The sequence below is a fragment of the Arachis ipaensis genome, chromosome B2 (assembly GCF_059453495.1).
Source record: "Arachis ipaensis isolate K30076 ecotype BB chromosome B2, ASM5945349v1, whole genome shotgun sequence".
NCBI classification, from domain to species: Eukaryota; Viridiplantae; Streptophyta; class Magnoliopsida; order Fabales; family Fabaceae; genus Arachis; species Arachis ipaensis.
Genome location: NC_142437.1, coordinates 1824565 through 1896653, shown reverse-complemented (window position 1 = coordinate 1896653; position 72089 = coordinate 1824565). Strand labels below are relative to the sequence as shown.

Genomic DNA, 72089 nt, shown 5'->3' with positions numbered 1-72089 from the left:
GACCAACTCGCACTCTATATATGTATATATTATATACTTATATAAAAATATGTTTCAAGTGAATGTTGAACCAAAGAAGATCATTATTGATAATTTAATATTCTTTTACATAAAAATTAATTCTATTTTAAATTATCATTAAATTATATAATAATATTGATTTTTTTTATTTCATAGATAAAATCAGATACCTACAGATTAAAAATGAATAGGATTGACGTTGGGATATTTTCAACCTACAAATAAAATAGAGTTAAAATTAAATCCAAACCCTACCTATTCTATTCATTGCTACTCCTACTTTTGGTTCTATAATATTGTTATTGTCATTGTCATTGCAGTATTTGTAAATCATAACCTCTGTTCATAGCTAATTAAGTTTGTCTCTTAGTTGCCAAATAATCTTCAAAAGAAAAGCATCATTCATTGAACTAATAAGGTTTCTCAACTCTAGGCCTCCCTCATATTTTGGTTTGCATTTATGCGTTCTTCTCTTGTTTTTAGTTTCTTCTTAGATAAAACTTCGTTGCATTTTTTCAATTTTCCTGCAAATTCTTTTCGAAACTATGCAGTGTTACATTTCAAAATTAACACTAAAATTAATCATTGATTTAGGTAAAGTAATTTTTCCAGTAAAGAATAAACACTTGTTTTTTCAACCCTTCAATTTATTTTGAACTCTATCAATTACTATTTTAAATTTCTCCTTTCCTCTCCGGTTATGGCTTATTTTGGCACCAAAGTTATCTATCCAAAGCATTGTTTTTCTTGAAATTGGTGGCTCCAATTATCTCGTGTGTAGCTTGAGAGTGAGTGTTTCGGAAAAAGACCGTAGAAAATTTTGCTTGGTTACTTTGATGCCTGCCAACTGGTAAATAAATCATTTCTAGGATTTCTTGTAGTTTTTTTTTTTTTTGGTTTACCTCACAGGTTAAGGATTAATCCGTCGCGGATTTGAGTTCCATTTAAGGGTTTGTCGTTGGCCAATGAGTTGCTGCATGCACAAGACAGGGTTCAAATTCCTGACACTTGCTTAAGCGAACGAGTGAGCAGACCACTCAACCAATCCAAGTTGATTTTTCTCGTAGTTTTTTAATCTTTATAAAGACGCATAAATTAACTTCCCAAAGCAGGCTCACTCCCATTTCGGTAATGTTTTTGATAATTTTGATACAAAAGTGTTTTTTTTTTATATAAAAAAAGCATAAATATTTTGCATGTAGATCAAGTATTTTGATAATTTTGACACTACTTCAGTTTTGAACCATTACAACCGTTCATCAATTTTGGGCTTCTATATGCCCATATGGGCCCCATCACAATTACAAAATAGTCCATCTGATTTTGATAATTGTTTTTAATCCTTCAGTGGGCCATATCATATTGTTGGCCAGTCCCACCCAATCGCCGGTATCGGATCCACCACGTTGTCCTCACGCGCCGCCGTTGGTGATTCGTTGTAATAACGAATACGTAACAACTAGTAGTAAGTGAATATTGAAGAAAAAAATAGACTAAAAAGTAATATCCACTTAATATTATTAAGAGTACTGAACAATTTAAAAAAGATAGTAAAAATTTTGACCAAATTTCAAAAATGGCTAAATAAAATAAAACAACTTTTAAATACAATAAAAATAACTAATTTCAAACATATTACTTAAATAATTATTAAAAAAAATAAATTTAGTTAAACTAAATGATAACAAAAAAAAATTTATATTATTTTCTTGTAAAAATTAAATTATACTCGTTTTATTTTATGTCATTATGATATTTGTATTCTTTTGCATTGAACACAGTCCCACCAAAGCTAATTCATTATCTTCCATCATGTGGGTACCAACCATTAAACAGTAAAGAGAAGTGAGTTGACCTAATTTTCAATTTTATATATATAATATTATATGCTAAATTAGTATATGTAGAAATAGAATCAATTTAATATCCAAAGACATAAAAATACAAATAATTTTGTTATTTAAACTTTTTTTTAATATCCAACACTTATAAAAAGAAGAGAGAGAACAAAAAAAGAAAAAAGAAAAATATAATTAATTAAACCCCAAATATAAAATTCGTTTTTCAAGTACAACAACACAGTTTTTTAATTTCATTTTTTTTTTTTAATTTTTACTCTTCTACTACTACTACTACTATAGTCTATAGTAGTATAGTTAGTTCTAGGTTGAACTTGATTCAAGTTAGGAATAGTGGGGTGCTTTGGGATGCACAAGGTTTCACTGTGGTCTTGTCCTGACATGATCATTCCCATATAGTTTCCTTTTTAATTTTAATGGAAAAATAAAAATATAAATAAAAATTGTGTGCTTTTTTTGGACAACCAAACTCATAAGAGAGTGACGTGGTTCCTTTTGAGCAAAATAGTGGCAAAAGCAGCCGTACCAATTTTTTCTCCAAATCATTGTAAATACACACTTAACCTAAGGGCATCATAGTCCTAACAAACAATCCCCAAATCCAAATTCATAAAAAGCAAAAAATCATAACACAAAAAAGGGATAAAAAAATAGAGAGAAGAACCTTATTTTTTAATTACTAATTAGTCTTGAAATTCAGAAAGAGAGAGAGATCTGTAAAAACAATAGAGAAAAAAAAGAACCAAACACCAAAAAAAGAGGTCCCTTTTAACTCACTACTCACTAATCTCTCTCTAAGTTTGAGGTAGCAGCAACACAACACAGCACAAAACAAAACAACACCACCAAAAAAGTGACCTAAATAAATAAATAAGCATAAATCTAAAATATAAAAAATATAAATACTAAATACAAAAATGAAAATATAAATTCCCATTCCTTCGTTCTCTTCCCATTCGATTTCGTTCCTTTCATTTCATTATTCACACACCAAACAAAAAACCAAAAAATCTGAAACCTTTATTTCTTTCTTTCTCTTCTCTTCTTCACACACCATTTTCTTCTGCTACTGCTTCTGCTGGTGGTGCTGGTTCAACATGAGGATCCGCAAGAACGCGAAGTTCTCATCTTTAGAGTTATTAAGCTCATCTTCCTCAGAAGGAGGAACAGGTTCTTGTTCTTCATTCTCATTTCGTCATACCCACGTGTGCCAGCTGAACCAGTCTCCATGGGATGTGATCCCCTTTGACTCTGATTCCATCCAGGTTCCTCCTTCATTCTCTTATTCTCAGATCTACCCACATAATAATAACCCGAAAAAAAAGTTTCATTTTTTAGGGTTTTTATCTTTTGGGTTTCTTATTATTATTCATTATTCATTATTCGTTATTCATTATTATTATTCAGCTTTACCTCATTTAGGGTTCTTCACAAACACACAAATTTTCCACGTGAAATCGTTCCCTTTCAATTCAAACACCCAATTAGGTTATTGGGTACCCCTCATTTCTCACTATTTTTCTCTACCCAGTTCGAATGCCACAACAATAACAACACCACCTTCCTCACCACCACCACCACCACCACCACCACCCACGCTTCTGTAAATGCTGCAGATTCCGTTGGACCTGTTGAAAGGTAAACGTATCAATTATCATTCCTCTCGATTTTTCTGTTTGCTTCTTCTTCTTCTCTTTCAGTTCGTGTTATCAACATTAGGGTTTTTTTTGTTTCTGCATTTGTTCGATTATGCCAAAAATTTGCGTGCTTTATTCGTTTATTTCTCTCTTCTTCTCCTTCTTTGCTCTCTGCTCGAATCTGAATCTATCAGCGTCGCTTCGATGATGGACATTGACGACAAAACCAAGATGGTTGCTCTTCAAGACGACGATGCAGCCGTGGCGGCAATGACGGCTGTCCATCGTCGCGATAGTGGAAAGGGAGCAAAAGTTGCCGCCGCGAACGGCGGAGCTGGTTACAGCAAGAAGACACCGGCGGCAGCTGCTGGAGGAGCTCGCAGCAGCCGCGCCAATAAGAATCGTGGTGGTCCTCCTCCCGCCGCCGCTGGCAGCAAGAAACCACCACCGGCGTCGAGTAATCCGTACGAATTTTACTACTATTCAGGGTTTGGACCGCTATGGGGGCGGAGAAGAGGCGGCAGACATGGCGGCGGTGGCGGAGGAGGAGAAGACGAAAGCAAGAACAGCCATGGTAACGGAAATGAGAATAATCATAACAATAATCGAGCATTGGAGGAACCATCGAAAATCGTTACTATCATGAATGAAGCCGAAGCCGCAGAAGTAGAAGGTGGTAATAATAATAATAATAATAATAATAATAATAATAATAATATTAATATTAATAATAATGTTACAAATGTTGTTAGTGTTAATAATAATAATAATAAAGGTAGTGGCATGGAAGATAGTGTTGTTGGTTATTCTTTAGTGAATGTTGGGGAATTGGATTATGTGGAGATTGATGATGACGACGAAGAAGAAGAAGAGGATAACATCAACGATGATGAAGAGATTGGGAACAAGAAGAGAATGAGGAAGCCAGTTAAAGCTAGGTCTCTTAAATCTCTTATGTGATTATATATATAATAATATCATATAGTATAAGATCGAGGGTTGGGGTTCAATCAATGTAATGTTATTGTTGTTGTTGTTGTTTTGGAATATTATTATTATTATTATTATTATTATTATGTATGGTAGGGTGGGGGTTTGTGTTGTATTTGGTGGTGTTGTATGTTCCTCTCCCTCTCTTATGAATCAATATTTAGGGTTATGGAAATCATAATGTTAATTTTGGTTTCATATGGATATATATATATATATGCATATTATATGGTACGTTATGATGATGTGTGTTGGCCACGTGGCTGAGGTTAAAATTAAATTTTAAATATTCTTTTACATAAAATCTATGACCTTTAATTAAATCATGGCCGTTGGATATTATAAAGTGGGAAGGAGGTGGACCGTGAAAACAGTGTGAGTCAAACCTTTGAAAGGAGAAGGGTATAATGGTAAATTGGGTTTAGGGTATTTTTTTCATATATATTTGGCTCATGCATAAGAGTAAGCATAAATATAGATGTGGGCCACATAAGGCATATTTTGAAAGTAACTTCCTCTTATAGGCCTTTGGCCTCTCTTACACTTTTTTGTGCCTTATAAAGGGCATTTGTGATTCTTATCCATTTGTTTCCTCAAGTTAATAATAACATAATAGAAATAAAAATTTTTGGACCTTTCTCTTGACCTATGTTATGTCATGTTATATTTACTTATTTAGCCACTTTTCTAATTTGATGCTCCAAAACAAATCATTTGGCAGAAATGAGAAAGAAGAGCTTGAAGTTTATGTAGTGCTAAATTATGGAATTGAAATTGAAATAACAATAAGCATAAATGCATAATACCAATAATGTTAAACATAATTGCACCAAAATTAGATGTAATAATAGTTAGCATGACTATTTGTGTCGGAAATTAAAAATGCATTACGGATTTTATTCAAAGGAAAAAATCAAACGGAGTTAGGCTTTTTTTAGAATCAATGTAATTGTGTTTGATTTGAATGAGGTAATTAAGTAAATGAATAAGCTTTTCAAAGTGGAAGAAATTTAGATACATTCTCTCAATCTCTCCTGTCTTTCAATAGAACATCAAAGACTAATTTTTTAGTTCTCTTGTTTTGTTTCTTTTTATAAAATAAAGAACATAAGAGGGACTAGAGAAGAGTGGAGCAAGCCAAGAAATGTTCTCATAATGTCTAGAAAAAATCTAAAGGAGTGAAGGAGAAAAGTGAGGAATAAAATCTTTTTTATAGACTTCTAGTATCATGTTTTTTTTTTATTTGAAATGACAACACATAGATTGTTTTTTAATGATAAGGTCATGGGGTGGACACAGTTAATTTATTCTCGTTTTTTATTAAAATTAGTCACTAAATAAGATAATTTAAATAGTTCTGACATTATTTTAAATATTTTTTTAATGAATATTTAAAAAAAATACCCTTAATATATTAACAAAAAAATATTTAGTTTAATTTATTTTTAATTAAATATTTTTTTAATTTAAATTTAACCAATTTACTCCTACCAATTTAATTTAAACTTAAAAATATTCTCTTTTTAACTATGCTTTGGACATCATATAATTATTCACACATAAGAAAATTACACTCTTAAGTATAAAATCAATCATATAATTCAAACTATATACACAAAATAAAATAGCAGGGGAGAGCTCATCATATTTGATCTGATTCTAAAACAATTTTGCCAGAGAAAAAATAATAAATAGAGCAGCATCAAGGCTAACAAACTAAAGGATCATAATCACATAAATAATATAATAAACTAAGAAGCCGAAAACATGTGTGCACTCAAATTATCAAATATGGAGGCATCTACTTAAGTTAATACCATGGTACATATTATCTGCACTATCAACACATAAAAAACAGAATAAACGAAACCCAATAAATCATCAACAAAGGCTTAAGATAGATTATATCCTATCACAAGTATAACTCTCTGTTTTAATTGATGTATCAATAATGTTAGATCTACAAATTTATTAGTTCATATCATGCTCTGGTCTCACTCAAAAATAAAAGTGCTAAATGACTAAGATAATTTTTCTTACCCTCCTTATATTATTCTCAATATGTACTTATAACAATACATTATCCTAATTATCTACGTTCTCCATAACAGAAGATTAGTGAAAATAGAATCACACATGTTTCATAAATTATGGAAATATAATTATTTCAAAGTATCCATTAAAATTTTTAAAGTTCTATTTGACTTTTGTCCAGAGACAAAGAAGGCAAAAGTGAAAAAATTAGAGACAGACAAAAAAAATTGTATCTATATATTTTGTTTGGTAAAAATATAACTATAAATACCAAAAAAAAAATTATAAAAGTCCTTTTTACCCATTTTTCTCTTACATTAAACAACTCTTAACCTTCTTCCACCACTACTCTGCAAAGATCACCAATCCAAATCAAAATTCACAAATCTAAAAATATAACATCTAAATGATCAACTTAAATAAAACCTCAAACTAGATTTTTTCTTCAAATAGGAAAAAAACATAAAAAGAAGGGAGAGAATACAAGAGTTAAACCTGTAAATTTGATATTCTTGTGAAGATAAAAAAAGTTCTCAAAAATTTATATCTCTTAACCAAATTTGTGTCCTAGCTTTTGGAATAGAAGAATTTTTTGTGTGTATTTGTCTCTATCTTTCCTTCTAAACACTTTTATGTTTCTCTTTGTTCTTAATTTGCCTCTGTATTTCTGTTTTAAGTCACAAATCAAAAGAAATATAAAATTATACATAAATGTAGAAGCTAAGATGAAGAGTAACTTGATCCACAACCTAAACATGAAGTCTCTGTTAACACTTCATTGTCTATCAATTAGTTAGTTAAGTTAGTTTCAGTTGGTTGGAAGTAGTTAGAGTTAGTGACGGTTAGAGTTAGTTATTACTGGTAACAATGCTTACTGTACAAGCAACTTCATGTATATATATGAATCAGTGCATGCAGAATCAATAACAATCTCATTCATTCTACCTTTTCCTCTCTTCTCTATTCTAACATTTCTTTTCAACACAAGTTCATAGCTTTCATTTATGGAAAAAAAAAACACAAATTATGAATCATTTAAAAAAAAATAAATCTATATACTTATTGAATAACATGAGAAGCCAATCAACTTAGGTTGGTCGAGTAGTCAGCTCACTCGTCCGCTTAAACAAGTATTGGATGGATTAGCCATTGATCTGTCTGAGCTTAGATATTTATAATAACTTAAAAAGAACTCTTATTTTGAAGAATTGATACTAATATTTTTTTAGTTAGAATATAAGATATTTATTACCATGTTGACTATCTTCATATTTGATATATATATATATATAATGTATAAAAAGATAAATTAGTGCCTATTAATACATTAATTATTACAGTAGTATTTGTTATATTTGAATCTAGTAATATTTACGGTATACAAAAGGAATGAAGAGAAATTTAATATATAATTTTTCTCAAAGTATTTGTGTTATTCACAAAGTTATTTATTAAAAAGAAAAGAGTGTTTACATTTTAACTAATAAAAAATTTGTTACTATTATACACATTATATAAAATAAATTATTAATGGACACATTAGTGCTTATTAATCTATTAGGTAAAAATAAATCAACCAAACAAGAGTAATTTTAAATCATTGATACGGATGAAGTTTTGTGAAAAAAAAAAATTATGAAAAGAGATTAAGAGTAAATAAATTTTTGAGAAACACACATCTAATAATGTCTTATAAACAATACAAAAAAAACTAAACATATGAAATAATAATGTAAAACAAATATTGAAACCTTTATTAAAGTCAAAAGTAAATGAATGAGTTTTTCAAAGTGAAAGAAATTTAGATACATTCTCTCTGGTCTTTCAATAGAATACCAAAGGCTGATTTTTTTAGTTCTCTTGTTTTGTTTCTTTTTATAAAATAAAGAACATAAGAGGGATGAGAGAAGAGTGGAACAAGTAAAGAAATGCTCTTCACAATATCTAGAAAAAATCTAAAGGAGTGAAGGAGAAAAGTGAGGAATAAAATCTTTTTTATAGACTTATAGGATCATGTTTTTTTATTTGAAGTGACAACACAATGTGTTTTTTGTATAAGGACATTTTTTTTTATTGACTATATTCTCGATTTTTTTTAAAATTAGTCATTAAATAAGATAATTTAAATAGTTCTGACACTATTTTAAATATTATTTTCGATAAATATGTAAAAAAGATCTCACATATTAACGAAGAGATATTTAGTTTAATTAATTTTTAATTAAATATTTTTTTTATAATTCAAATTTAACCAATTTACTTCTACTAATTTAATTTATACTTAAAAATATTTTCTTTTTAACTATGCTTTGGTCATCATATAATTATTCACACATAATAAAATTACAATTTTAAGTATAAAATCAATCATATAATTCAAACTATATACACGAAATAAAAAACCAGAAGAGAGCTCATCATATTTGATCTGATTCTAAAACAATTTTCCCACATAGAAAATAATAAATAGAGCAGCATCAAAGCTAACAAACTAAAGAATCACAATCACATAAATAATCTTAATAAACAAAGAAGCTGAAAACATGTGTGCACTCAATTTATCAAATTTGAAGGCATCTACTTAAGTTAATACCATGGTACATATTATCTGCACTATCAACACATATAAAACAGAATAAACAAAACCCAATGAATCATCAACAAAGGCTTAAGATAGATTATATCCTATCACAAGTATAACTCTCTGTTTTAATTGATGTATCAGTAATGTTAGATCTACAAATATATTAGTTAATATCATGCTCTGGTTTCACTTAAAAATTAAAGTGCTAAATGACTAAGATAATTTTTCTTACCCTACTTATATTATTCTCAAAATGTACTTATAATACATTATCCTAATTATCTACTTTATCCATAATAGATTATAACTATTGCTAAACAGAGAATGTAGGAAGTAAAATAATGTCTTTCTAAATTCAGTTCGCGGCAGTGACTTGAATAATAGTGGTTTATTTAGTCGAAATTCACAAATCTAAGAATGTAACATCTAAATCATCAATTTAAATAAAAAATTCAAATTAGTTTTTTCTTTAAAAAAGGGAAAAAAATAGAGAGAGAATAAGAGTTAAAAATCCGAAATTCAACATTGTTTTGAGGATAAAAAAGGTTCTCAAAAATTTATATCTCTTTACCAAATTTGTGTCTTAACTTTTGGAATAGAAGAATTTTTTGTGTGTATTTGTCTCTATCACTCCTAATCATTTTTGTGTCTCCCTTTGTTCTTAATTTGCTTTTCTATTTGTATTAAGTCACAATTCAAAAGGAGTCTAAAATTATACATGAGGGTAAAAGCCAAGATGAAATTAGAACAAATATATATATATATATCCGTGTGTGTGTAATTTCATTTAATATTAATAGCTCGCTAATAGTATATTTTAGTGCAAAGATATCAAATAGAATTATTAATTTAGTTTAAAGAGATAAAAAATTAAGTTTATTGTTACTCAAAAAAATTTTACTATATATCAAATAATGTATTCTTTAATTTCTATTTTATTGCGATAATTATCTGTATCATAATACTAGTAATATATCATAGGGTTATTATTATTAATATATTAATTGTATTTTAATATTTATTATTTATATATTTAAAAATTATATTCAAAATTATTTATTTAGTTTCATAATAAATGATATTTTTAAATTTAAATAATTTATTAAAAAAATATTAATATAATAAATAAAAAATAATTTAAAAAATAAATAAACTCCTAACTAATTTGAAATAAGAGATAATTAAACTCTTATTCATTTTTGATTGTCCACGTTGACATACAAAATTTTTTTCGGCAAAACAGTTTAGTCATGTAATTTGATATGTCATCATTTTTTGTCAGAACTTAACAGAAAAATATCCACAAAAATTGAAATAGAACACTTTTATTTTAAAAGATTGCATTGCCATTCTAAAAAAATAGACAAGGATCAAGTTAATAGTTTATTTTTTTTTCCTTATAAAGGACATTTGTGGTTCCTATCAATTTGTTTCCTCAAGTTAATGGTAACATAATAGAAATAAAATTTTTGGCCCTTCCCTTTGACCTATGTTATGTCATATTATATTTACTTATTTAGCCACTTAATTTGGTACTCCAATACATTTGACAGATATAAAAAAGAAGAGGTTGAAATTTAAGTAGTGCTCAATTATGGAATTTAAATTGAAATAACAATGAGCATAATAACAATAATGTTTAAACATCGTTACACCTGTAATGTAGATTATTTTCTATTAGAAATAAAAATTAATTATTTAATTTATAATTATAATTAATTTTTTCAATAAAAGTACATAAATAACACATAAATGTAAGTACCAAAAAAAGCCATTTTATTCTCACAAGAAGCAGGGTTAGGTCAGAGGCAACATGATTAAGCGATGAGATGAGAGCAAAATGAGGTGGTTCCATCACCACCGGTTACAACCACAACACTCTATCTACTTCTTTTCTTTTCTCTTTCATGGCTTCTCTCAGATTTTCTATTTTCATAGATACTTTCGATTCAAAGACCTCAATCCCTACTGTATCTTGTTACGGAGCTTTCCCTTTCAAATCCCTACCCAAAACGAAGTACATTCAGATCGACGCGAACTTCAGTTCTAAGCCTAAGGTTCGGAACAAGGCTCGGGTGGCGAAGCGAGTGCCAAACCCACAAATCGGAGCTGAATTTAGGTTGGGCTACGAAGCCAAGAACAGTGCTCCACTAGAAATTGATAAGTTCCTCGTGCGCCGTGACGGCGACGATGCTGACGTGGATTACTCTTCAGTTGGTCCTGAACTAAGCACGGAGCATTGCAATGCGATCTTGAGAGTGCTTGAGAGGACGAGCGACGACGCCAAAACGATGTCGTTTTTTGAGTGGATGAGAGGAATGGGGAAATTAGAGCAAAACGACCGTGCTTACAACATCGTCCTTCGTTTGCTGAGCAAGAAGGAAGATTGGGAAGCTGCAAAGAAACTAGTTTTGGAAATGAGAACCAAATTCGGGTCCGAATTGAGCTTGCAGGCTTTCAACACTCTCATATACGCTTGTCGGAGGCGGGGTTTAGTGGAACTGGGGGCGAAGTGGTTCCGACTGATGTTGGATTCCGGTGTGGCGCCGAATGCGGCGACGTTCAGCATGTTGATGGGGCTTTACAGGAAAGGATGGAACATTGAGGAGGCAGAGTTCATGTTTTCTCAGATGAGGCAGTTAGGGATGTTGTTTGAACCGGCATATTCAGGTATGATTACGATATACACCCGTTTTAGATTGTATGAAAAGGCAGAAGACATAATTAGCTTGATGAGAGAAGACAAAATTGTTCCTAATATGGAGAATTGGTTGGTGATGCTGAATGCTTATAGCCAGCAAGGAAAATTGAGGGATGCTGAGAAGGTTTTGGTGTCAATGGAAGAGGCAGGGTTCAGTCCCAATATTGTTGCATATAATATTATGATAACTGGGTATGGAAAAGCTTCCAATATGGATGCTGCTCAGAAGTTGTTTGTGAAACTGAAGAATGTTGGGTTGGACCCTGATGAGACCACTTTCCGTTCTATGATTGAGGGATGGGGTAGAGTTGATAATTATGTAGAAGCCATGTGGTATTATAAGGAGCTCAAGCGGTTAGGGTACAAACCGAATTCGTCGAATTTGTACACTATGTTAAAGTTGCAGGCCAAACATGGAGACGAAGAGGGTGCTGTTGGAACTCTTGGAGATATGGTGGAGGCTGGATGCCAGTACTCTTCTATGCTTGGCACTCTATTACATGCTTATGAGAGTACTGGCAGGGTTGATAAATTGCCGCTTTTGTTGAACATGAACAGGAGCTGCTATGAACACATTCTTGTTAATCAACATTCTTGCTCCTCTCTGGTCATGGCTTATGTAAAACACAAGCTGATAGAAGATGCTATTAAAGTGTTGAAAGAGAAGAAGTGGTGTGACGAGCCTTATGAGGATAACTTGTGTCATCTTTTGATTTGCTCGTGCAAAGAGGCAGGTATGCTGGAGAATGCTGTTAAGATATATAATCAAATTCACAAGAATGTTGATAAGCCTAACATGCATATTTTGTGCACCATGATTGACATTTACAGTGTCATGGGCCTCTTCAATGAGGCAGAGATGTTGTATATGCAGTTGAAGTCTTCAGGGATTCAATTGGATATGATTGCCTTTAGCATTGTTGTTAGAATGTATGTCAAAGCTGGATCGCTGAAAGATGCTTGCTCTGTTCTGGATGAAATTGACAAGCTACCAGACATCGTGCCAGACATCTTTTTGCTACGTGATATGTTTCGTATTTACCAAAGATGCAACAAGGTGGATAAGTTAACTGCCCTTTACTACAAAGTCTCGAAAGATCGTGTGGATTGGGATCAGGAACTATATAATTGTGTCCTAAACTGCTGTGCGCAGGCTCTGCCAGTAGACGAGCTTTCCAGGCTTTTTGAAGAGATGCTAGACCGTGGATTTACCCCTAACACGATCACTTTCAATGTCATGCTTGACATCTTTGGAAAAGCTAGGCTCTTCAAGAAGGTTAATAGGATTTTCTGCATGGCTAAGAAGCAAGGTCTGGTTGATGCGATCTCTTACAATACTATCATTGCAGCATTCGGTAAAAATAAAGACTTCAAAAACATGTCATGGATGGTTGACAAGATGCAATTTGATGGGTTTTCAGTTTCCCTTGAAGCCTACAATTCTATGCTGGATGCTTACGGGAAAGATGGTCAAATGGAAACTTTTAGATCCATATTGCAGAAGATGAAGGAATCAAACTGTGCCTCTGACCACTACACATACAACACCATGATCAATATCTATGGGGAGCAAGGATGGATCGAAGAAGTTGCTAATGTTCACACTGAATTGAAAGAATGTGGCCTTGGACTTGATTTGTACAGCTATAACACATTGATTAAGGCTTATGGAGTTGCAGGGATGGTTGAAGATGCTGTAGATTTGATCAAGGAAATGAGAGATAATGGAATTGAACCAGACAAGATAACTTACACTAATCTTATCACCGCGCTGCGCAGAAATGATAAATTTTTAGAAGCTGTTAAGTGGTCGCTGTGGATGAAGCAGATGAAATTGTGAATAAGGTTAAATCATGTCATATCAGTATATAAGTTAAAGTTGGCTCTGACTTAACCCAGTTTCTTTTGAGAATAACATGGCCTTAAGGTCCTACTTGAGGGTAATTATCTCTGACCTTACATACACCAGAAAGATATTTCTGTATAAATATTAGTCATTCATGGTTGTTTACAGTTTATTTATAGTTATATAAAGAGTCATAGTATGTCAAACCATATTATAGGGACATTTTCTTGGGTATATTTTGTACATTTCATGTATTATTCTGTAATGAAAGTTCCTATTTCATGATTAGTGACTTGAAAAAAAAAAATTTGTTTAGTAGTTACATCTTTTCTTATGTACTTTTTATGTACTCTTACTAAAAACATTAATTATAACCATAAATTAAATAACTAATTTCTATTACTAATGAAAAATAATCTAAGTAACAACACCAAAATGAGGTGTAATAGTTAGTATAAAGATGTATTAGAAATTTTAAATCATTGATATGGATGAAGTTTTGTGAAAAAAATAAATAAAAATTATGAGAAGAGGTTAAAGGTAAATAAATTTTAGAAAAATACACCTCTAATAATGACTTATAAGCAATACAAAAAACTAAAGATATGAAATAATAATAATAATAATGTAATAATTGTTAAAATCTTTATTAATGTCAAAAGTAAATGAAAGAGCTTTTCAAAACCACAGAAATTTATACATTCTCTCCTGTTTTTCAATATAACACCAAAAATTGATTTGTTAGTTCTCTTATTTTGTTTCTTTTTATCAAATAAAGAACAATAAAAAAAAATTAGAGGATGGTAAAGCAAGTGAAAAAATGTTCTCACAATGTCTAAAAAAATCTAAAGGAGTGAAGGAAAAAAGTGAGAAAATAAAATCGTTTTTATGGTATATCATATTTTATCTGAAGTGATAACACATATTTTTGTATTGACAATGACATATTTAAAATATTTTTATTTTTTTTAATAAAAAGTGATAGGGATTAGTAGATTTTATAATTTATAGTCATTAATTAGTTATCATTAGTATTTTTAATGGTGTGAGATTACATCTAACTAAGTACTGATCAGATTTTGATAAAAGTGATGATTCCCTTAACTTTTTCTCTTTTAATAGTCACTAAATAAGATAATTTAAATAGTTCCTGACACTATTTTAAATATTCCTTTAGATGAGTGTCTAAAATAAAGAAATGCTCATGACATATTTACGAAAAGACGTCTAGCTTATTTTATTTTTAATTAAATAATATTTTTTAATTTAAATTAAACCAGTTTATTTTTATCAATTTAATTTTTACTTAAAGATAATTTCATCATTTTAGTCTAATATTCATATAAAAAAAATTATTCTCCTTTTAACTCTGCTTTGATCATCATATGATTATTCACACATAATAAAATTACACTTTTGGTGAAAAATCAATCCTATAATTCAAACATATACACGAAATAAAGAGCAGGGAGAGCTCACCATAGTTGATCTAGTTCTAAAACAATTTTGCCACAGAGAAAATAATAAATAGAGCAGCATCAAAGCTAACAAACTAAAGGATCACAATTACATAAATAATATAATAAACTAAGAAGCTGAAAACATGTGTGCACTCAATTTAACAAATTTGGAGGCATCTACTTAAGTTAATACCATGGTACATATTATCTGCACTATCAACACATATAAAACAGAATAAACAAAACTCAATAAATCATCAACAAAGGCTTAAGATAGATTATATCCTATCACAACTATAACTCTGTTCTAATTGATGTATCAGTAATGTTAGATCTACAAATTTATTAGTTAATATCATGCTCTGGTCTCACTTAAAAATAAAAGTGCTAAATGGCTAAGATAATTTTTCATACCCCTCCTTATATTATTCTCAAAATATGCTTATAATACATTATCCAAATTATCTACGTTTGCCATAACAGAAGAGTAGTGAAAAATATAATCACAAATGTTTCATAAATTATAAGGGGATTACTTTATTTAAAAAGTTAAAACGATTTGTTCTTTTGGACACCAGTTAGAAAAATCCTAAAAATAAAAAATTTTTGGAACTTGGTATTATTCTTTAAGATCTACATTTGGTGTTAAAATATATGAATAATTCACATTAAAGAAAAAATAACAGTTTTGAAGTTCAGGATAGGATGCTGCATAACACATTCTAAAATATGCAGAATACATAAAGGGGTATGGTTTATTTCAAAGTATCCATCCATTAAAATTTTTGAAATTCTATTAAAATTAGTCTCTATATGTTTTGTTTGGTAAAAATATAGATATAAATACCAAAAAAAATTGTAAAAGTCATTTTTATCCATCTTTCTCTTACAATAAACAACTCTTAACCTTCTTCCACCACTACTCTGCAAAGATCATCAACCCAAATCAAAATTCACAAATCTAATAAAAATATAACATCTAAATCATCAACTTAAATAAAAACTCAAATTAGATTTTTTTTCTTAAAATAGAAAAAAATATATAAAGAAGAGAGCGAATACAAGAGTTAAAACTTATAAATTTGATATTCTTGTGAGGATAAAAGAAGGTTCTAAAAAAACCAACTTGAGTTGGTTGAGTGGTCAGCTCACTCGTCTGCTTAAGTAAGTGTCGCAGGTTTGAATCCCGCGTTATACATGCAGCAACTTATTGGCCAGTGGCAGACCTTTAAATGGAGCTTCGATCCGCAACGAATTAGTACTTGACCTATTGGGTTGGAGGATACCGTAAGGAATAAAAAAAAGTTTCTGTGCATTTGTCTCTATCTGTCCTTCAAAGCACTTTTATGTCTCTTTTTGTTCTTAATTTGCCTCTGTATTTATGTTTAAGACACAATTCAAAAGGAATCTAAAATTATACATGAGTGTAGAAGCCAAGATGAGGTTAGAAAAAATTTGCATACCATAATGACAAATCTTTTAGATTTAAAACTTTCAAAGACTAACTTGATCCACATCCTAATAACTTGTTCCATTGTACATGAAGTCTCTGTTAACACTTCGTTATCTATCAACTAGTTAGTTAAGTTAGTTTTAGTTGGTTGGAAGTAGTTAGAGTTAGTTAGTGACAGTTAGAGTTAGTTATTACGGGTAATAATGCTTACTGTACAAGCAACCTCATGTATATGTATATGAATCAGTGCTTGCAGAATCAATAACAATTTCATTCATTGTGCCATTTTCTCTATTCTCACATTTCTTTTCAATACAAATTCATAGTTCTGGTAAAAGACAAAGTCTAGAGGGCAGCATTTCTATTAAAATTTGGCAAATACTTAACTAGTAAAAGAAGAGAGAATAATTTCACACCATTAGATGAAATCTCACACTATTAAAACCACTAATAATAGTTAATTGATGGCTATAAATTACAAAATTTGCTGGTCCTCTAACACTCCTCCTCATAAAAATACCAATAAACTCTTAAAAATTTATATTTCAGACAGATTAGTTTAAAAAAAATATCAATAAAGTTCTATAAGATAATAAACGTAGACAAATTAATTTAAATTAAGACTTTCTATCTTAATTATAGGAACTAATTTAAAATAAGATGTCTATTTACTATCTTAAAAAACTTTATTAATATTTTTTTAAAAAAACTAATATATCTAAAATATAAATCTTCATAAATTTATTTATCACTTTATTCTTATAAATATTTACAAAAAAAATTATATACAATATACATATATTATATTAATTTAGTAAGAATTTTCAATCATCATCAAAGAATACGAAGGAGCATCCATAATGAGGTAACTTAATTCTTAAACGAGTTAGATTCACTTTGTTGCTACATCTATGGGTCTATGTGGGGTCCACCAACGAGCAACAGCCAACGGGTAAAATACATTAAAAAATATAGTTAACTTTATTAATTTTTTTATAAAAAATATAAAAAAAAAAGAAATTACTTTTGATATATTTGTGTAAATTTTATAAATATTTGATTATATAGATTATAAAATGTAAAGGATTCACTGATTCAGCACTACACTCAGTACACTGTCTCGAGTTCTTTGGAATCTTAAGTAAAACCAGCTTTTGCTCATCGAATCTCCGCATTCAAGAGAATCTTTATCACCGTACATATATATATTGATCAGTGAATTTTAGCTTAAATATATCAGTTTTTAATTCTGTCCAAATAAATAGATTTTTTATTATTTTAATAAAATTTTTAAAATATGTGTTAAATAAATAAATTTTTAATATATTAAAAACATTAAAAAAATATTACTAAGACAAATTAATTATCTTAGACAAAGATATATAACTTTTAAAATATTAAAATTTTGTTAAAAATTAAAAATATTTGATTTAAAAATTTTTGAAAATTAATTGAAATATGTGTGAGAGAGAAAAATTTTAATTTAATTATATAAAAAACCATAAAATTTGGAAATATACTTCATCACGGAATAATGCGTTAAAAGATGACACTTTATTAATTTTAAATATTTATCATTTTAAATTTTAGTATATTGAAAATGCTTTTTAAGTTAAAAAACGACAATTATGCTTACGTCACGATAAATTATCTTATCTCGTCATGGGAGTTTATAGGACGCAAACTAAGGTGAGTCATCTTATATAAATATTCATAGTCATAAATTTTAAAAGCGGTTCAACTAGCTATCCTTCAAATATGGTACAATTTTCAGCCTTTTCTTACCGTAATTCAAACAAAATAAAACTAACACATCTAACAATTATAAATAGATTTAGTGTCTTTAAAAATTAAATTCATATTTAAAATTCAAATTAAATCAAACTAACATTTAAAATTTAAATCTTAAATTTCTGTTTTAAATTTAATATATTTAATATAATAATATTTTATAATTTAAATACACATCTAAAATTCAAATTACTCAAAATTTAAAATTTAACTTTTAAAATTCTAAAGGTTTTTTACTTTTTAGAATGGATTAACCCTGACGGGTACAAAGAAATTATGATTAAGTTCTATTTAGTAGTGTGTTAATGATCGAAAGATGTTATTTTTGTTGCATGAGCTGGTTACACTGAAATTAAAAGAAATACATCTATTTGTTGGAATGAGAATAAAGATAAGAACTTGTACAAGTAATTAGCGTGGATGATTACGATTCAGGACGTGTACTTAATTAGTTTGAGTAAAGAAGCAAAAAGTAATCTAGAATTTATAAGAAAAGATGTAGCTGGTATAGTCATAAAAAATTGTGTTTTTATTTTTCAATTATAACACATCTAATAGTATGATATTATATACAAAATATTCTTAAAACACATCTAAAATGATAAAAATCTAGTTTTTAGATATAAACGTTTTCAAAATCGTTAAATTCTAGTTTTTAAATAAAAACGTACATAATACAATTAATCTTTTGATTTTTGATTCGATAAAATGTATCTAATATTTATTATTTAAATTATTGGTTTGGATTTTTTCGTTACTTTTCAATGATAACACATATAATAGTATGATATTATATACAAAATATTTTAAAACACATCTAAAATCGTAAAAATCTCTTAGATGTGTTATAATAACACAATTTTAAATTAATTGTTGATTATAATAATTTTGAAAACTAATAAATATCTAAAAAAAATTCAACTAATAATTTAAATGATAAATATTATATTCATTTGATCGAATAAAAAATTAAAAGATTAATTGTATTATTAACGTTTAAATTTAAATATTTAAAGTTAGCCTGATTTTGGATGCGTTTTAAAAATATTTTGAATAAAATATCATACTATCATGTGTTATAATTGATAAATAACAACAGAATTTTTATGACCATATCAATTACATCTTCTCTCTTAAATTTCAGATTTTTTTTGCTTCTTTGCTCAAATTACTTACATAGAAAGTACTTTATTTGCAACAATTTTATTAATAAAATTAAATAAGATCAACCTTGTTCCAATTAAATCAGCAGAGTGTTTTTATGTTTAAATTAAAATATAATTAAAAATGTTGAACATGATATTTCTTAACAAATTACATAAACACATGTGTGGAAAATAATGATACCTTTCACCAATGCAAAATGAGAGAGTGCTTCAGCTGGAAGGTGGTGATAGTCTTCACCAATGAAGACGAGATGGAGAATTCAGCTGGCAGCGTCCTTTTTGGTTTGGGATTCACTAATGCGTGTGAATGTCCCGTAAAATAAGAAATTTAAAAAACTGTTACGTAAAGTTACGAAAGTAAAGCAAAGTCACCGTAACCACCAATGAAGTAGGTGTGTTTTAAAATTTAAATTTAAATTAAAATTTAATTATAGATATGTATCTACAAAATAGAAACATATTACACTAAAAAAATAATTAAATATTATTTAAATCTGATTAAAGGCTGATTAAAGACTGATTAATATTGTACAAAAAATAGTTAACATATATCTTAAATACATATTAAAATTTTTATTAGTAAAATTTTTTAAATTTTTATTTTAATAAATGTAAATGTATACAAATGTATTAGCAAGATTTAAATCTATATATGTTTAAATGACATAATTTCTTTATATTCATCTAAAAAATCATAAGTTTGAGTTTTCCTATTTTTAGTTAAAAACAAATTTTAATATATATTCTGAAAATAATTGTTAGTTAAACCCATTTAAAATTTATTTCAGCATGCAGGAAATGGACCTACCCTACTATTGTACATGAAAGAAGTTAAATTAAAGTATGGTATCATAAGGAAGATGCTAGAGCCTACAATAAATAAGTGATAGTACCTGTGACTTGTGATGTGAGTGGTTAGCGATGAACAACTTAATAATAAAGTAATGTGCCAAAGCCAAAGAGAAATTATTTACAACTAACTTTTTATATGTCATAATTCAACACTCAATTATTACTGCTATAATAATATTTCTTTCAACATTTAAGTTCCTATTTTATGCTTTTAAATTAAACAATTTAAACTAGAAGTGTCATTAATGAAATGGGAAGTTATCGCAAATTTAAATATACTTTCGCTCTCATACATTTTTTTTAATAATTTAATATGAATAATTTTTGAATTAAAAAATCTAAGAATTCTAACATATTAAAAATAATAGATATATTATTTGATGAATTTTAGTATATGACTATACTACGGTAGTTATATTTAATTATACAAGTATTGTTAAAATTAAGGTCATATTTTTTTATATTTTAATTATATTTTTTTTAAGTAATACTTTTTTAAAAAATGTTGTTTAATAATAAAAAATTATTATTTTAATTTTAACTACACTTTTAAAAATACTATAATCGTGATGATAATTATTATAAATATAATCATACTAAAATGACCCATATTATTTTTTAATATATATAGTGTGGGACACTCTATTATAATTTCTAGGAGTGATGTTACATCAAAAAGATATTAATTTAGAAGCTATGTCTGCAGTGTGTTTTATATGAATTCATGCATAAGATTGTTACTCTTGTTGGAGGGTACAATAGTTTTTCAGGCTTCAATTCAATCTATATATATATTCCCAGCCATGATTTCTGGCTTTTTTATATGAATTCTTGATGAGTGATGGTGATGGTGATGTTCATGATGAGGATGGTGATGTGGTTTCGAGGAGGAATATTGAAAAAATAAAATATTTTAGCTAATAGTTAATTATAAAAAAAATTAATAAAATGGTAAAATTAATTTCATTTTAAATATTAGAAATAAAATAAATCTAATTAATATTTAAAATATTTAAAAAATATTAAAAACAAAAATATACTTTTATCGATTTCAAAATCAACTAATTGCAAAGAAAAGTCTTCATCATGTATTTTTTAAATGCATTATTTAATGTATACTCTATTTATAATTACTTAATTTATTTATAATACTATTTAATTTAAAAAATAAAAATTATAAATATTTATAAAAATTGGAAATTAGAATAGCAAGATAATTAGTCATGGTTGTAAGGAATGGATATTATTAAAAACAAAAAGAAAAATATGAAATAATACATTAACACATATTAATATAGTTTAATATATAGGAATATACAAATAAATCTTTATTTATACACTCTTAAGTACAGCTCACTATTCACAAATATTGCATGATTACAGTGTTATATTATTATTACCAATCACACAGGGTTCCTTTCAATTTCACACACTTTTTTTTTTCTTTTCTTTCCAAATTGAGAAACCCTTCCTTTTAAGGCACCAACATTTCTAGGTTTTAAATGACACCACTTACATTTTCCTTGCTTTCTAGTTAAGTTTTGTCTAAAGTCTAAACTATATGTATACTTTTTTTTAAGATAATTTAATAAACAATTTATAATTGTTTTTACTTCAAGATTTTTTTATTTTATTATTAGATAATAAATTATATGATTTAATTTTGATATATAATAAAAATATTACTTTTATCCAAAGTATAATTAAACAAATAAGTCATACTGTTAATACAATTGTTTTTTATAAAAAAATATTTTTAATATTTTTATTAGAATAAACCTTATTTTTTACCTTCTCCAAATTAATCAAAATGGAAGATATTTTGATCTCTTCATTCAAGTATTTTGAGTTCAGTGTGAATATTATTTTCATACAAATATATATACCACTTGATATGGTTACGATATTTTGTAGATATTATATATATTGATTTTGATATGTATATAAAAAAAATTACTAAAAATTATAAAGATTTTGATGTATATAACAAATTACTACAAATTATAACGTAATGTAAGAGTTTATTGCGTTTACAAAAGAAAACGACCCCTAATAAGGCTAATTTTTTTTTTTGTTTCCATCACTTCCTTTGGCGAAATTATTCTTTCTTTTGTTTCTTAATATTCCAACTTTGTTATCAATTTTTTTTTCCATATAAATTCTAGCACCATTTCTGACCCACACAAAGTTCATACCTAAACACCTTGAATTGTCTGTGGATCATTGCAATGCCATTCAACTTTGGCTGCTTTTTTTTTTTTTTTTGGTCAAAAGGCAACGATTATAATGATTAAAAATTAATAAATATATGTTTAATTAATCATTTAAATAAATTATACCAGGGGAAAATAAGTTAATTATGCCTTTTTTATTTTTAGATATTAAAAATTATTTATCAATTAGCATGTGCTCACGGACTATCCATGACTGGTTATAATTCGAATTGGATTAATAAAAATATAAAATTGATCCAATCAATTCCATCTTATGTACCAAAAACAAATTCAATTTCAACTGAGTAGAAATATATGAAATTTATTGTAATATATACTTTTACTTATAATAAATTAATTTACTCTATATTATACACATGTTATTATTCATGTATATATATATTTTTTCATAGATATATCCATTATAACATTACATTATAACTCGGTTATTGCAACTACTACATTACAAAATCATTAAAACAAAGAAAATATCATTATTCACATTGTTAGCATAATCATAACTGATAAAAACGATAATGAGATATGTTTTGCCTATAAAATAATAAGGACATACAAAATAAAGATACAAAAAAATATTTATTTTATTTATTTAGCTTTAATATTATTATTTCACGTATCAATTTAAATATCGAAAGACTTTGTATAATGAAGAATTCACTTTTTTTTATTCTTTTGCCATCGAAATATAACTCTTCTCATTTAAAAATAAAAAAAATTACTAGAAAATAAAACAAATTGTATTTAAATTGTCTAAACCAACTTACACAATAATAAGATTTAATTTATTTTTTTTTTAAGTTAGGAATGAAACTTAAACTTACAACTTTTAAATGAGTATGTAGAGACTATATTATTTAAATTATAGCTCGTTAACTAATTTATATTTACTTTTATGTTATTTAACTATTTTACTTATACATATGTACTATTATTTTAGATGAACTTGATCTTATCTATACCACATTTGAGCTATACATTATCCAAATTAAATTGATTTTTAAAATAGAAGCACAAAAGGTAATATATATCTTTTTTGGTAGATTAACAACAAAAAAGAAAAGGTAATAATACTATGAAATACAACCAATTTTCTCGTTTAATAAACAAAGATCTTATTATTTAATATAATTTAGTTCACAAACTTCTAATATACCCTACTTCTTAATTATTATTTTTACATTTGCTCAATTGACTTATGTTATCATTATTTTATAGTAATTTAAAATTTAAATTTAGATGATCTTTATCTCATCTATTTTATGTTATTAGGGATAAAAATGATATAATCTAAATAAGGGTGGAAATAAATTATAACATGTCAAACTTCATCTTAATAAGATAGGCTTTCAATAAAATTTATTATCCTGAGCCAAGTTTTTAATTTGATATAGATTATTTATCAAGTATTAAGTTTGGCTTTAGTTTGACCTAATATCTACTAAAAATTTTGTTATTTTTAAAAAATAATAAAATAACTAAATAATAAAATAAAATAAAAATATTAAATACAGTATAAAATAAAAATATATATAATTAAAAAAGGTTGCGGGTTCGAGTCTCCTATCTTTAGTAAAAAAAAAAATAATAAATACAATAAAAATTAATAATTAAAAAATATTAATATATAAAAATCTTTAAATATAATAAAAGATATAAAATTAAAAATTTATTATTATACTTTTTAGTATAATAAAATTATATATTTATATATTTTTAAAAACTTAGACTGATTGATTAAATAATCTATTTTATAAGTTTAAATTTTGCTTATTAAAAATTTTAAACATTTTAAATAATTTGAACCTGAGTTTATGATAAGAATTTAATTGGGATTTAAGGGTTTAATACATTCAAAGTAATAAAATCCTAATGGAAGGGGATAAGAAAAGAATGACATCAAGAAGAGGAATTTATTGGCATAAAGAGACACTTGTTCTTAGCAACCTAGGTCACCGGAAAGGATTTCCTACTAGACCTTCAAAGAACCTGTCCTTGACAACCTAGATCAGAGGGATGAAAATTGAATCACTCAATTTTCTCCATGCAACAAGCAAAGCAAATCACTCACCTCACTTAATCACACTAAAAAACATGCATAAAGCACTAAGGAAATTTTATTCATCAAAGTTATGTAAATTGTCTCACCAGAAGGTGCTTAAATAGGCACCTAACAAACTAAAAGATAAGATAAGATAACTTAATTTAAATCAGATTTGATCTTATTGGATTAGATCAGATTTGATTTAAATTTTAAAATCCTAAAGATATGATAACTAATTTAAATCAGATTTGATCTTATTGGATTAGATCAGATTTGATTTAAATTTTAAAATCCTAAAAATACTACTAAACAAATTATAACTAAATTAAATCTTCTAACAAACTCTAACAGAAAAATAAATTAAAATAAAAGCCTAATAAATTCGAAATAAATAATAAATTATGCCTCCTATTGAATTTGAAAAGTATTATTGGGCTTCTTATTGTCCTGACTTAGCCTATTGTGCCTTATGAGTTGTCGCCCTTTCAGCATTACTGTTTTTGAGACGAACTCTTGGTTTTCTAGATGTCCAAGTCTGGCATGGTCTGATTCTTCTAGTATTCAGATATTTGAATGTGACGAAATTACCATTCTATTCCTTAACTCTAAAATGACAAAAATGCCTTCCTGACCACGTATTAGTTTATTTTTTATCTAGTCAAGCTATACATTTTTCAAGCAGAAGCACAAAATATATTCCTTTCAAAAAATACTATATATAAAAATTTTGGCACATTAAACACAAAAAGTAATAATTTTTTTATTTAGGTTTGATTTGTAAAAATTTTAAAAAAGGTGTTTATATTTTTTAAAAGCATAAATTTTTTATTTTGTATCTAATAAATCTCATATTTATAACATTTTAAAAGATAAAGATGCTTTTGAAAAAAAATTTAAAATGGAACTTTTAAAATATGTTTTGTGCTTATTAAAGTAAAAGAATCTAATATAATCTTATACATTCATTAATATCTAAATATAACTTTTAATATTAATATTTATTATAATATTTTAAAATTTAAAAATTATTTTATTAAATATATTTATTATTATTTGTATTTATTAAAGTCATTTTTAATTTAATTTATTCAATATAAATACTATAATTTTTAAAAAAATTATCTTTTAAAAACTAAATTTTATAAATTATTTTAAAAAAATAAAAATTCTATCGAATTCAACTAAGTCAAAATGGTTAATTTTAAAAAATAAAAATTTTACCAAATCAAATTAAGTCAAAGTCAACAAAGATTTTTTTTTTAATCTAAGTTTGTTCACAAATTTGAAATTTCTAATACCCTTGTACCCTACTTAATTAATTGGTCTTTTAAACAATATTATTCAGCTTTCACACTTTCTGCAATCCCATGTTCTGACTTCTGAGAGAACCACCTCGGAATCACAAAAAAAAAATGTCTTTCAATTCGATTCTGTGGTGTCATCCAAAACTGATTCTTCTCACTGTTTTGTTACTGTTTGGTTCTTCTCTCTGCACTTCTGCAAGTGAAGGTGAACTTGTTGGAACAACGGTTTCTGGTGGCAACTTCTTCACCGTTTCCAGCTTCAGCTACCCTGAGACGACTATCAAGCCCTTTGATTTGCGCTATATCCGAGGTTTATGAATCAATTGGCATTGACCCTTTTGTTCATATGCTATGAATTGTTCTGTTTTTGTTGCTCATGAAGCTTTTTGATGGGTCAAAATTGGTTTTTTGAACTATACTTTCACTTTGTGTAATAAAAAGCTTCTCTTTTATGCTATATGAATTTCTGTGGTGGTTGTGTTGTTTCTCCTTAAGAAGCATTGTTCCAGTGTGAATTTTGATGTGTCAAAATTGGATTTTTAACTATACTTTGATACTTTCGCTCTGTGTGACAAAAGTTTCTCTTTTATGCTATGAATTTCTGTGTTGTTGTTGTTGTTGCTCATGAAGTGTTTGCTAGTGTAAATTATGATGTGTCAAAATTGGATTTTTGAAGTATACTTGAATTTGTGTGATAGTATTTTCTCTTTAAGTTCATCTTTCTTTTCTGTTGATGTTTTATAGTGGTATATAGTTCCTAGTCTTCAAATTGTTGTTGGTTTTGAACTCTGAGGAATTGGGTAGTTGTTTAATTATGCAATTTTCATGTTTGATCTTTCTATGACAAGGGTTTAAGGTCAAAGTTAAACCCTTTTGATCATATGAGTGTTTTGGTTTTCTGTTAACTTTTGTGTAAGTTGACATTGAAGAAGTAGATGAATATGTTGATGGCAATAGCCTATCATTGTGGGGCCATTGAGTTAATTTTTGCCTTGATGACTTGTTGATATAGTTCTGATTGTAAGTTTGTGATAGTTGATTTGTGATCATTGTGCTGCCTCATTTTTGTGCCTCTTTCTCTTTACCTACCTACCATTGCTTAGTTATTCAAGAATCAAATGTATGTATGGATAGGTTTAAAACCACTGGCACTTCTTATAATGTTGTGTTTATATCTAACTTCTGTAACATTTTTCCTGTCTAATGTTTTAGTGATTCAATTTGGTATAAGATACTAAGCACTGTTAGTTTGGAGGAATAAAATCTTTGTTAGACTTATCGATGATCTTACTGACTTGTCTCTTGATGGTTTCTTATGTTGCAGTTGATATACCGCCATCGTTTTCTGCTGTGTCCATAGCATTGAATTCAGATGTAGATCTTGTAAGTATATCTGTAACTTTTTTCTTTTTTTTTTTAATGTTTTACATAGGAGCACCTTAGAACACTAGCATTGGTATTCAGTGTTGGTGGATCTTGCTGGGGAGCCATTTCTTTTAGATTAAATTAATGTCATTTGCTTCTATTTTGACATTGATTTTAGTCTTATTCTGCCTCATATGGCATGATCCGGAGATGCTAATGGTTTAGTTCTGATGAAACTCAGATGTTCTTAATTATTTTTTCAGGATCTTTCAAGGGTCGATCGAATTCCAAAAAGCTCACTGCCAATAATATGTTTCAGAGATGGCAGCCCTCCTCTGCCAGATGCCTTAAACACAACTCTGAAAGATTCAGTTGTCTCAGGTAGAAGCCCGTACCGAAACATATTCTAATAAATCTGTTTTCTAAGGTTAAAGTTTGAGTATATAAGTTCTATCTTAAATTTCTTTGAGAGATGTTTTTCAAATTGTTAGAAGATTTTCTATCCTACATTATGATCAGCAGCAATTGTTCAGCATCTTGTTCTCCGTATTCTTGACCACGAAAAAAGATCAAGTACTCTTTCTGCCTGTAAAATAATTAGTTCCACGTTATAATTACTTCTTGTTTTTGTTGTTTCTTCAGGAATAAATGATCTTGATGTGGAGCAGTGTTTTCCTATGCAGAAGAATATCACTATGAGATTGACAAATGAACAGGTATTGTCATTCATTTCTTTATTCTCTTATGTTGGTATTATACCTTCAAGCTCGGTGTTTTCTTTCCTGCATCCTATAAAGCTCACAAGTGATTTTACTTATTGCTGTATAGACCGTAAACACGAATTATTGTTTAGATATCTGCAGGCGCTTGGTACATTGGTCTATTCAATGGCATTGGAGCGACAAGAACACAATCAAAGATGGTACAGTTTATTATCCAAATATTACTTTTATCATGAAGAACTCTGAATATTTCAAGTATACCTTGTTACTTGCTGCAATATTTCTTTTCCTTTCGGTTCTGCCTTGTTGAGTTGAATTTAGTTGTCATCTTTAGTCAAATAAGAATTATGTCAAATTGTCAATACATACTTCCTAACTCCTCTATGCTTGACTCATTCTATTCCTATCAAAGTACCAATCCACTGGCTGCATATGTATGAATAATATTACTTCTTTGTCTTTGCAGATTAACCGAGGCTCATCATACTCCTTCATTGCTAATATAAGTGTGGAAGCATGCACGAATTCGATGATGAAGGGGGTGTTCTGTAACAGTACAGTCTATCCACTTTCATGCACATCGTCCAATGTCTTTAAATATTATGATTTGGATGCTACAGAGGTGAAGAAGCCGATGATGGAAAATGCTCTGACCTGCAAAAATAACTTCGAAACTTCGTGTGTTCAGGAAGGCGTACCACAGTTCTATTCCTTGGATATAACAAATATGGCAGAAGAATTGACCATTACAGCAGCAAATGTCAAATTCAACTCTACATCTTCAAATAGCACTTCTAGTGCAGATGATTTTAAGTTAATGTGTTATGCTCGCCATGGTGCAATTCCTTCAGAGACTTCGCATGATTATTCCAGTGATTTGAGTAAATCCCCTCTTGTTATTCGTGCTCCACAGATTGGTCGTCTATACATTAGTATATTACCGGTTAATCTGGCAAAAACGTTAGATGGAACTCAGGATGGCAATGCCAAAGTTTGCTATTCAATGGAAACACAAGTGGTTCAGTGCCCTCTTGGTAAAGCTGGACCGAATTGCACAATGGATAGCTATACACTTCAGGTAGTATTAATTGCAAGATGTTACTCTTGATATAATTCCTTTTTTCTTGTCCCTTTTAAGTATTTCTTTTTCTTTTTTCCAAGAAATTAAAGATTATTTCCAAATCATGTCAGAAGAATACAATGAAGCTAAACAGTTGAAGTTTTTCAAATATTTAATTCAAGAACATCTTGCAACAGAATCAGTTCTATATCTTAAAGCTTGAATATATTTTCTTGCGTGAATAGTTTATTGAAAAAATAATAATGGTTGTCTGCAGACAGTCCTAAGTAGAATTCCAATGCCGTTCGAATCATATTATTTACCAGTTGGTGAGGTAGAAATGGCAGAGTCGGCAAATTTTCCTCTTGAGCCACTTTCAAACAACACAATGAACCAAGGAGAAACTGATAACATTTGGACTTACTTTATTTTGGACATTCCTCGTGGTGCAGCTGGACGAAATATTCATGTACGGCTATCCTCAGATGTGAAGATTAATTATGAATTTTATGCTCGATTTGGTGGATTACCTTCTCTTGAGAGTTGGGACTATTATTATGCTAACAAGACAAGGAAGAGCGACGAATCGGCGTTTTTCATGCTATATAGTTCAAAAGATGACAATGTTGATTTTTACATTATTTATGCTAGAGAAGGAACATGGGGTTTTGGTTTAAGACATCTTAATGCAAGCGGCAATTCTTTGAAAGCACAAACTGCCATGTCTATTTCACTTGAAGGATGCCCGAAACATTGCTCGTCTCATGGTGACTGTAGATATTCTTTTGATGCTAGCGGATTGACATCGTATAGGTATACGTTAGACCCTTTCTATTTATCTAATTTATCATCCCTATTTACCTCTCATTTGTTTTGCTAAATTTTGTGTAAAGAATCAGATGCTAAGTTTCATAGTTTATTGGATTGAGTGTTTTGTTCTGGTTTCCAATTTCCTTGATACTTTTCTTACAAATTGTTTTTACTTCTTGTCCTCAGCTTCTGCTCTTGTGATCGGAACCACGGGGGCTTTGACTGTAGCGTTGAAATTGTATCGCATAAAGGTAAATCATTCTAAGTGGTGCTTCTTGTAAGCGTATTAGTTCAAACCATGTAGTTAATAAACATATTTCTGGTCAATCATCTTTTTTGTTTACTTTTCTCTTCACCGAGATCGACATGAATGTTTATTTAACATACTATGTAAATGTATTTTTTATTCCTTGAGTAGTTTAGTTTGGAAACTTCATTCCAAATATATTAATCTAAAGCTTGAGAATGTTTTTCTTGCTTGTTTCCAATTCAGTTTGTTAAATATAAATTTCCTGTTATGTTTCAATTCAGTTTGTTATATATTTTTGCTCTTAAAACTTAGTTACTAAAATTTTTGCAGGGCACATAGTGCAATCGATTTTTCTCATTGCATCGAATGCAGCAGCAATGCTTCCTGCCTATTGGGCCCTTCGGCAGAAGGTGGTTCTTTATTCTTTACTTTATTTAAACTAACGGAGACACAGCTTTGATTCACCATTAGTACTCGTATTGTTGAATGAGAGAGCATTTCATCCAAATTTTCGACGAATAAAGTGACTTATTGTATGGACGATGATGGGACCCTTTATGCAGGCATACGCAGAATGGATTTTGTTCACTTCGAGTGGAATTTCGAGTGCGATTTATCATGCATGTGATGTAGGCACTTGGTGTCCCTTGACCTATAATGTTCTTCAGGTTACTGCTCTGCCTTCATTCTCTCTTTTCCTCATTTTCTTAAATTTTTTAGTTTTGTTTTCAGACCATGAAAGTAAAAGATGTTATTAGATTGGATTGACAAACATAACATTTAAGTCTCCTGTGTAATCGTTTCGAGCTTCAATAATCCTATACAATCTGACATCTGAGTTTCTGATAGGATTTGTGTTCCTTATTGGATGAATTATGCTGTCTGGGCTTAAATTTCGCTGTTTTAAACATTGTTATTTCAGTTCATGGACTTTTGGCTTTCTTTCATGGCCGTGGTTAGCACTTTCGTGTACTTAGCCTCGATCAATGAAACACATAAGAGGGCAATCCACACAGCTGTTGCTATCTTTACTGCACTCATGGCTGCAACCAAGGCAACCAGGTACTCTCAATGTTGACGAAAACAACTTCGACTTTGACGCGTGCATGCATTTGCTGATCGAAGCTTTTAAGCTCTTTAGTTTGTTCATGTTTATCTTACATTGATTGTGATTTCGATTGCAACAGATCTTCGAATATTGTTCTTGTGTTTGTGCTTGGAGCTATTGGTCTTCTAATCGGTTGGTTGATAGAGGTCTCATCAAAGTATAGGTCCCTTTCATTTTCATTCAGATTCTCACCAAGTTTCCCTCAAAGGTGAGTACAAAACTACAAATACAAATACTAGTATTGAGTATAATACGATACGATACGATTCATGAATACAACCATTCTATGAAAATTTCTCACAAGGTTAAGATGTTTGAGGTAGCAGTAATTAATGCAGATATTCGCGAGTAAAAACGAAGTATTTGTGTATCGTAGATGGTAGATTTGTCTATTCGCATAATCGTTATTGAAAAACTGTAACAGTGAGGTTCTATTGCAGCTTGTTAACTATAAAGGATTGGCTCTATAAGCTTGTCATGTCGCTTTGGAGGCGGTTCCATTGGGGTTTTGCATTGGCCGGTTTCATCGCGTTAGCCATGGCAGCAACAAGCTGGGTACTTGAAACCAGTTCAACCTACTGGATATGGCATAGGTACTTATTTTCGACCTTCTTTTCGTCGTTGTTTCTCCGCCCTTCCTCAACTAACATTCGCGCTTTCAAACCGTTTTTGCAGCTTTTGGCATGTCACAATATACACATCATCTTTCTTCTTTCTTTGCTCAAAAGCAAGTAATGTGGATGCAGAGGAGGATCAGCTACCTACGACGGAAAACTATGCGCTTACTCGCCAAGACTCGTTTTCGAGAAGCGAGTCTTAAAATTTTGGTTGACACAAACATGATAGGGGAATTGGAATCAGAAATCAAAACTGAAGTGAACATTGAGGCAAAAAATGAGAGCAAGGTATCAACAACAGGTCATAGTCTCTTGTAAATTCTTTACCTTTTGTCATGAGAGTAAATGTTAGGATTTAAAATTCATGTATAAGGTTTATTGGAAAAATTGTACAGAGAACTAATCCTAGATATATATTTTTTAGTTTTGATTTTTACCCCTCATATGACACTTACCATTAGGAATTTAGAGTTTATATATATATTTTTTCATAGCAGTAAATATTTGAGGCTTAAGGCATGAGTGTGTATAGTGAAATATTCCCTTTCATATTGGAAGATACTTCTATTTAACATTTATGCTTAAGCATTCTCAATGAAAAACTCTCAAGGCAAACCAAATGTTGGGTCTTAAAATATACACTATGCTGCTATTATATTATTAGATTGCTTTGATTTCTAGCATTGAATTGTATTATTTTTAACCAACCCATTATGAAAGGAGTTCATTTTTATAAGCATTGATTGAGTAGATAACAATATAATATACAAAATACTGAATTAATGATAATAAATCCTATTCTTTGAAAAGTTGTTGGATGGTACTTAAGTATCAAAGTAGGTATGCTTAAAGTAACACGACCAAGTTGATAGAGACTTGTTTTCTTGTCCTATAAACAATTAAAAATAGAGTACAAGCATGCCATTGAGAAGAATGTTAATATGCTTTTTATATACTAGTTTTCATTGGTATTGTTACATAATTTAAGGGCAATTAAAAAGTGTTAGGAGAATAATATTTTTTTATCAATATTAATTAATATTTTGAATTAACACTTTATTTTTATACTAGGATTTACAATTTATAATTTAGTATAAAAATATTTTCGTTAACCAATTGTTAACAAAGATAAATTTTTATTAGTCATGTGGTATTGCTCTATTACTTATTATCTGAGAACTTTACAAAATTTAATTTTAACTATATTTTTCTTTTTTCTTTTTATCTTTCCACATATGCTTATTAATAATCCATGTTTAAGACCTGTGGTTGTAATTTCTCTCAACAAAAATATTTTTTATTCTAAGAATTTGAACTGAATAATTGAGAAAAGATGAATTTGTTTATCACTTGGCCAATTTTAGCTAGCCATTTTATCTTTATTTTATTTTGTTTTATTTTTTGAGAGATAAGATATGTTGAAATGACACTAATGACCTAACATTCAATGAAGTTTTTATCCAACTATGACACTAATGAAGCATATTTTAAGAACATAACAATAAAAATATTTTAAATTCTTAGTTTATTCAATGTATTAAATTTTTTAGCAAATTATTTCTTTTTATAATATTCTTAAGATGTGTTCCTAGGACATATGTTAGAAAGATCCAATAATTAATTAGTAAAAGTTAGGATTAACTAAATTGAACTGAATAATTAACTAACAATAACCCTATTAAGACTTAGCAAAACGAACAAGGTTAAACACTAAGTTGAATGAGATTTATTTTAAAATTTAGAGCTGGAACTTGGATGTACAAGTTGCTTACCAATGTTTCTTTCTTTATATCATTAGTGAGTAAGAGATGGTGGTATAAATGAAGGTGAAAACTCAGGTGTAGTCGGTTGATAGCTGAGAGTCGTTAAAAGAAAATTTAGTCAAATCAGTCAAATCATCTAACGACTCTCAGTTATCAACTTCACGTGAAGTTGACTTCACTTGAGTTTCCACCATAAATGAAAAACATGATAGATTGATAGCGTTCATTTTCTGCCACACAAATACAATGGAAATGTGATGATACAACCATGTTAGTCAATGCACCATGTACTTGGTGTTGGTACGAGCAAGTGGCCAATTTGTTTCTGAAGAATATAAATGCCATTAATGTAAGCCATTATTTATTTCTTCCTGATCCCATAGAAGATCAAGGAATTCATGGACAACTGGGAAGCATGTGTTTGGTTTGCGTTTTTTTTTTTAGTATTTTTTATTTTTTAGATTTTGTGAAAAAAATAAAAATAAAAATAAGAGGTGAAAACCGAAAATAAGATTGTATTATTTTTACTGATTTTACTTTTTTTTTTATAAAATCCAGAAAATAAAAAACATTAAAAATAAAAGTAGAAAATAAAAACGCAAACCAAACGCACCTAATGTTATGTATTCATGTTAGTTTTGTTTGTATTTTTATTTTCGATTTGTATTTTCGATATTTTATGAATAAAAAGGAAAAATCAATGAAAATAATAATTTTTTATTTTTTATAAAATAAAAAACATTAAAAAACTAGAAAATAAAAATGTAAATCAGAGGACTAATCTCTTGTAAAGATCAAGATATAGGTTAATTAAATGCTTCATTTTATGAAACTGTGAAAATAATAATTCTCACAATTTCTTGTTAATATACTCCATTATATTAGGATAGAAAAGGAACAATGATAGTACAACCAACACTACACTTAGACAAAGTGCTTGGAACTTGTTCTCTTCAGACAAGAAAATCTCACATGAGAATCTTAATGATGAAAAAAAAAAATGTTAGAAGAGTTCTATTTGACTTAGATATAATTATTTCCTATTTCTTTTATCTCTCACTTTAAAATGATAAATTCGTTCAATCAATATATATAAATTACATTGAAATATATTTGAGAAATAAAATTATATTAGCAAAATATTAGGGGCTAACTACTGCTAACATCTTTTTTTAATATGAGCCAATATTTTTTGTTAATATCTTATTTTTATATTATTAAAATTTAGAATTTAAAATTTAATCTTTAATATCAGAATTAGCTAAATATTAATAATAAATAATAAATTTTATTTATCATGTAGTATTGCTCATTGATATAAAGATCTATTTAATATTCGCAATGACAAATAAAAGGAACTTAGAAGAATTACAATAGACATATTTAATTGTAAATGGAATGATATCCTATGTGAAAATGCAATAATCAAATCTCCAACCAGCAATAGAAGCTAAGATAAAGAAATACATTTAATTCAAAATAATAATAGAAAAAACCCACCCCAAAAAAAAATAGTAATAATAATACACAATCAATCAAGGAAGGAGGCAACTTTTTGTCTGAGTGTGCTTCCTAGTTCCTATATACAGAAACAAAAATTCTTATGAACAGATTTGACAAAATATGAACTCTACCTACACATGTCACTGTGATCCAAAAGGGACTTTCCCAAAGATGCTGAAATTGCTTGATCATAACACAGAAGAATGGTTTTCCCCTCTGGTTATATGATTTGGCATTAACTTGCACTCTCTGATGCAAGTGCTTCATGTTGTTTCTGTTGCCTCATCATGCCTGAGATGAATATTTAGCATTCTCAGTCTCTTATTGAAGAGCTCCTCTGGGAAGTAGAAGAAAACGAGCGAAAATCTGAGGCTGATAGCTCCCTGTAATCCTTGCGGATAGTCCAAAGGATCTCGGCGCATCTCTTCATGTTAGGCCTGTTTTGTCTCCGAGGTGCCAAACACTGCAATGCTAGTTCAAGAATCTTTTCAAGTGCAAGTGTATTTGCTGCAGTTTGATCAAGTCTTGGATCCAAGACAGTGGTAGCTTCTCCATCCACAAATTTCTTCATAGCCTGCACTTATGGCAAACTAGTTAGCATTGAAGAAATAATTAATCAATCTCTCTGTCCAATAATAAGTACAAGTGACAAACTGACAAAAGTAACACATCTAAAAATTCATATATTTGTATATAAATTATGTTCATATGCAGTAATGTTTGGTTTTACCAATTTTGTTAATTTGACACTTATTATTGGATTAGCACAGAACTGATTGCTTTTTATGCAGTTTTGAACAATGATGAGAAGTTTTAAGAGAAAAGGATTCGGATAATCTTAAAGTGAGGAAGTGAAAGATTATTCATCCTGAAAAAATATGGTAGAATTCATGCAATTTATCAGATCGAAGAATTAATAAGCCATTACTTTCTTACTTTAGAAAAGATATCACTTTAGAAGATTCAAATGCAGAAAAGAAGAGGTGAATAAAGGATATAAGTATAAGTGTATAACACACCCATTTTGCAGTTATTCGCTCTCTGAGTTCGAATTTCGGTTCAATGGGACGTCTCCCTGTGGTGAGTTCAACAAGCAAAACACCAAATGAATACACATCACTCTTTTCAGTCAGTTGATATGTTTTCAGGTATTCAGGGTCCAAGTAGCCTGCTGTTCCTTTAACTTGGGTGGATACATGAGTCATGCCGGAGTCACTATCTGGTGCTTGTTTTGCAAAACCAAAATCTGCTACCTTAGCTCGAAAATTTTCGGTCAGCAGAATGTTGGAAGATTTAACGTCTCTATGAATGATAGGATGATCTGCATAAAACCTCTGTCATCAAGGACTAACCACAACGCAGTTTGCCAAGACTGAAAATGATTTGAATGGTGTCAAAACAATGTACCTATATACATATGAAGATAGGTGATGGCATGAGCTACATCAATTGCAATGTCTAGACGTGTAGGAAGGTCAAGAACTTTTCCATGAATGCCTGCAATGATCATCTCTAATCGAGTTAAATCCTAAATCTTAAATCCTAAACGCACAAAATAGCAAAAAAAAAAAAAATAATAATAATAATAATAAAAGGAGGCTAAATAAACGTACAATCCAAATGTTCTCTTAGGTTTCCATTTGGAACATGCTCCACAACAATAATTCTTTCATCCCCTTGCTCCAAATATCCATAGAACTTGACCAAGTTCAAATGTTCAACCCTTGATAGTGTTTGTATCTCACTCTGGAACTCTACACCCAAATGCTTCTCATATAGACTCTACAAAGCAATGCAATTAATCATTAACTGTCAGATGCTTACATGATCAGACATTAACCAAGCAGATGATTAGGCTATGAAAACAACATCTAAACAACCTTCTTTGCACGCTTTACTGCAACCACTGTTCCATCCAATAGTTTGGCCTTGTAGACAGTACCAAAACCACCTTGGCCAATCTTGAAAGAAGAGGAGAAGTTTCTTGTGGCTTTCTGGATTTCCTCCATGGTGAATTTTACAGTGCCAGGCTCTTTATTTGTGCTGATGTTGATGCCTCGATTCGAGCCGCGCCCTTTCTGACTACTAGCTCTCGAAACATCCGATGCAACTAAGAAACACATTGAACAGCTTATAATAATTCACTTGCTACACTCAAAATCCACAATGTTGATGATAATACAGAACTTACTAAACAAAAATTTAACCAAGCACTTCCTTGCAATCTTAACCACACATTCATGCAAAAAAAAAAAAAAAAGATTGGGATTGCAGAATCTATAATCTCTAAATACAGAAAAGCCCTGATTTTGAGAAATTGAACTTCAATAAATTCTCAGTCTCTTATCAAATTAAAATAGCTGAATCAAACTACCATTCTGAAGTCTTAACTGAAAGCAAGATTTTGCAGTGCAACAACAATTCCGACCATATCAATAATTTTTTTTGGTTATAAACTGTGATCACAAATTCAGAGTTATTATAATACAATTCTAACTGCAACCTGAAATTAAAATCGTGGAAACAAAAATCAGCACTAAAAATAAAAAATTTAACAAGTTTTCTTTGCCATTTTCTCAGCATCCAAACACTATCCACAGCAAAAAAAAAGGGGGAAATTTTCATCGCACCAGATCCAAAACAATACACTACCAATTTCCACCACCAAAAATATCAAATTTTTTGTTAAACAAAAAAGAAAATGAATTTTTCCAACACATTCAATGGCAGCAAAATTGAGTAAGAAAAAATCAAACCACTACCAGATGGAGCTTTGAACTCCTCAGAATCCCCGAAGCTCTTGGAGCTTCTGATGGTGGCTTCCGGCGGCGCGAAGCAGGCGGTGAAGATTCCGGCTACAGACCTAGCGGCGGAGGAGACCGAACTCCGGCCACCGGAGGCGGTGGAGGAAGAGGTTGACTTGGCGCTGACCTCGGAAGACGCGTATCCAGGAGAATATCCACCGCGTTCCGGCGTACTCCGGTAGTCGGAGCTGGAGTTCCGGCGACCTTTCATGGCCTGTGTTTGTTAGAGAGAGAAAATGGGCGCGCAGCTGAAGACTTTTAGAGAGAGAAAGTGAAAGAGAAAAATTTTAACGTAGCAACGACTTAGCGTCTTTTAGAATTTAAAAGGTAGTTGACGCTATCGTGCGCCGTGGAAAATTTTCTGCTTTTTATTTATAGCAATTTTGAATTATATATTTATTATATAGAAAATGTATAAATATAATAATTGAATAAATTTAATTATTACTTATTAGACATGGAAATTTTAATATAATGTATAGTTTATTTTTGTAATTATATTTAACATATATATATATATATATTATAAAATCATTAAAAAAATATATAAGACTATAACTTTATTATTCGCGGTTGAGTCTATGCTTAGAAATGAAAGGGATATATCTCAAAACTTAAAGCTATCTTTTTCTTGATTGGGTGTGGTTGGAAGCATTGGAGAAGGAATGTGTTCCAAAAAATAATTTTACATAGATAGAGATATTTTTTATGTAAACTATTTAACACCTTATATTTAGAGAAATTTACAATAATTTTTTATAACTTTATTAAATGAATAAGTACTTATTTATAAGTCTGACTAATTTCATTGTGAATGTATTATTATGTATCTAAAATTAAAGTATGAATTGAATTTTGTTTGTGTTTGAGAAAATTTCAATTTTAAAAAGTCGGCAATGATTGAAAAGTCAAGAATATCAGAATAATTGAAAAGTAAAGTAAAGCAACTTTTCATGCATCAAATATATAAAGTGATGAACTATAAACCATAGAGATCAGACAAACCTTTGATGAGTGTCTATTTTGGTCTTTCAAGAATACAAAGAACAAAATATACTTTTTATAAATAAACCAAGTTAATAAGAAATTTCCATGCCGTGATGATAGAATTTTTTATGCATTTATTAAAACAATATGAACGATTAATGGTTTTTGCTAGTGTTCAACCCTCTCATTTTCTAGGTTGTTAACAAACAGTGCCGGCATTAAATATTAAAGAGTTTGAAGAATTTTAAATTAGACTTTGCGGATTTAAAAATGAACATATATTCTTCATTTCATTGTGCTAGTATTCAAAGTCAAAAACCTTAACTTGTTTTTAAAATGCAAAAAATTTGTAATTCTAGATAAGCATAAATTGCGTTCCTTTCAGTGTGATAATTAGTATATAAGTTGAATAATTTGATTGATTTCACACCTTATTTTTACATTGGTATAAACTTAAAAAAAATCAATGGAAATTGGAAGACGATAAAAGTAAAACAATATTAAATTAAAAATGACATGATCACATGATATACTTTTCGCAGACTAAGAGAATCCATCATATAATTGACTAGAAAACATTCAATGTTTTTTTTTTTATTTTTTTTTTTAATTTTTTGGGTTGATTATATATGAATAGAAGAGTACACTAAGGTGAAAAATGTAGCCAATGACATAAATAAGATATATACTTATCCAATGTCTAAACATTTTAAATAATATAATAAGAAAAGAAAATTTTTTAAACAAATATAATAACTACATTATACTTAAGAGTTAGAGAAATAACCAACACATTTGAGTCTCATTTTTATTAATTATTTTATGTCATATGCATTTTACGATTTTGCACGGATGCCCACAAACTCTAAGCAAAAGAATAATGGATTTTTTTATTAGACATAAAAAACAAAACACATAGATTTATATTTATACAAATGAAAAAACTTGTATTACTAAATACTAACAATGGAAATTACTTTATTTTTGTGTGATATATGTTTCCAAGGGATTATGAAAGCTGTTGCACCTACCTTTGATTAGAAGTTAATTAAATTAACTGTTTCATGCTTGGTAAGATGTAGATTATCATAGCTTTAACATATAAGTAACACTACTTCAGCTAGCTTCAATAATGATGTTAATCATCATCATGCCTTTGAATTATAAATTTAATAAAAAAAAAAAAAAAGAAAGAAAAAGCCTACAATTCAAGTTTGATACAACCCTTGCATTAAATATTGAAACTCATTTGTTTAGCATGTTGGTTCGAAGTTCAAACATGACTGCTATTGATAACCAAACAACCATCTATGGTTCTGTCTTTGAAGCAAAGCATTGAATTGAATAATCCAAGCAAGTCCACATCACAAGTAGTGTGGATATGAATCATATGATACACATCAGTCATTAATTTAAACTAGTGTACATACCAATTACAATGAAAGCTGAAATCAGAAAACACTACTGCTTCCCAATACATTAATCCACTTTACATCTCCATATATATATATATATATAGATATACATGTGCAATGTAATCTCTAACATCTGTGAACTTTTTACCTGCAAAAGATGGCAAAAACATGTCACAGCCTAAAATGAGCCATGATTGGCGCTCAGGAAAATAGTCCCCTACCAAGCCTAACAAGATTCGAATATAAGATAAATAAGGTTACAAATATTTTTGATAAATTTACAGTTTCAAGAATGAATAATTACATTTTTAACAAAAATAAAATATAGATGGATGCTGTGACATATAGAGCAGATGATGTCTAAAAACTCAACAAAGAATAGATACCCCTTGCAAATCATTAATCTTGAATAGAAAAGCTCACATAATCAAATATTTATTCTTGAAAATTTATTTTTAAAAAACAGTAAATTTCATTTATCGATTATGTAAAGAAATTCTCAAATGTTGGATACACAATATATATATATATACATTCCCTGTCTTTGAATTTATAAGAATGATTTTTTTTAGAATAACAGAGGATATTTCTACAACTACAAAGTGAGAGGTTTCCCAATGAATGAAAAAAAAGAATGCAAATTTATCGGTTCAACTAGTTAATAATGTCTAAAGAAAGAAGGAGGTCTTTTCTTTTTAGGAAAAGGAAATTGATGCATGTATAATTGAATTGTGGTGGCATGAGAACTGTGAAGTTAAATAATTACCTGCTCAGAAATCTCTATTTAGGAAATATGTTTGAAATCGACTTGAATGGTGGGGATGTGGGAAATTTTGGGCCAGATTAGTTGATGCTTGTTCTTGCAGTGTTCTCCCAGCAAACCACAATAATAAAGTTTAAGTCGCAAGAGAGAGGGAGGCAGCTTTTCTCCTTCCATATTCTCCAGCTTGTGGCAGCACTGAATGTGCAATTGTTGAAGGGAGGTGAGGCGGAGAAGCTCGTTGCACTCCAATGTCTCCAGATTCTTGAAGAATGATATCTCAAGAGTGGTAAGGGAGGGAAGGTGAGGCAGCGAACCTAGGAATGACGTCACGCTATCACAATCAGAACCATGAATGGTAAGATGAGTGAGGGTGTCCAAGTTGCCCATCCATGATAGACTCCTCATTTGTTCCTCGCAACCTCCCGCACTAAGCTCTTTCAAGTTAGGCGGCAAACCACCCTCTGGCAACCTGCTACAAATTTTCGAGCAACTATATATATCCAGAGACCGTAAACTTGGGAGAAGATTATTCATGTCCTGTGGCAATGCCTCCAACCTGTAGCATTTGCTAACATTGAGATAAGTCAAGTTGGGTGCAGCCAGTCCTTCTCCTGCTAATGACACTAATTTGGAGCAGTCATTGATGGTGACTTCTTCAAGAGCAGCGTGTGGTGCCTCTGACATTGACACTGATTCCAGATTCCTACACCCATATATATCGAGAGTCTTGAGATTGGGAAAGACATCCAACGACAAGGAGGTCAGTGAATCACAGCTGTGTTGTATTTTTAGCTCTACCAAATCATACTTCTGCTGTTGTTGCTCAGGAAATTCCAAGTTTCTGCAATCATTGATTATCAGCTTTTGCAGAGATTTAGGTAAACAATTGCCCGGAAAGGATACAGCAGACGAACACCCCCCGATACATATTTCTGGGAAGCAAGCTAGAAGGTTTAATGCAGACTTCACTGCGGATTCACATCCCCCAATTGATAAAGTATCCCGATATAGCATCTCATCATACCTTTCTTCATGATCTCCCCGTATTTCCAGCTTGCGAACTTCGGAAGCATCCGACAAAGAAGAAACCATTCTCAAGGATATGGCATTAAGCATATCTCCCTTTAACGTTGGACACTCTTTTATTCGAAGTTTCCTAAGCCGAGGAAAAGCTTCTGGGTGAGGTACGTGCCACTCCTCCCAGCATGGCATGTTAGCAAACACCAATTCCTCGAGTGAAGGAAACGGTGCAATAGGCGAAGAATGATGACCGCTGTCATTATTGTAAAACTCTTCGCCAATAATCCTCAGCTGATCCAAACCTTTAATGCTCAGGTACTTAAGAGATGGCAGCTGTCCAAGTGAAGGTAGCATGCAGCAATTCTTGCAAGATGCTAGTGTTACGCTTGTCATATTGTTGTAGGAACAGTCCCCCACCCAAACTGGAAATGTTTCGCCCTTGTATCCCTTCATTCTCAACTCTTTCAAGCCATTGTGCGGTTGCAAGTCATCGAGTATATCTCTCTCAGTCTCTATGTTGGAAACCATCTCACTACCTGAAGACCATTCCAACGATAACTTGTCAATGTGGTTCTTCTCCAACATCCTTGCACTCCTTGCTTGTCTCGCATCAACAACATTCTCCAACTTCTTAATCTCAAATGATCCTTCAAGATTTGGGAGCCCTCCTAATTCCTGTATTCCATTGTCTTCGTGCTTGCCCACCGCAAAGTAATCTAAAATAGGCTTGTGTTTCAATTTACTTATTCCTCTAGTCATTTCTTCCAAAGAAGTTCCCCTAAGATCAAGATGCCGTAAATTCACAAGTTTATGCATGTCATTGGGCAACATGGTCAGCTTATAACATGCATACAATATTAATGTTTGTAGATTATACAAGTTGCATAGTGACTCTGGTAATGTCTTAACATCGGTCTGAGAGAGATTCAAATAGCGTAGATGAATCAATTCACCTATTGAATCTGGTAATACATCAAGTTTATCAAAGGATAAAACTCTCAAGTATTTCAACTTTGTTGCTCTGCTTTTCTTGCTTAACAAATCATCGACATACAAAGATGTCCTCAAAGATTCTGACTTCACGATGGACTTGAAGACTTTTGAGATTGGATGATCTAAGCTTCCACCTCGCAAATGTGACAAATGACGAGTGAGAACCTTCTTTCTTTCTTGTTCACCAAGTTCTTCTATTTTACAATAGAAGTCTCCAGCAAGGAATATTGCCAAGTCATGCAAGAGATCATGCATCACGAACCTCTCAGAGAAAAACCGAGATCGTTCAAAAAATAACCATGAAGCTAAATCTTTAATATACTTGTAATTGTCTTGAAGCTTTTTAAAGAATAACCTTGAAGCTAATTCTTCAAAACACTGAGAACCAACCTCTTCTAAACTCTCTCCTCTCTTTGGTACCCTTAAAAGATCTTCAGCCATCCACAGCAAAACTAGTTCATTTTTCTCAAACCTGTGATCTTTGGGAAACAATGAACAATAAACGAAACAACGCTTCAAGTAAGGAGGTAGCTGGAAGTAGCTTATTAACAATGCTGGAATAATTTTACTATTTTTCGTAGAATATTCCCAGATGTCACTCCTTAAAACAGCATTCCATTCTTTAACATCGTCCTTTCCTCGCAACAAACGCCCAAGTGTTTCAACAGCTAATGGCAACCCCTTACACCTCTTGACAATCTTTCTACCGACATCCTCTAGTTTTCGGTTCCCGTTTGACACTGGAAAACATGCATTGGCTGCAAACAATAACCAACAAGACTCTTCCGACAACCCATTAAGAATGTAAGAGGGACATGTGTGAACTACTGAAGCAACCTCTTGATTGCGAGTTGTTAGAAGAATTGTACTACCCTTAGCCCCATAGTGAAAAGGAGTTATAAATTGCTCCCACTTATCGGCATCTTCGCTCCAGACATCGTCTAGAACAATAAAGAACTTCTTTCCCGACAAGTTTTTCTTCAATTCGTTTTGAAGCGAATTTAAACTCCCAAGGGTACAAGGTGTTTTAGTGATCTCCTCAATGGTTTTCTTTGTAATCTCAGCAACATCAAATGTTTCAGAGATGCAGACCCATACTTTTTTATCATCATCAAATCCCTCTGTGAAATTGTACACCCATTTGGCTAAGGTTGTTTTACCAACCCCGCCCATGCCAACAATAGGAATCACAGATAACTGAGATTCACTGTTGTCCTTTATTATTTTGGTTAAAGCTTGTTGATCATCCTCCCTGCCATATATTTTCCCTTGCATCAGACATGTGGTTTCTCGCCATGATGATGATGATGATGATGACAAGTTATTATCCTTGGTACTCTTTTGAAGACCAAGGTCATCTTTCTGCTTTACAAGAAATTCTATTCTTGCAACCACCTCTTCCATGTTATCTACCATCTTCCTATGTCGGTTACGGAAGAAACTAAGCTTGGAAGAACGTACCTCCTTTTGAGTGGCGGCTTTGGTGTGTACAGCGTCCAGAAAGTCATCAGCATCATAAACAGAATCTCTCAGACAGTTGAGCCAATCCCTCACACGATCATCGCCCAGTTGCTTGTACTCAGCATCATCAAGCACAGCTTCGGCAGCAAGCAGTGAAATCTTCAGCCTCTCAACCAAGCCAGGGCCAAGTTTCTTGCCGAAGACCTGGTTGACCGCATCCTCTCTAAGGGACTTGTTAATGACAATGCTAATAAAGCCAGAGAGGAAAGCTCCACCAACTACACTAGCCATTATGATATGATCTCAAACAAGTGATCAGAATTGGGTATGAAGGAGAGTGAAAATGAAGATTTTGCAGGGTTTGTAACTGAACTGGGTGTAGGTGTATCAAAGCTTATTGTGAAGAAGTAGTCCTCAATAATTTGATGGCAAAAAGACAAAGACGACTGACTCAATAAAAAGAGGGTCTACTAATTTTATGTGTTTGAATGTTATTTTGGAATTCGGAAGGTGCATTCCATGTAATTTTCATTTTTTTTTCAAAACAAGGTATGTGATTCCAAGACGTGTGAGTTGTAGTCTTTGTGGAAATTTCGTCTCTAATGTCATATTACGTTATCATCATCATATTGAGCTGGTTGTGGGTCATGGCAAAATAGTGATGCAGATGCAGGGCAATTGCTCCTTCCAAGTTCAAATAATTCAGCTTCATGCTTTGTGTTCCCTTCTTGATTGTGTGGTGCTCCTTACTTGTATGAACTGAGTTATTAGAATTTCCTATAGGAGGCATTTCAAATATTTCAGGAATACTAGTGTTTCAGTAGTTTTAATAATTGATCTGATTTATAAAATATATGCATGGTGGAGATCAATAGCCAAAACTACATAATCAATATTCTCAGAATACTTGAAAAATTTCCTATAGCATATTAGTTACTACTCAGCATTAAATTAAGACTGATGGTATTATTTGAACTATTACAAGTGGTTGTCAAGTAGAGTTATTGTTTTAGAGTTTGATTCCAGAGCTTTTTTCCCCCCACTAAGAAACTCATAATTTTGGTGTTTTTAAATCTATCAAAGAAGCAACAAAATTTCAAGTGTTTCAACTTTTGTATGAGCAAGGTAAAAAGTAAGATTTTTTATACAATTTATTTCTATTAGTGACTAAGGCAGCTTCTGTGCTATTAGTAAGGGAGTCTGATGATTTCTCTTTCTCTTTTTTTTCTTTTTACTTTTAATTTTTACTTCATTGATAAAACATCAGATCATGGTATTATTGGTCTAACTTATTGGAAAAAGAAGACCTGCATCTACATGATATGTAAGAAATGCCCAAAATTCGAGTATTAATAACAATGGAAGTTACTTTTACTTTTGTGTCATATACATATTTTGGTTCAATGATGTTATAATCATCACAGCTTTGAATTGTAAATTTAGCCAAAAGAAGAAGAAGAAGAAAGCACTACAATTCAAATTTGATATAACCCTTGTATTAGATAGTGAAGCATTTGTTAGCATGTTGGTTCAAAGTTCAAACATGGCTGCTATTGGTTCAAAGTTCAAACATGACTGCTATTGGTTCAAAGTTCAAAGTTCAATTTCTCCTTCAAGTTCCAATAATAAAGCTTCATTCACTGTATTCCCTTCTTGATTGTGTGGTGCTCCCAACTTGTTAGCTTAAAGACATTGACTCCAAGTCGTCCCAACATCTCTGTCCATGGAAAATTTGTATGAATTGAGTTATTTGAATTATCTCTGTCCATTGGCTCACACTAACTTTGTCCCTTGATTCTCTAATTTATTTGATGGATGCAACTAGGGGGTGGAAATGAGCCAAGCTTTGGCTTAGATGAGGTTGCCCCAGGTTGTAAATAGATGGCCCAAGTCTAAATCTGTTACCTCTCATAAGTTTTTTTTTAGGTTTGAGTCCAGCCTGTATAAAAGCCGACAAACTCATAGAGTCTATTTAAAAAATCTGTTTGGTGAGTTATAAATAGTTAAATACATTCTAGAATTTATATTAATCCATAATCATAAATCTTTTCTTTAAAAAAAAAAACTACAATCTTTACTAGTCTTTGACTATTAATTTTTTTGGTTTTGTTTTATGGGTGAATATTTGAAAGTGTAAACTAAAAATAATTTATTTTACAAAAATTTTTTTTCACAAGCTAGCCTAACAAGTTTCGTAGGCTTATTTTAAGGCCTATGTCCACTTGAATTGTTAAATAAAATCAGCTGAGCCTAAAACGAGCCAAGCCACTAACCTTTGTTGGGTGGCTTGGCCCCCTTGATGCAACATAATTGCATCTTGTTAGAAGTTTCAATTAATGAGTTGCTATATACATAAGATGGGAAAGATTTGAACCTCCAACACTTGCTTAAACAAACGAGTGAACTGATTACTAGACCAACTCAAAATTAATTACTATACTAAATTACTAATTCTCTCAAATACATCAAATCTCATTAGTTATGGTATATAGCATATTAGTTACTACTCAGTATCAAATTAAGAGTTATGCTACTATTTCAACCATTACAATTGATTATCAAACTAAGTTATTGATTCAGAGTTGGATTCCAGAGCTTCCCCACACCTCCACCCCTCTCCTTAAAATATTCATAATTTTGTATATCTTTTTTAAGTCTATGAAAGAAGCAACAAAATTTCAAGGCTTTCAACTTTTGTATGAGCAAGGTAATAGTATGGTTTTCTAAATAAATATAGTGAGTGCAGAAGCTTCTATGCTATTAGTAAGGGACTTGGATTTTTTTTTTCAACTTTCAATTTGTTTCTACACAAAATAAAACAAAACCCTCTTCGAGAGATACTCCTAAATAAATTACACTATAAATTTTGAGAGAATAATGCCTATAGGATCACGACTTATTTTGTTTTCTGTTAATAACTTTGAGTCATTTCCTTATTGGTTTTAATTTGTTGAACTTCATTGATAAAAAACATCAGTTCAGGGTATTATTGGTCTAACTAATTGAAAAAAGAAGACCTACGTCTACATGATATGTAAGAAATGCACAAAATTCGAGTATTAATGACAATGGAAGTTACTTGATTTTTGTGTTATATATTTCCAAAGGGATTATTAAACCTGTTGTACCTACCTTTGATTAGAAGTTAGTTAATTTAACTGCATGCTTGGTAAGATGTAGATTATCATAGCTTTAACATATAATAACACTACTACATCTAGGTTCAATGATCTTAATCATCATGGCTTTGAATTGTAAATTTAGCCAAAAAAAAAAAAATTTACAATTCAAAATGGATATACATGAAAGCTGAAGTCAGAAAACACTGCTTCTGCTTCCCAACACATTAATCCAGTTTACATCTTCACATATATACATGTATAATGAAATCCCAAACATCTGTGAACTTTTACTCCCAAAAGTTGGGAAAAAAAAACAGAAATAAAATTGTTAAATTATTGAGGCTTCACTTTCCATTTTAGGCGAGACCATAAGATATATATATATATATATATATATTTTTGTGGACTAGAAACTAAGAAAAGACCATAAGCTTTATTCTCATTTAGCCTATCACTCAAAGTCCCAGACTGCACATGTTGTGTTATATTGTAAAAAAAATTAAATAAATAAATATAAGAATATTAAAGAAAAGAAGAATAAGAAACAAGGAAAACCATATTAAAGGATTTCAATTTAGCCTCCTGCTAAAATTATTAATGATCAAAGGTAATTGGCATTGTAACAAAAAGTCCATTTTACAGATTCGAAAAACAGTTAAAGAATCAAATTTGAGTTGCTATATAGCCTATATAGCAATACCATTCACTCATTCAGCATAAACATGAAATAGTGGCAAATGCAGAAACACAATTTTGTCATTAAGCGCATATAATTAATTCCATCTCAAATCAAGCTTCATAACTTTTTCTTTCACCCAACAGAACAGGAAAAGTAAATTTGAGAATGGAATTTAGTAAAGTTACCAACTTGAAGCTAAAACAGCAGTGCAGTTAGACAAAAAAGAAAGTGATCACAAGCATGATTTGATTGACATAATATTACAAGTTAGAAGAAAAAGTCTTCAATAGACATTTCAGAACAGAATACTTGTAGCCATCCTCTTTAAATCCCAAACGATGAAATATTCTATGACAAGATTTCTTCTTGAATAATTTTACATGTAAGAATAATATATTTATTCTGATCCTATGCAGCTTAATATATGTAGTTATTACAAACTGCACATATCAGGATTTATTCATGGTATGCCTATTTTCATTTTGTTAAAAAAAAAGAAAAGAAAAAGAAGAAGAATAAAGAAACTCACCAATAAATAAAGTTGATAGAAACTAAATTGTTGTCTGATGGCATGACCACAACTTGACCTTCTAATGACATTGGCTATATCTTTCATCACCTTGGGAAGGTGAGGCAGCAAACCCACATCAGGGTATGACTTGAAGCTCTCACAGTCAACACCTGAAATTTCAAGATGACTGATGGCCTCCAAGTTTCCCATGGATGATAGACCCCTCAATTGTTTCTCGCAACCTCCGACACGAAGTCGTTTCAAGTTAGGCGGCAAACCACCCTCTGGCAACCTACAAATTTCCGGGCAGCCTTCTATCTCGAGAGACTGCAAATTGAGGAGAAGAGTATTCATGTCATGAGGCAATGCTTCCAATTTCTCACAGAAGCTAACATCAAAATGAGTTAAGTTGGGGACAGCCAGTCCTTCTCCTGGAAAAGACACAAATTTGGAGCAGAAAGAGATGATAAGAGTGTGAACTGTGAAGAGCAGTGTGTGGTGACTGTGACATTGAAACTGATTCCACATTCACACACATTCTTATCTTGAGTCTTGAGACTGGGAAAGGCATCCAATGATAATGAGGTCAGTGAATCATAGCTGTCTATCTTTAGCTTCTCTAAATTGAATTTCTGCTGCTCTTGCTTGGAATTCCAGATTTTTGCAACCAATGGCTGTCAGTTTTTTCAAAGATTCGGGTAAACAATTTCCCGGAAAGGATACAACAGATGTGCACCCTGCGATGCGTATTTCTTGGAGACAAGTAAAATGGTTAAAGCTCATTGCCTTAAATTCATTGCCTTAAAATCGGTTGCGTCCTTTGAAGTTAATCCAAATCTGATTAAGTTCATAAACTAATGGGAATGTAGAGACACTCCAGAAAGTTTTGGCTTGGGCCTCACATACAAGAAGATTACCAGAACCTGCATGATAAATACACAATCATATGAGCAATTCAGTAAATGGAGAAAGAGCACTTATTCAACATTATTGGCTTCCGTTTTAGATTCAAAAACAGAATTGAAACTTGAGAGGCAGTGAGGCACAAATTCATCTTGAGAAAAATTTGACATCAATATAACAATACTGCAATGGAAGTAGTTACATGCTCACTAACTTGCCATTGGCATAGAGGCTGCCAATGCACATTCTAATGGTTGCAGAAAATAACTAGTAAGAGAACGACAATATGCCAATGAATCCAAATTAAGCTTGCAAAGAACATCTTATTGTATCAGCCAAACTGCATAGTAAGCACATGGCAGCTTACAATTACATATTAGAACGAGTTAGTATAGGATCTACAATTCATTTAATATGATATTTTGTAAATAATTGCATGTTTTAATCAACAAAAAATAATTCTAAAGCAACACTTTTAGCTTTTTGTTCGGCATGAACCATAGAACACAGCAAGCCAACAAAAATATGATCACAAAATTGTAAAGTTTGAATGATGAATTTATTAAAAGTATACCATTCTCTTAATGAAATCCTTATTTTTGTGTCATATAATTCCAAGGAATTATGAAAGCTGTTGTATCTACCTTTGATTAGAAGTTAATTAATTAACTGTTTCATGCTGGTAAGATGCAGATTATCATAGCTTTAACATATAAGTAACACTACTTCAGCTAGCTTCAATAATGATGTTAATCATCATCATGCCTTCCAATTGTAAATTTAACACAAAAAAAAAAAATAAAAAGAAAAGAAAGAAAAAACCTACAATTCAAGTTTGATACAACCCTTGCATTAGATACTGAAAACTCATTTGTTTAGCATATTGGTTCAAAGTTCAAAAATGACTGCTATTGATAACCAAACAACCATCTATATATGGTTCCTATCTATGAAGCAAAGCATTGAATGAATAATCCAAGCAACTCCACATGTAGTGAGGATATGAATCATATGATACACATCAGTCAAGAATATCACAATAATTGAAAAGTAAAGTAAAGCAACTTTTCATGAATCAAATATATAAAGCGATGAACTATATATGCTATAAACTATAGAGACAAACCTTTGATGAGTGTCTATTTTGGTCTTTCAAGAATACAAAGAACAAAATATACTTTTATACATAAACCAAGTTAATAAGAAATTTCCATGCCGTGATGATAGAATTTTTTATGCATTTATTAAAACAATATGAGCGAATAATGGTTTTTGCTAGTGTTCAACCCACTCATTTTCTAGGTTGTTAACAAACAGTGCCGGCATTAAATATTAAAGAGTTTGAAGAATTTTAAATTAGACTTTGCGGATTTAAAAATGAACATAGCCATAAAATATATTCTTCATTTCATTGTGCTAGTATTCAAAGTCAAAAACCTTAACTTGTTTTTAAAATGCAAAAATCTTGTAACTCTAGATAAGCATAAACTGCGTTGCTTTCAGTGTGATAATTAGTACACAAGTTGAATAATTTGATTGATTTCTCACCTTATTTTCATATTAGTATAAACTTAAAAATTTCAAAACTTTTCGTAGACTAAGAGAATCCAAATAGTTGACTAGAAAACTTCCATATTTTTTTGGTTAAATTTTTTGGGTTGATTATATATGAATAGAAGAGTACACTAAGGTGAAAAATGTAGCAAATGACATAAATAAGATATATACTTATCCGATATTTAAACAATTTAAATAATATAATAAGAAAAGAAAACTTTTTAAACAAATATAATAGTTACATTATATTTAAGAGTCAGAGAAATAACCAACATATGTGAGTCTCATTTTTATTAATTATTTTATGTTATATGCATTTTACAATTTTGCACGGATTCGCACAAACTCTAAGCAAAAGAATAATGGATTTTTTTATTGGACATAAAAAAACAAAAAACATATGTTTATATTAATACAAATGGAAAAACTTGTATTACTAACAATGGAAGTTACTTTATTTTTGTGTCATATATGTTTCAAAGGGGTTATGAAAGCTGTTGCACCTACCTTTGATTAGAAGTTAATTAAATTAACTGTTTCATGCTTGATAAGATGTAGATTATCATAACTTTAACATATAAGTAACACTACTTCAGCTAGCTTCAATAATGAAATGAAGTTAATCATCATCATACCTTTGAATTGTAAATTTAACCAAAAAAAAAAAAAAAGACAGAGAAAGAAAAGCCTTCAATTCAAGTTTGATACAACCTTTGCATTAGATATTGAAACTCATTTGTGTAGCATATTGATAACCAAACAACCATCTATGGTTCCTATCTTCGAAGCAAAGCATTGAATTGAATAATCCAAGCAAGTCCACATGTAGTGTGGATATGATACACATCAGTCATTAATTTACTAGTGTAGATATCAATTAAAATGAAACCTGAAATAAAAACACACTACTGCTTCCCAACACATTAATCCACTTTACATCTCCATTATATATATATGCAATGAAATCTCTAACATCCGTGAACTTTTCACCTGCAAAAGATGGCAAAAACAGAAGGAAAAAAATTGTTAAATTATTTTAAAGCTTCATTTTCTATTTCAGGCAAGACAATAAGCTTTATTTTTAAAAGAAGTTGCAAACTGCATCATGTTGTGTTATATTGTAGAAAATTTTAAAAAGAGATTAAAGGATAGAAGAAAAGGAAACAAGAAAAACCATATTAGATGTCCCTAGTATTTGGTGAAAGTTTTAATTTCTTTTCGAATATTTTTGAAAGATTTGAATTGATCTCTTTGCTAAAATTATGAATGAACGACAAGAAATAGAATCGTAACAGAAAGTACAATTTATAGATTCCAAAAACAGTTAAAAGAATCAAATTTAAGTTACTACATGGTAGTACCGATTAGTTCAGCATAAAGTCATAAACATCAAAAGGCAGAAACACAATTTTACCATTAAGAGCATATATCTAGTTCTTCTAAAATCAAGTTTTGATAACATTTTTCTTTTTCCCAACAGAAGAGGAAAAGTAAATTCTAGAATGGAATGAAGTAGAGTAAATTTACCAACCTGAAGCTAAAATATTTGTATAAGATTTATATGATGACATCTCTGCCATTTGGGCACTTTTACTTCATTACAATGTACCTGCAGAAGATGGATGAAAACAGTAAATTTCATTTATCGATGTATGTAAAGAAATTCTCAAATGTTGGATGCACAATATATATATTCCGTGTCTTTGAATTTATAAGAATGACTTTCTCTGAGAATAACAGAGGATATTTCTTTTGAGTACAACTACAAAGTGAGAGGTTTTCCATGAATGCAAATTCATATCAGTCCAAGTAGTTAATAATGTGTAAAGAAAGAGAGAAGTCTTTTCTTTTGAGGAAAAGGAAATTGATGCATGTATAATTGAATTGTGGTGGCATCAGAGCCGTGAAGTTAGATGATTTACCTGCTCAGAAATCTCGATTGAATTGAATGGTTGGGATGTGGGAAATTTTGGGCCAGATTAGTTGATGCTTGTTCTTGCAGTGTTCTTGCAACGGACAGCCTTCAATTTTGAGTAGCAAGAGAGAGGGAGGCAGCTTTTCTCCTTCCATATTCTCCAGCTTTGGACACCAATCAATGTGTAGTTGTTGAAGGGAGGTGAGGCGGAGAAGCTCGTTGCACTCCAATGTCTCCAGATTTGGAAAATGATAGAGTCTCAGAGTGGTAAGGGAGGGAAGGTGAGGCAGCGAACCCACCTCTGGGTATGACTTTATGTTCTTACACGTATAATAACCATTAATAACAAGACGAGTGAGGGCGTGCAAGTTGCCCATCCATGATAGATCCCTCATTTGTTGCTCGCTAATTCCCACTTCAAGTTCTTTCAAGTTAGGCGGCAAATCACCCTCTGCCAACCTGAACATGTCTGAGCAACCACCTATCACGAGAGACCGTAGACTTGGGAATAGACTCTTCATGTCACGTGGTAACGCCTCCAACTTCAAGCACATTGTGACTTTTAGATGAGTCAAGTTGGGTGCAGCCAGTCCTTCTCCTGCTAATGACACTAATTTCGAGCACCAAGAAATGGAGAGACGTTGAAGAGCAGCGTGTGGTTGATGGTTGATGGTGGTTGCATTAAATGATTGAGATGGCCTTATTGATAAAGCATCCCCACCACCTACCATCTCATCAGACCTTCCTTCTTCATCTTCCCGCAAACAACAATCCCTTCTCCACAATATGTCGTTAAGCATATCTCCCTTTAGCAATGGACAATCATCTATATCAAGTCTCCTAAGCCGAGGAAAAGCTTCTGGGTCAGGTACGTGCCACTCCTCCCACCGTGGCATGTAAGCAAACACCAATTCCTCGAGTGAAGGAAACGGTGGAATAGGCGAGGAATGATGATCGCTGTCATTCTTGTAAAACTCATCACCAATACGCTTGAGCTCAAGAAAACCGTAAATGCTCAGGGACTTTAGAGATGGCAGTTGTCCAAGTGAAGGCAGCATGCAGCAATTCTTGCAATTCAGTAGAGATACACTTGTCATATTGTTGTAGGAACAGTGTCCCACCCAATCTGGAAATCTTTCGCCCTTGTATCCCTCGATTCTCAACTCTTTCAAGCCAGTGTGCGGTTGCAAGCCGTCGAGTATATCTCTCTCAGTCTCCGTGTTTGAAACTATCTCATGGCCCCGAGACCATTCCAACAATAAGTAGTCAATGTGGTTCTTCTCCAACATCCTTGCACTCCTGGCTTGTCTGCCATCAGCAACATTCTCCAACTTCTTAATCTCAAATGATCCTTCAAGATTTGAGAGCCCTCCTAATTCCTCCATTCCATTGTCTTTGTGCTTGCCCACCACAAACGAACTTAAGGTGTGCAAGTGTTTCAATTTACCTATTCCCCTAGGCATTTCTTCCAAAAAAGTTCCCCTAAGATCAAGATGCCGTAAATTCACAAGTTTATGCATGTCATTGGGCAACATGGTCAGGGAACGACATTGATACAAGATCAATGTTTGTAGATTAAACAAGTTGCATAATGACTCTGGTAATGTCTTAACCTTGGCCCAAGAGAGATCCAAATAGCGTAGATGAATCAATTTACCTATTGAACCTGGTAATGCATCAAGTTCGCAAAAGGATAAAACTCTCAAGTATTTCAACTTTGATGCTCTGCTTTCCATGCTTAACAAATCTTTGATATACAACGATGTCCTCAAAGATTCTGCTTTCACACTGGACTTAAAGACTTTTGAGATTAGATGATCTAAGCTTCCGAAATGTGACAAATGACGAATGAGAACCTTCTTCTCTTCTTGTTCACCAAACTCTTCTATTCTACAATAGAAGTCTCCAGCAAGGAATATTGCCAAGTCATGCAACAGATCATGCATCACGTACCTCTCATACTCAGCTGGTTTAAAAAATAACCTTGAAGCCAATTCTTCAAAACACTGAGAACCAACCTCTTCTAAACACTCTCCTCTCTTTGGTAGCCTTAAAAGATCTTCAGCCATCCACAGCAAAACTAGTTCATTTTTCTCAAACTCATAATCTTTGGGAAACAATGAACAATAAACGAAACAACGCTTCAAGTAAGGAGGTAGCTGGAAGTAGCTTATTAACAATGCTGGAATAATTTTACTATTTTTCGTAGAAATTTCCCAGATGTCACTCCTTAAAACAGCATTCCATTCTTTAGCATCACGCTTTCCTTGCAACAAGCGCCCAAGTGTTTCAATAGCTAATGGCAACCCTTTACACTTCTTGACAATATTTCTACCGATTTCCTCTAATGTTGGAATACCGTTTGACTCCGGAAAACATGCTTTGTCTTTAAACAATGACCAACAGTACTCTTCTAACAACTCGTTAAGAAAGTGAGAGGGACATGTTTGAACTACTGAAGCAACCTCTTTCATACGAGTTGTAAGAAGAATTGAACTACCCTTAGCCCCACATTGAAAAGGAGTTATAAATTGCTTCCACTTATCGGCATCATCGCTCCAGACATCGTCTAGAACAATAAAGAACTTCTTTCCCGACAAGATTTCCTGCAGTTTATTTTGAAGCAAATTTAAACTCCCAGGGCTACAAGTAGTTTTTGTAGTTTCCTCAATGGTTTTCTTTGTAATGTCAGCAACATGAAATGTTTCAGAGATGCAGACCCATGCTTTCAGATCAAATCCCTCCGCGACACTGTACACCCATTTGGCTAAGGTTGTTTTACCAACCCCACCCATGCCAACAATAGGAATCACAGATAACTGAGATTCATTGTTGTCAATTGTTTTGATTAGAGCTTGTTGATCATCCTCCCTTCCATATATGTTCCCTTCCATCAGACATGTGGTTTCTCGCCATGATGATGATGATGATAATGATGATGATGACAAGTTATTATCCTTGGTAGTCTTTTGAAGACCAAGGATATCTTTTTGACTTACAAGAAATTCTATTCTTTTAACCACCCCTTCCATGTTATCTACCATCTTCCTATGTCGGTCGAGGAAGAAACTAGGCAACAAAGAACGTACCTTCTTTTCAGTGGCGGCTTTGGTGAGGACAGCGTCCAGAAAGTCATCAGCATCATAAACAGCATCTCTTAGACTGTTGAGCCACTCCCTCACACGATTGTTGCCCAGTTGCTTGTACTCAGCATCATCAAGCAAAGCATCAGCAGCAAGCAGTGAAATCTTCAGCCTTTCAAGCAAGTCAGAGCCAAGCTTCTTGCCCAAGACCAAGTTGACCGTATCCTTTGTGAGCAACCTGTCAAAGACAACGTTAATGAAGCCATTAAGTAAAGCTCCACCAACAAGTGCATCAGCCATGATATTATCTCAAACAAGTGATCAGAATTCAGGTATGAAGGAGAGTGAAAATGTAGATTTTGCAGGGTTTGTAAGTGAACTGTGTGTAGGTGTATGAAAGCTTATTGTGAAGAAGTAGTTGTCAATAATTTGATGGCAAAAAGACAAAGACTGTTGACTCAATAAAACGTTGGTCTCCTTACTTAGTGGGAGTGTCTTGCTGGCTCTGTACTAATTTTATGTGCTTGAAACTTGAAAGTGATTTTGCAATGTGAAAAAAAAAAAAACGTAATTTTCATTTTTGCCTTTATTTCTTACTGTTTGTTACTTTTTAAGTTTTTATTTATTTATTTTTTCAAAACTGGCATCATTATTTTTGCCTTTGATGTCAGATACATTAATATAATGAGCTGGTTGTGGGTCATGGTAAAATAATGTTGCAGATGCAGTGCAATAATTCAGCTGAAGGACATTGATTCAGCTTGATTCACTGTATTCCCTTTTAGATTGTGTGGTGCTCCTTCCTTGTTAGCTGAAAGACATTGACCTCAAGTCGTCCCAACATCTCTGTCCATGAAAAAATTGTACGAATTGGGTTATTTGAATTACCTTCTAGCTTCTAGTTGGCTCACACTAACTTTCCTTGATTCTAATTTATTTGATGGATGCAACATTTTTGAATCTTGTTGGAAGTTTCATTTTAATGTGTTTTGTTATGACTTATGGGAGCAGATTCAATAGTACTACTATACTAATCTCTCTCAAATACATCAAATTGCATTAGTTATGGTAAATAGCAGAGGAGGCATTTCAAATATTTCAGGAATACTAGTGTTTCAGTAGTTTTAATAATTGATCTGAATTATAAAATATGTACATGGTGGAAATCAATAGCCAAAACTACCGAAACATCAATATTTTCGGAATACTTGAAAATTTTCCTATAGCATATTGTGATATTAGTTACTATTCAGCATTAAATTAAGACTGATGGTATTATTTGAACTGTTACAAGTGGTTGTCAAGCCATGTGATTGCAAGACGTAGAGTTATAGTCCTTGTGGAAATTTCGTCCTTGATGTCAGATACATTATCATTATCATAATGAGCTTGTTGTGGATCATGGTAAAAAATTATGCATTTGATAAAATAAGGTCTACTTTGTTACTTAACCTTCTTCTTTTAGGTAACAAATTCTTTATAACAAAAATATTCTTATTGGAGAAATTGCTTTAATCCACACATTGTAAGTTTTTCTCTCTTTAATTTGTAGAACAAATTAGTAGATCAGATATGCTGCATGTAATTTGATGTGATGAAGAGTTGCTCCTTCTAAGTTCCATTAATTCAGCTTTATTCATTGTATTCCCTTCTTGATTGTGTGGTGCTCCTTACTTGTTAGCTAAAGGACATTGACTTCAAGTCATCCCAACATCTCTGTTGATGGAAAAATTGTATGAATTGAGTTATTAGAATTGCCTAGCATCTAGCTGGATCACACTTACTTTGTCCTTGATTCTAATTCATTTGGTGGTTGCAACATTATTGCATCTTGTTGGAAGTTTCAATTAATGTGACCAGGCTCAATAGTACTATTATACTAATTTATTACTTTACTAAATTAATAATCTCTCTCAAATGCATCAATCGCATTAGTTATGATAATAGCATGTTAGTTACTACTCTCTTTTTTTTTTTCTCTTTTTGCTTTTAATTTGTTTCTACTGAAATAAAATAAAATCCTCTTTGAGAGATACTCCTATATAAATTACACTAATACTTTGAAGTTCATTGATAAAACATCAGTTCATGGTATTATTGGTCTAACTTATTGGAAAAAGAAGACCTGCATCTACATGATATGTAAGAAATGTCCAAAATTTGAGTATTAATAACAATGAAAGTTACTTTATTTTTGTGTCATATACATATTTCCAAGGGATTAATTATGAAAGCTATTGTACCTATCTTTGATAAGTTAACTAATTAACTGCCTCACGCTGGTAAGAGGTAGATTCTCATAGCTTTAACATACAAGTAACACTACTTCAGCTTGGTTCAATGATGTTATAATCATCATGGCTTTGAATTGTAAATTTAGCCCAAAAAAAAAAAAAAAAGAAAAAAGCACTACAATTCAAATTTGATATAACCCTTGTATTAGATAGTGAAGCATTTGTTTAGCATGTTGGTTCAAAGTTCAAACATGACTGCTATTGATAACCAAACAACCACCTATGGGTCCCAACATTGAAGCAAAGCAATAATGTTCAATTGCAGAGGAAGGTACCTCATACAGCTTTATTGAGAAGAGCTAAAGGAAAATAAAGTGAACTCAATGAAAAATGTGGAGGGTATAATATAGGGATAAGAAATTCTTCCCCTGTAAGTAATATATAAATTACATACAAATTAGAGATGACTTTTTAATGTGTATATGCCACTAGGATTCACTCTATCGACACCGGTAGCCACTTTGCCAGCGCTTTCCATGGCGCCGAGAACCACGCTCTGATACCATTGTTAAGTATCTAAGGAAAGTGGAAAACCACACCTTAAAAGCTAGCTGTTAAGGGGGAAGAACCACTCTCCTTATATACAATATCAAACATCCCATACTACTCGATGTGCAACTTTGAGCACCCCATAATACCCAAGTCCCTAACAGTTTCATAATCTTTGTTTTTCTCTGCTTAATCCTCCTTGTATCTCCTGCAGAATTCAGAGGTTACACAAATTAAAAACATTTCATGACTAAGTGTTTGTCATCACAAAAACCAAAAGGCATTATTATCAATTTATCATTCTATGGTCTTTCTTTTTTCTTTTTTTCATTTGTATATCTCTTTGGTGGGTACGCATATAGTACTGCAATTATCTGAAACCTCATGAACACAATGTTGGATCAAAGTCGCAAACCACACCGTGTTATGTTATATTGTAAAAATAACTTTAAAAGAAGATTAAATAATAGAAGAAAAGGAAACAAGGAAAACCATACCAAATGTCCCTAGTGTTTGGCAAAAGTTGTAATTTTACTCAGAATATTTTTAAAGGATTTCAATTTATTTCTCTGCTAAAATTATGAATGATCGACAGTAAATAGCATCGTAACAGAAAGTACAATTTAGAGATTCCAAAAACAGTTAAAGAATCAAATTTAAGTTACTACATGGCAGTACCAATTAGTTCAGCATAAAGCCACAAAAATCAAATAGTGGCAAATGCATAAACACAATTTTACCATTAAGGGCATATATCTAATATCTAATTCTTCTAAAATCAAGTTTTGATAACATTTTTCTTTTTCCCAACAGAAGAGGAAAAGTAAATTCTAGAATGGAATGAAGTAGAGTAAATTTACCAACCCGTAGCTAAAATATTTGTATAAGATTATATATGATGAAATATCTGCAGTTTTGGCACTTTTACTTCATAACAATGTACCTGGAGAAGATGGATGAAAACAGTAAATTTCATTTATCATGTATGTAAAGAAATTCTCAAATGTTGGATGCACAATATAATATAATATAATATACTTTTTTTACTTACTCATACGCAACATATATTTTTTTACAAAGTCAAAATATTTTTTTTATTCATCAACATATTCATAATAACAAAAATTATAACAAATTATACATCTTATTATTATTATTAATGTTTATTTTATAAAAACCATTGTTATATTCTTAAAATATTTATAAATTACACAATAATATTCTCATTACAAAATATATATGCATACAAAAATAGAAACACATAAAAAATAAAATAAACTTTAAATACAGCAAAAAAATAAATTTATCCACTTACATAAATAGGATGATCCAAATAGTTGATAATATATTCTTCAGGCGCCAGATAATTACGTACCATTTTTTTTAATCTTTAGAACTAATATTTTTTTTTAAACTCACCACTATTCACTACTACTCACTACACTCTCTTCACTAGTACCTACAGACTAACACAAACACACACTTCCTTTTTTCCTTCTCTCTTATTTTAGCTTCAGCTCAATAAGATGAGAAGAAATACATCATGAATGGAGGAGAAGCTCACCGAATGCATATATATATCAAGGTCTCAAACTGGCGCTGGTTCTCGGGGTGGGGGCTGTCCCCTGCATGCAGGCAGGTCTGGCAACACGCCCCCGTGTGGTGCAGCAGCAGCATTGGAACTCCGCAGTCAATTCTGCTGCGCTTCACGGTCCTCCATGTACTATGCCCCTGCATGGTGAGTCAGCACGCCCCCGGGTGTTGCAGGCGTGCTGCCACCTCGCTCTCCCGTTCAGCCACCACGCCCCTGGCGTGTTGAGGGTGAGCTCCACCCATCCGCAATTCCCCTCTTTGGCCAATAACCCGCCAATACACCAACACACAGTCCATAAAAAAAAATAATTTATGTCCGATTACTACTCTTCAAATTAAACCGTTTCATGTTTGAGATTAATGCAAAATACTATTATTTTTTTTTTAACCGAAGATAGGATACTCAAACACGCGACCTCTTATGTGAATATGAAGAAACTATATCATTTGAATTATAATTTTTTGGCAAAAAAATATTATTGTTAATCTAATATCAAAATTAAAAAGTAAAAATTTGATATTTTATTTTGTACTCTATATACCTGTTTATTATTGGATTATGTTTGAAATTCATATATGTTATAAGATAAATTTTGTTTTTAATTTAATGGTAAAAAGATATATGAATTTGACATACAAGACAAAAATAAATATCTAAAGCATTTTTCTATATTCATTTCTCTTGGGATGATATAATCATTTTGGTTTGACATGCTTTTTTTTCGTATACTTTAGTCATTGGCAGATTGGCATTTTTTATTTTGTACTAAGGGTTTGTTTGGGTGAGCTTCTAACAAAATATATTTTTTCGAGTTATCTTTTTTTTTAAAAGATTTTATGAAAAAGTAAAAGTAATTTTATATTTAGATATCTCATGTAAAAAAATCTTTTTATTTATCAATTATGTTTGGGTATAATAATATAAAAGAGCAATACTAGGAGGCCAGCAACTTTTGTGATTAGTAGCCATCAAATAGCCATCAATGATGATTTAATGGTGTGAGATTGGTGTGAGATTTCATCCAATGGCTCACCTTTTTCTGCTTGTTACATGCTGGCCAAAATTTAATAAAATTGCTGGCCCCCTAGACTTTTTCAATATAAAAGTACTTTTTTGTTAATTTATTATGTGAAAAATATCTTTTAAAAAAAGATGTAAATTACAGCTTTCAAAAAAGATGTTTTTTATTTTATTTTATTTTTCTAGTGCTTTTACTTTTACTACTAGATATCTTTTTTTTTTATCAAAACTAGAATGAGACCCGCGCGATGCGCAGGACGGTAAATTAATGATAGTATATAATAAATATTAAAAATTACTATGTTTTGTAGAATTAAATTAAATATGTGTAAACTAAAATTAAATTTAAAAGGTATTTTATTTAAAATAATTTGTAGTACAAAAGATTTGGATGTTAGAATTGTATAAAGTGACATTTTTATTTGGTGGTTTGATTTTTATATTTGCTTTTGTTGATGGACTTAGCCTTCTTATGTAGTGTTCGTCCTCCTTTTTCTTTATTGGTTGTTGTTAGAGTTGTTTGCTTTCTTCTTTCTGTCGTAGATTCTTGTGAAGGCATATTTTTTATGAATTGTTGAGTTGTATACACTTTTTATTGTGTTGTTTGTTCCATCTTTGCAAGTATGTTCTTCTTCTGAACATGTGTCTTGAATTTGTATAATTTTCTTTCTCCTTAATCTCTTAATGGGTATGTGATCTTCGTCATGATATTAGTGTTGGCGAAGTTGGTTCCTATAATCAATGAATAATTTAAATTAGAAATAAAAATAATGTCTTGAATAAGTGAATTTTGTCTGGAGTATTACCTGTTTTATTTGTTGTAGTGGATGTTGAGGTTCAGTATTTTTTGTTGGAATAAATGTCTTGGTAACAGTGTATTGTTGACAATATTTTTTGAGATTAAAATTATTTACTTTGACTTCAGATATAAGTGTAAGGTTACACAAATTTTTCAATTGGAGTGGTGTTTCAATCTCATTACTTTTTTTAGTGTCATTAGATTTGAAGCACTTATGCCCAACACTTTTTTTTTTCTTCGCCATCAAACAGTACAAAAATTGTTGTAACACTTTGATTTGAAATAAGTATTGGGTTAGTAACTAATAATTTGATAGATGAGATTATGAAAAGTATATAGGGTTACCTTATTGTTGGATATTGTGGTGTTTGATTACATGTTCCACAAATGTAGTTGTCTCATTTTTATCTAATATAATCATTTCTAAGCAAAGAGGCTCCTCTTCGTTTGTGGTTGTTAATATTTTTCATAGACGAACCATGCAAACTTTGATAAACCAATTGTCTGTTTGTTTGGTAATATTGTCCAAAGAATGATGCTTCATTAAGTAAGTTTGAGATGAGTTTGAGATGTTGTGTAGTTCGGAAATAAATTTCTTGTGCTAAATTTGATGTTATTTAAAGGAATAGTGATAAGAGACTTATAAATAGTATGAAATTTGAATATTTGTAACGTAAAATTTATTATGATTAATAATATTATTATGACATTTGTAATATGGATATTTATTACATTTAATGAGTTATTTACAGAAATTAGTTATTGGTGGTTATAAACTTATTGTATTGTTTATAATGGTAAGATATAATAAATATAAGGATATGCATTTAATGTCTTTGCTGATTTAAAAATAATAGGTAATTTGGTAAAAATTGAGTGGTTAATTCTAAAATTTTGCCATATAAGCGATGTTGCTGACATGTCATTAGTAGGAGGAGAAACATGTCTTAAAAGTAATGTGAATAAACTTATGTATCTACTTTTATATATTAAAAATAGATAATAACGTCCAAACAAACACAAAGTAAAGATGTTTTATATTATAATAATTTTTATTTTTTTTTGGGTGATAATAATTTTTATTCCTTACTATCTCCTTTCTTTTTCTTCCTTTTTTTTTCTTATGTGAATTTTTTACTAGCTTTTATTCTTCTCTAATTTGTTTATATTATAATAGTTGATAATACATATTGTTTTTAAATTTATTAAAAAAAATTAAAAATAAAATTAGACACGTCAATAGGTAATTATATTTGGATTTGTCTAAAAATGTGTTTGAAAGAGTACTTGACACCATTAAATACCAAAATCATGCGTGTGAAAAGAGTATTAAATGAGTGTCATATCAAAATAATTATTATCTTATAGATCCAAATGAAAGTATTTTTAAGATAATAATAAAAAATTACACTCACAAAATATATTTATTAATTATTATACAAATTTGGATAAATCATCAAAATGGCATCTAATAATTCATATTGTGGATAGAAATAATTTTAAAAGAAGTCTTAAAATATTTTAAAATATTACAAAAATAATTATATATTAAATATATATTCTCAAAAAAATTTTGATATTGGATTTGATATTTTTATACAGACATAATTAGAAAATAAAATATTTTAATACTTAAATTTTGGAAATTTTACTTAAATGAAGTTTTTGTCCTTTTTTAATGATTGAAAAATTTTTTAGAGTATAAAAAAATTAAAAAATTAAAGTTTACTATGATTTTTTTATATAACTTCTAAATACTTATTTTAAAATATTTAGATCAAATACACAAATCGTTCATCGAATCAAAATTTTTCGTATTCATTTCCTACCCCAAAATTCATTGATTAATTAATGTTCCCAATGGAGTCAAATTATTGTGGATGATTGATATGATATCATATTATCACAACATAGTAGCAAAGCATCGAGTTGAGAGGTGAATGAACAACTTGAATTGACTTTTTTTTATTACTAACAACTAGAGTGAGACCCACGCAATGTGCGGAGAGGTAGATTATTTATACTATATAGTATATTTTAATAAATGTTATATTAAAAATATTTTAGAGACATAAGTTATTTATATTAAAGTTATACAAAACTGCATTTTTTATTTTTTTTATTTTTTGATTTACATTAATGGCTACATTTTGTTTTTTTGGTAGTTTTTTTGTTTGTAAATAATTAAAAATAATAAATAAATGAGAATGAAAAATATATAAAAATGTTATATTAAATTTAAAGAATTTTTGACAATTAGTATGAGAGATTAAAAAATGAAGAGTAGTAAGAATTTTAATATGTATAAGTTATAGAATTTGAATATTTGTAACTGAAATTTTTTATAATTATTATTATTATTATGACACTTTTATGTATGCATGTTTATTGCATTTAATTAATACTTGATGTTTCAATTGAATAATAATAGATAAGAGTTTTTTGTTTTAATTTTTTTAAAACATTTTACTAAATAGTGATTGGTCGATTTTCATCTTTTGCCAAGTCATTAGAATTGTTGATGTGTCATCATTAGCAAAGAAAAGACGGCTTAAACTCATTGTGGATATTATATTAAATTTAAAAAATTTTTGACAATTAGTATGAGAGATTAAGAAATGAAGAGTAGTAAGTCTTAATATGTATAAGTTGTAGAATTTGAATATTTGTAACTGAAAGTTTTTATAACTATTATTATTATGACACTTTTAATGTATGTTTATTGCATTTAATTAGTACTTGATGTTTCAATTGAATAATAATATATAAGAGTTTTTTGTTTTAATTTTTTTAAAACATTTTACTAAATAGTGATTGATTGATTTTCATCTTTTGTCAATGTCATTAGAATTGTTGATGTGGCATCATTAGCAAAGAAAAGATGGCTTAAACTCATTGTTGATAGAGTTGGTTTTAGCTTTTAAATAGATAGATAGATAGATAGATACATGCAAAAGATTTCATTTTTATCCTACATAGCAAACAATTACAACAAATTATACGGATTTTTTCCTATTAATTAGCTATGAGTAGCAACAATTAGAATAAAACATGTTATAAAATAATTTATACACACCTAAAGTGAAAGCTGAATTGGCAATATTTATTAATCTAAGACATAGCTTTCTCTTCAAGGGTTGTAAAATTATTATTGAAGTAATTTTTTTTTAAATTATCCCATGAAATATTAAAAATACAAATAGGCTTCTCAATTTCTTTCTCAACAATTTGATTTAACTAATGGATTGGACAATCTTATTACACAATAAAATTGGAAAGATATTCATATTTTTTTATGGATTGCAAAATTACTATTCATGTGATTTTTTTACCCAAAAATTATCCTTTTTTCACCGATTTTTATGATTTTAAATATAATACAAAATATTTTATTTAAATCCTACAATGATTTCTAAACAATTACAAAAGAATTTTTTTTCTATTCGTACCAAAAATCAATACAAAAAAAGAACAAAATATGTTATAAGACTCTTTTGTACTAACCTGGACTGGAAGCTAAATTGGCACTCCTCTTCGACCGGAGATATTGCTTTCTCCTCATTTTGCATTGTCTAAATTGGATAGATCTAAGTGTTTTAAATAATTGTGTTTCTACATTTTTAAAATAGGCATCAAAATTACCTTATGAATCAATTTACAATAAAATAAGAAAGGTGCAATAAAAATTATGTTAAACAAATCAAGCTGCAGAATCATATGTCGGAGGTACATATCTTCTTGTCTTCTTTTTTTTTTTTTTTGAAAGGATTGTTTTTCGCCTCTTTAATCTAGCAATTTTGGGTATTAACTCTTCCAGTCTGTCATTACCACTGCTGAGATCCAGAATCGAGCTCCGACAGGAAAACCGCAACAGGAGGAATAGAGTTTGGCCTGGTTTCTGCAATTTATGCAATGTGGCTCCATTGAAGATGGACATTGCGATGGACAATTTGTTTCGAGAAAAAAACAATGGCTCATAGGACCGGAAGAGGATGTAGGTAGGAAAAAACAATGGCTCATGGGATGGTACGGAGAGGTGCGAAGAAGAGGAGGGTTTCTAGAAGTATGAGAAAGGTAAGCGGTTTTTTTTGGGGTAAATGTTAATTTGTGTTTTTGTTTTTTAGAAATAAGGATTGATTTGGAAAAAGTTAAGTTGTTGGTTTTTATTGTGTTTTTTAGTTTTGTTTTGTATTTTTTTGTTTGAAAATAAAAGTTTGTAACATCTCAAGATATTTTGAAACATTTTACATATACCCTTTAATTTTATCAAAATACCTAAACTATCCTTTACCCCTTTTCTAAACCCTAACCCTCTCCTAACACACACACATACCCTGCTGAGAATGAAAGAAAGAAAAATAGCGAGAGAAAACAGAGAGGGAGAAGAAAGGAAGAAGAGGGGGAGAAGGGGGTGACACCGGTGAGGCTGGACGTCGCCGTCGTTGCTGCGGATCAGGTAGGGAGAGGGAGAAGGAGTTCGAAACAGGGAATGGGGGAAGGAGAAAGGAAGATGCGCGAGAGAGGAGGTGCTGTCCCTGGAGACCGTCCCTACCGCTGGAAGGGGAGCTTCGTTGTTGCTGTCGCGGCTGCAGGTATGGGGCTTCGAAGAGAGAGAGAGGAGCTCTCAGAGAGAGAGAGAAACACAATGGCTAGCGAGAGGAGAGTCTCGCGAGGAGGGGGAGCTGGTACGCCTCCGCCGTTGTCGCAAGCTGCGCCACCGTGCCTCTGGTCACCGGGGATCGCGCTGACATCGCCGGAAGCCGCTGTTGGAACCTCTGCAAGTTTGCCCTAGCTCAGCTTTGCTTCTGCCTGTTCTGTCCTTGCCGGTGGGGGGTCACCGGAGCTGCTGATGCTCCATCCTCTTATTTCCTTTGGTAAGACTAAACTTGTTCTACCTTGTCTTGCCATAAAGCTCTATTATTGACTCTATCCTATCATGTTTGCTGTCCCTTTTATCTTTGCTTTGTTTTAAACCACCGTAGGCTATTAGATTCGCTGCCATTGTTATTGGGGTTGCTCTATGTTATTGATACTAGGGCTGTTGTTGAGGTTGCTGCAGTGAGAAATCGAAGTTGTTGCTACTACCTCGGTCCAAATTTCGTGCTCTTTCATTCCGTTCTACTTCAACCTTCCTTGGCACTCTGGTTTGGTTTCTTCGGTCCCTTGGAACCAATTTGTGAGTAGGCTTTATATTTATAACCGTTAATTTTGTTGGTTTATGCTATTCTGAGTTTCTAATTACATTTATAAAATTATTGTTGAAGAACTTTGATTTGATTAAAATAATTAATTTATTATAATTGAAAAAAATATTTTTATAAAGTTCATAACTTAGAAATTTTACATGAGACTATATATATATTTGATGAAGTTTTATATTATTTTAGAACATTTGATTTTACTCGAATATATACTTTTGAAGCATTGAAGTATTTGTTAGTACTTATTGACTTTGAAATTATGAAATATGTTTCTATGATTGAAAAAGTATGATTTGAAAATATTTCTGATAAAAAAGTATTATCTGATTGATTTGATTCGATACCTTATATATTTGAGAGATTAAAGAATTATTGTATTTGAAACTATATGTTTTGAATTGGTTTGGGAGGCTCGTATTAGAAAACCGTAGTTAACGGCGGTTATGACGTTAACTTAGATGCATCTGACTCAGACTCCAGCTAGCAGGGGTGTTGCTAGCCTAACGTGTAGGCCACACGTTAGATCTGATATTCCGTTAGGACACACAAGAGGAAAGGGCTACCCATAGAGGTGGAGCTGCCCAAGTGTGGACTTTTGATTTGATTTCTGTATGAGAACTCCCTTATTGATTCACTTATTTATATAAATTATTATCTTCTAACTAAAATTATATTTATATGGTCTCATGTGAATTATAGATGTACTGTCTAGTCACTGGGTTGCAAAACTCACTCCGTTTTTCTAAAAATATTTTTCAGGAATAAATATTTGATTATGTGAGTCTTTCTATTCAAGAGTAATGATCTGCAATGGGTATCTATTCGTTGTTGAGTTCTTAGACGTCATCTGCTCCATATGTCACAGGCAGGATCCACCCATATTTATTTTATTTTTTGTTTGTTAAAAATATGTAATTATTTATTTTAGACATTGTAAATTTATTTAAAATATTTGTAATTTTCTTATTCAACTTATATTTGAGTCGGTTAGGCTTGCTTAGGGATTATTTCCTGAGCGCCGATCATGGCTCATTTTGGGCCGTGGCAAAGTGGTATCAGAGCTTAGGTTTAATCTGTGTAATATGGAGCAAGTGTCCTATGGTAGGATCACAATTGTATAAATAGAAGCGCGCCTATTTGTACAAATTGTGGCACTATCAGAGGCCTATAGGAATGTCATCCTTGTCTTTCTGTCATTCTTGGTTTCTGGTTCTTGTCATCATGAGTCATCTGTCGATTCTTGACACCTCTTTCCTCTTCTTTGTACCCAACCTTGAGTTATTATTTGGTAGCTTTTCTTGAACTAGCTTTTGCAATGACTTTAGTTTCGGTTTTGGTTCTCGATTCCTGCCTTGTAGCTAGTTCCAATCTTCCTCGTTTTTGTGAATATTTGCTTTAATATTCTTCATATTCATGTTGCTTTCTATGGTTTTTGATTTCAAGATTTCATCCATTATCTAGAAGATTCGATATGTTTTTGCTGTGAATTTTTATCTTATTCCTGTTATAGAATTGTATTTAGATTTGTGGATTGTGGATTTACTTAGCTGCTGATTTAGATGCTTTGTTCTGGATTTCAATAAAACAAGTTTGTTCTTCTTATGTTGATGATCTTTGAAGTTAACAGAATTTTGAACCACTTGTGATTCTTTCTTTCGAATCAATAAATTTAAAAACTGTTATTCGGTTGCTCTGGTAGAAGAACTACGTGACAAACATATATATGGAGTGTTATTCTTGTTTGCTAGATTGGAATTATAATTTTCTCTGTTTAGGTGTGGCAAATTTTTTTTATGATGTGTTAGCTGATTTGAAGATCTTTTTCTATCTGAAAGTTTGATTGAGCTTTTTGTTTGATAATTTGTTCTGCTATGGTTTTGTTTGTTGAACGTGGCTTTTCTTTCAAGGGTACTATTTTTTCTGGGAACCTTCAAGTTCTTCTCTTTTCAATCTTAGGATTCCTTTAATTCTAAAATTTTTGGATTTCAACTTTGACTCATTTTGCTTCTGCTCTATACTGACAACGCTTCATATTTTTCATGGTAAGAAAACTCAAAATAGCGTGCAAATTATGGGGCATGAATTTTGTGTATAGAAATTTCTGTGTAGTAATCACTTCTTTAAAACCCGTGCTTTCTTTTTCTTTTTCTTTTTGTTTTCCTACTGGTTGATGCTGCTTTGGATTAATACTCTTATCTTGCTGTGAAAAATAACTCAAACCAGTTTAGTTTATTGTGTATTGAATATTGTATTGAATTTTGAAGAAGGTCTTTCTTTCCTCCTAAATTTGTTTTTCAATCATGTTCTGAAATCTAAAATTCTTTGTTGTTTTTCAACGCTCGAATTGAGCATTGTGTTCAATACCTTTCAAAAGTTTTGAACTTATACTTGTTGGTTAGTTCTCTCTTTTTATGCATTTTATTTGTTTGATTTTTGAATACTGTAACATTATTTATTTTATGGGAAAGTGCTTTGAATGTTTAAGATTCCTTCCTTTATAGATCTTTGTTTTAAACTTTTAATCAATGCAAGTTTTACTCTCGCACTTCTGCAATGCTTTGCTTGTTTGAATTTTTATTGAAGACCCTTTACTTACAAGTTCCTAATCTGTTTACTGATTTTCAGTTGTTTCTTGTTTTAAATTTATGATCCAAAAAAAAAAATAAGCATTTTGCTTCAAGTTACTTTACCTTGTGCAAGTTAATCATGTTCTGGTTTGAACCTTGAATTGTTGCATATGTTGGGAGTTTTATTGTTAAGTGTTATATTAATGGAGTGCATGGGACAATGCTACTTTTTTTATGATTTTTTTTATCACCATGAATTAATTGGTGTAATCTTTTCCAAAAAAAAAAAAATTCTTTTCTTCTTATTAATTCTTACAACAAAGACATTGACACGTACCACACTTGTCATTTCTCTTGCCATTCATGTGATATAGTTGTTTTTTGGTTTTTGTATTTTGTGTATATACTTAAATGCTATTCTTGTGATAGAAAATACAAGAACGTTTGACCTAAAGTAGAGAGTTGCCAATAAATCTCTTATACTTTCTAATACACTGAAATTGCATCCTTTCCAGTTTGTCTTGCCAGATCTTGTACTTTGATTTTGATAATCTAACTGATATTTTACATTAATTTTATTATAGTATACTAAATATTAATTTTGTAATTTTGATTGATTTTTCTTATATTTTGATAATAAGATAATAAAATATAACATGAGCTAAATGTTTCTTAGAAAGCTACAAGCTTACAATTTGTATACATGTGCACTCAAGACAATAATGTATATGAAGAAAAAAGTGATAAATGGATTTCTACTATGATTTAACCCAAAATGTGGTTATATGACTAATATTAACAGAGATCATTGAGATTTTTTAAGTAACAAGCAAGTCAATTTCTTTGGTGATTGGACTGTTGAGTTTCTTGATTTGTATGTAATGGTTATTTTTGGGTTTCTTAGTCTCACTTCTGGGTTGGAAATTTGTGAAAGGCTCCATATATACCAAAAAAAAAATTTTTTTTTTCTTTATATATTTTCCAAGATACGACAAGGATTTGGGAGATATATTTTCAAATATTTAGATTTAATATATGTATTTGAGTTTGTCCTAAGTTTATGAGCTTTAAGTTCACTTGACTATTTATGAAGGTGAATTTTCTTTTTGGTGTTTTATCTTTATAAAAAATATGACCTCATACCAATTTTCTAAAATTCTTTTACTATGTGTTGGATTATATTTAAAAAAAAATAGTTATTTTAACTGATTTTAGTATATTAATTGGCAGTACTTCAAAGTTTAGTTTTATTATTATCAGTATTTTATTTGTGAATTTATTTAGAACTTCATACTAAGTCTAGCTGCATGATTATAAGAAATCACATGACTGTATTTTACCAACAGCGACCATAAGGAGTTAAATACCTAAATGTATATGTAAATTCTTGCTTAAGGGACAACAAGGAGATCAATTACATTTCTTGCCATGTATTACATAACTTTCTACTATTTTGAGTTAGGAGATATCAAATTTTATATTGATGTAATTATTTAAGGTCCAAAGTCATGGTAATAAACTAATAATCCCAAAGGTACTTAGTCGAAGATTTCTATAGAAAGGGAAAAGAAGCATGCCGACTTTGTGATAGTTACTATTTTTTTATTTTATGACTGTTAAGTTGTCTATTCCAGAATGTGTTATCTTATTTTAATTTATGTTTTGCTTGCTTTCTCTGTTGTTGATTTTGTCTTTTTACTAATGCATATCCTCGCTTGATTGTGCATCTAGTATCCCCCAA

General features: G+C 30.7%; 5 protein-coding genes and 1 pseudogene across 7 annotated transcripts; 3 read left to right on the top strand and 3 right to left on the bottom strand.

The window, feature by feature from the left end:
• The first annotated feature begins 2812 nt into the window (after positions 1-2812).
• EDA8 (Putative membrane lipoprotein) lies at positions 2813-4703 on the top strand. Its single transcript, XM_016330909.3, has 3 exons — positions 2813-3145; positions 3412-3518; positions 3712-4703. The coding sequence occupies exons 1-3, from the start codon at positions 2978-2980 to the stop codon at positions 4475-4477; spliced, it is 1041 nt and encodes a 346-aa protein (XP_016186395.2). The 5' UTR covers positions 2813-2977; the 3' UTR covers positions 4478-4703.
• Positions 4704-10908: 6205 nt separating this feature from the next.
• On the top strand, positions 10909-13890 carry LOC107621709 (Tetratricopeptide repeat (TPR)-like superfamily protein). Of its 2 annotated transcripts, XM_088505328.1 has the most exons (2): positions 10909-12560; positions 12684-13890. In XM_088505328.1, the coding sequence occupies exons 1-2, from the start codon at positions 11033-11035 to the stop codon at positions 13664-13666; spliced, it is 2511 nt and encodes an 836-aa protein (XP_088361454.1). In that variant the 5' UTR covers positions 10909-11032; the 3' UTR covers positions 13667-13890. The 2 variants fall into 2 exon arrangements, with proteins under 2 accessions (XP_088361454.1, XP_016179213.1); XM_016323727.3 differs by having other exon boundaries at positions 10909-13890.
• A 12100-nt stretch (positions 13891-25990) lies between these two features.
• LOC107621697 (uncharacterized) lies at positions 25991-32525 on the top strand. Its single transcript, XM_016323719.3, has 14 exons — positions 25991-26283; positions 27298-27356; positions 27602-27719; positions 27981-28054; positions 28192-28260; positions 28527-29138; positions 29398-29933; positions 30117-30181; positions 30511-30590; positions 30744-30848; positions 31103-31242; positions 31368-31496; positions 31729-31881; positions 31964-32525. The coding sequence occupies exons 1-14, from the start codon at positions 26082-26084 to the stop codon at positions 32106-32108; spliced, it is 2487 nt and encodes an 828-aa protein (XP_016179205.1). The 5' UTR covers positions 25991-26081; the 3' UTR covers positions 32109-32525.
• Positions 32526-35030: 2505 nt separating this feature from the next.
• Positions 35031-38331, bottom strand: CRCK2 (calmodulin-binding receptor-like cytoplasmic kinase 2). The gene is made up of 6 exons (XM_016323709.3): positions 37934-38331; positions 37052-37281; positions 36785-36953; positions 36579-36668; positions 36191-36492; positions 35031-35745 (listed from the first exon to the last, which is right to left on the bottom strand). The coding sequence occupies exons 1-6, from the start codon at positions 38184-38186 to the stop codon at positions 35485-35487; spliced, it is 1305 nt and encodes a 434-aa protein (XP_016179195.1). The 5' UTR covers positions 38187-38331; the 3' UTR covers positions 35031-35484.
• A 2235-nt stretch (positions 38332-40566) lies between these two features.
• Positions 40567-51168, bottom strand: LOC107621635 (putative disease resistance RPP13-like protein 1; annotated as a pseudogene). The gene is made up of 3 exons (XR_015905142.1): positions 50956-51168; positions 48945-49849; positions 40567-45391 (listed from the first exon to the last, which is right to left on the bottom strand). The product of XR_015905142.1 is annotated as a putative disease resistance RPP13-like protein 1 (transcript).
• Positions 51169-52075: 907 nt separating this feature from the next.
• On the bottom strand, positions 52076-56869 carry LOC148572787 (putative disease resistance RPP13-like protein 1). The gene is made up of 3 exons (XM_088504786.1): positions 53309-56869; positions 52918-52995; positions 52076-52376 (listed from the first exon to the last, which is right to left on the bottom strand). Exon 1 carries the CDS (start codon positions 56682-56684, stop codon positions 53313-53315), a length of 3372 nt encoding a protein of 1123 aa, XP_088360912.1. The 5' UTR covers positions 56685-56869; the 3' UTR covers positions 52076-52376; positions 52918-52995; positions 53309-53312.
• Positions 56870-72089: the final 15220 nt, after the last annotated feature.

Excerpts from the sequence above, each read along its gene's own strand:
- EDA8 (XM_016330909.3), top strand. The coding sequence starts at position 2,978 with ATGAGGATCCGCAAGAACGCGAAGTTCTCATCTTTAGAGTTATTAAGC. Across the intron at positions 3,146-3,411 it reads TTGACTCTGATTCCATCCAG|TTCGAATGCCACAACAATAA; the intron begins GTTCCTCCTTCA and ends TTCTCTACCCAG. Across the intron at positions 3,519-3,711 it reads TCCGTTGGACCTGTTGAAAG|CGTCGCTTCGATGATGGACA; the intron begins GTAAACGTATCA and ends TGAATCTATCAG.
- LOC107621709 (XM_016323727.3), top strand. The coding sequence starts at position 11,033 with ATGGCTTCTCTCAGATTTTCTATTTTCATAGATACTTTCGATTCAAAG.
- LOC107621697 (XM_016323719.3), top strand. The coding sequence starts at position 26,082 with ATGTCTTTCAATTCGATTCTGTGGTGTCATCCAAAACTGATTCTTCTC. Across the intron at positions 28,261-28,526 it reads CAAGAACACAATCAAAGATG|ATTAACCGAGGCTCATCATA; the intron begins GTACAGTTTATT and ends TTGTCTTTGCAG. Across the intron at positions 29,139-29,397 it reads TGGATAGCTATACACTTCAG|ACAGTCCTAAGTAGAATTCC; the intron begins GTAGTATTAATT and ends GGTTGTCTGCAG.
- CRCK2 (XM_016323709.3), bottom strand. The coding sequence starts at position 38,186 with ATGAAAGGTCGCCGGAACTCCAGCTCCGACTACCGGAGTACGCCGGAA. Across the intron at positions 36,669-36,784 it reads CCTAAGAGAACATTTGGATT|GCATTCATGGAAAAGTTCTT; the intron begins GTACGTTTATTT and ends TGATCATTGCAG. Across the intron at positions 36,493-36,578 it reads CTATCTTCATATGTATATAG|ATCATCCTATCATTCATAGA; the intron begins GTACATTGTTTT and ends GGTTTTATGCAG.
- LOC148572787 (XM_088504786.1), bottom strand. The coding sequence starts at position 56,684 with ATGGCTGATGCACTTGTTGGTGGAGCTTTACTTAATGGCTTCATTAAC.